Raw genomic sequence first — 72089 nt, 5'->3', positions numbered from 1 at the left:
AGGGCTGGGGGTTGGGGTCAGGGTAGTTTTTTGGGCTGGGTGTCGGGTTTTATGGCTCAGGGTGGGGTAGTTTTTAGGGCTGGGGAGGATAGTTTGCAGGGCAGGGGACCGGGTTCAAGGACTGAGGGCGGGGGGGCTGGGGTGTGATCTTTACCATGGATATACCTTAACCAATCATGCCTTTACAACAAAATCAATTGTAAAGGCATGCGTGGTAAAGGCATACGGGGCAAAGACGCGGTCGTTGTTAAGACTGTGTGGTTAAGGCATGTGTGGTTTAGGGAGTCGCTGTTTTGTCATACAACCATTTTCAGGTTGTGTGCAAGGCTCTGGAACTCCCGCTCATCACCCCTTCGCACAAACTCTTGCCTGTTTATTTATTTGACGAGTTTTCTTTAGCGCGAGCATGACCCGTAAGGGTATTAGAGTGCTGTACATAAAGCAGACAAGCCATACATAAATGAGAAACATGCAAGCTGTACATAAAGCTCATAAGTCAAACATAGAAGGGAAAAATGTGAGCAGGAATAAGTTGGCAGCAATACAGAATACAAAATAACAGTCAAGAATCAAGCTCCGGTGGTGTCCACAGGAAAAGAGTCAGGCTGAGTGACTTCAAGGCTACTATTGAAGGAATCCATTCAACAGAAGCATGTTTACTTCTTTTTAAAGGAGGTAGCCGAGGGGTTTGACCTGGTTTCAGAAGGCAGTGTGTTCCATATTCCTGGGGCTAGACCGGAGAAGGAGCGGTTGTAAGTTTTCTTTTGTTCAACTTCTGTGGTTTCAACAGTTGGAAGTTTACATTCAAAAGGGAACTCAAAATGTTCCTTTTTGAGAGACACCTCGGTTAAAGTGGGGATCGCTGCTGCATCTGCCATGCTCTCATGAGCTGTCTTTCCTGTTATGTAATGCCTTTGAGCCGAATCCGCTATATAAAAAATTACAAAATAAACAAATGCATTAATTAAATAAACGGCACACTTTTGCTGCTGATACAGTACTCTTTCTTTCAGATTTCAGAAGCGCGTGTGTACCTGACAGTGCCGCCCATTCACAGCACTGATGTTTTGTACTAAAACCAGCACGCGCTGCCTGCCTGCCCGCCCGTCTCGTGCACCCTGATCTATTTCCAAGGCCTCCGTAAATGGTTTCCATGCCAGCTGAGCGCGCGGCAGGCATCCGCAGACCATGCGCCCTCCCTCCCCCCTCTCATTCACCAGCCCACCCCCTCTCACCCCCACCCCCCTCTGGCCCCGCCCTCGGTGCCCTGCCAGGGACTTGGCGTGGTCGCTGCTGCTTTTAACCCACACGAGGTCAAGAGTTTAAGTAAGTGACAAGGGCTAGGAGCCAATTCTCAGAGCGGAAACGTGCAGCCGGCAGCCTGTGCACCAATCACAGCCCGAGGGAGGGTGGGCCACGCTGCCACGCAGGAGGCGGGGGACAACCCAAAGAACACAAACATAGAGGTGTGCAGCGGGCACGATGAACAGAAACACGGCAGGCACAGCAGTCATGCTGCAGCACACTCTGTACAAACACACAGAGACGTGCAGCAGACACGCAGTACACAAACATAGGTAGCACACACAACACAAACGTGCGTGCTGCAGGCTGCAGCACACACTGTGCAAACATGAACACAGAGGCGTGCTGCAGGACATTAAACAGAAACACAGAAGTGTGCAACAGGACACACCACATTAAAACACAATATGCACAACACAAATACAGAACACTAAACACAACTGCATAGGCGTGCAGCAGACACGCTGCACAAAAGCACAACAGGAACAACACAAACATGCATGCTGTAGCACACTGTACAACAACACACATAGAGGTATGCAGCAGCACATGCTGTACAAAAACACAGCAGGCACAACACAATTGTGCTGCAACACACTGTACATACAACACAGAACACTAAACATAATCACACAAAAGGCATGCTGAAGCACACTCTATACAGAAGCAAAGGCATGCAACAGCACTGTATGCAGAAGCACAGAAAACTCACCACACACACACACATGTGTGCAGTAGCACCATGTCTGGACTAAGGAGTCCCCCTGTAAACCTGTGTTTGGCCTCACAGCCACAATTTCAAATCACGGTGGGTCCACTCACACACTGCTAACAGACACCCTCAGCATAAACACACGCTAAATAAAACAATCCCATGCACCACAAACACAACTCAAGCAAGCACCAGAGGCTAATAAACAACACAAACTCACACAAACGATAAACCACTCAGCACAATCACAAAAACAGAGTCACACAGGAGCTTAGAGCATACTCACCATAAGCAACGACTCAAGTCTAAACACACTTACATCCACAGAGCACGCAGTACAAGCACACTATACTGGCATGTACAACATAAACACAACACAAGCTCACCAGTAATACCCAAATAGGCATAATCAACACGAGCAGTCAAAAACAAAAAATCTCAAGTACAAAGACAACACAAACACACATCCATGACACATCAGACAGACACTCAGCTACACATATATCTACAAACAAAAATGAACAAAGCCACTCGACACAAAATTCAAACAAACCCACAGACCCCCACCACCAATACACATATATCATGCACAGACTCAACTAAAATAAACACGTGCATACAGGTAATACATACATTCGCTCAACACAAGAACACACACCAGACAGAAACAACCCAGAAGCAACACAAAAACACATAACAAAATTACCCACCAGCACACTGCCCAAAAAAGCACATCACATTTACACAAGGTAAAGCAAACACACAGGCCCAAAACAAGATTTGTCAGAAGGTAACTTAAACATGTAACATGCACCGGACATGAACACAAACCCCCAAACTTTCATCCTTGGTACAAACAGAGGCCCTTGCGAGACAGCTATATAGACACTCGGCCAGGGAGTTTTACCGGTCGGGTTGCTGAATTCCCTCTCCAGCCACATGTTCCTGCACCCCTGTCCACACCTTCACTGCTCAAGTGGGTAAAGTTACTGGGGGCCCTGTTGACCACACTACCACCCTACAGGGCATTCTGGTGCTATGGAAGATAAAATGGAAGGTGGTGCGGCCAGGATTGCTGGCACTTGCGCCCACCTCAGCTGCTGAAATGCTGATGGTGAGTGAATGAAATAGATAGCTCCTGGCTCCAAAGACTTCAACCAGCTTCCGCCTTCTGGAAGAAGTCCGCAGCAAGGCCAGAGATGTTTCGATGACTGCCGGCCACCTCTCCTGAGACTCCTGGCCAGTGGTGGACCACTTCTGTACAAAGCGCAGAGGTGGATGATGGAGAGGAGCTATGCTACCAGGGGGCCCTCTGCCCTGAGGGTCAGCAGTCCAGATTTGGGACCATTAGTTAGGGTCTTCCCCTGGTTCCAGGGCTGGTCAGGAGAGTAGGGGACCGTTCCCCTACTAAGAGCCAGACCAGGCACAGGGTTGACCGTTATGAAAGACCTTTTACTCAGCTTTTAGCAGGTCCAGGGGGTGTTTTGGGGTCAACACATGCCCACCTCTGCAACTCATTCCATGCTGGACAGACTGTTTGGAAGTTTGAGTGGAGCTCTGGGTTCCTTCCATGCCAGAGGCAACCCTGATGCCCGCTAGAGTAGCGCACTGCTTGGGTATCCGTACTAATTTAGGTGCTGACCTGGAATTAGCCCAGCTCAAAGGTCTCTTTTTCATCTGGGAAGGGGGACTAGGCACTCCTTAGCTCACAAGAAAGCACCATCTGGGTAACCAGTTGTGGTGTTCGCTCTTATTGCCCTCAAGGTGGCTCACCTCCACGGCTTTGCTGTTGCTGGCTTCTCCTACGACAAATCTCTGCTACACGTATCGCGTACGGGCAAACGTAGACCGTTGTACCACCACGTCTTTCTGGTTTCTTCTTTGACACTGCAACACAGGGGCGCACGGGGGAACAGAGCACTCAACCCCCCAAGGTGAGTCTAATATTGGTTGACCTCAGCAGCCCTTCGTCTCCGGGGACTGGCTGTGCCCATTCAAGATCACACCGGAAACAAGGAGATATACACAGCCCACCTGGCGGCCAAGGTCGTTTACATGTCCAGAAGGCGGAAGTTGTGACCGTGCTGTCTTCTCTCTGTGTGTCGGGGCCCTATTCTTGTGCTGCTACTGCTGTTTGGTGTGTGACATTCTCATGCTTTATACAAGGTCTTCCTGTACAACAGATGAATCCGGGCGCTCAACACTTCCAAACACCTGCACAAAAAAGCACTGCTGCCGAGGAGGTCAAAGGGCGACTGAGAAGTACATGAACCCTCTCTGTGCATCATCTTCACCCCTGGAGGCCCAGAGACCTCCTGCCCCCCCATCCAGCTTGTGCTACAATGGCATGCTGCCCTGTGTACCCATCGTGCACCCTGCTGGTGATGCTGTACAGGAGACCCCAGAGGGACCAAAGAGAGACAGGCCCACCACCCCGAGAGGGACTCCAGCTTCTACAAACTATGGAGAACTGTTCTTGGGAAGTCTGACACTGGATGGGATTACTGAACCTGGATGATCACGACTGCTGTCCCCTCTTGATCTAGCTCCTTGCGGCTTCCAGCCCTCAGCCTGGCAGACTGCCCTGCCGTCCTCTCCCTTCAACCTGTGCCAAGGTTTCTTTACCTTCCACCTTCAAACCCCCAGTGCAGGCCTGAAGCATCCTTCCTTCTGCTCATTGCACGGTCCAAAGCCCGACAGCCCCTCAATATCTTCATAAGTCAAAAGGGACCTTTCATCATGTGTGTGTGCCCGTGCTGCACACTAACAACTCAACCCTGAGCGCGGAAGTGCCCTCTGGGGATGGAACTGTCCCAGAAGTGACCACACTTCGACCTACAGTGGCAATGCACACAGTTGTTGGCTTGTTGCCTAACCAAACCTTTCTAAGTGCGCAGACTAACCTGGGCTCTGGAAATAAGTACTTGCTCCTGTTTTGGACTGGTATTAGTTTATGCTGTGGTATTATATACAGACCAGGATAGTATATATGTGGTGTTTCTATAGCATGAACCTGGTAGGAGGGTAGCGTACCATTGTATAGGGTCAAGACAAAGAAATAGTCAACTATCTAGCAAGGTTCTGGGAGCACAGCATGGATTGTTCCTGCATCATGTTGTAGTGTTCTTTAAAGAGGCGTGTCTCCAGCTCTTTCCTAATTGGAGCAAGCTTGGCTGGTCCTGGTGGATATGGGAAGGTCGTTCCAGATCCTGGGAGTGTACCTGGGGAAGGCCTGTTGCCTTCTTTTTTGCAGTTCTTCGTCTCCGGGTTGACGGTGTCCTTCCTGCAGGTCAGGAGGTTCCACAGATCTGGTCTCTCCTGCTGCAGGAGCTCTTCCCGGATCCACTACAACCGCTTGCCCACTCCAGTATTTCTGAAACCTCATGGGATGCACATTCACCTACATCCATCAACAAACCGTGGTGGAGCACCCAATAACAATTGCCTCAGAGAAACAGATCAAATCCTTTCTCTCCAAGACAATATCAGATCCCCTATCACTGCCTGAACCGGTCACCTCCTGCAAGGACCGTGAGTGAGTAACTCAGGCGTGTACCCCAGCTGCACAAGCGACACAAGCATTCATGCTTATAGCAGGGCTGTAATGTAGGGCCCTTCAACCAATGCCACTCCGGCCTCATCTCCTCCACCCTGGCCAGGGCAGCGTAGCGGTCACCCCAATATTATATGGGTCACACCCAGTGGATCCCCATTGCCCAAAAGGAAAGGCACCCTTTTTCAAGAATACTGGCGTGTGTCTCATTCCCACCCAAGGGGCATATTTACAAGCCCTGTGCACTGCCGTAATGTCGCTTTTGTGACGTTCTGGTGGTGCACAGGGCTTAGCCATATCTACAAGGCCACGTAAAGCCACACTGCGTGGCTTTTCATGGCCTTTTTAGATATGGAGTGAGGCAACACAGTGCAAATCGCTGCGTTGCTTTACTCTGTGCTCAGGAGGCGTTCCAAAGGTGTTGTTGTGGGCATTCCCATGCAGCACCCTGGGACTTTGATGCTGCCCCATGATTGCGCTCATGATTGGTTTTGTGCAGGAAGGTGTGCTTTCCTGCACACAAAAAATCATGCCAACAAAGCAAACACCCTTGCATCATTTAGATGAGGGGTGTCAGGCATCAAGCAAGCCTTCAAGTATGCTGGCCCATCGTCATGGAGATCTTTGTAGGCATGTGTACGGAACTTCAAGGTGATTCTCTTGTTGACTGGGAGCCAGTGGAGTTGCAGAGGTGTTGTGTGATGTGGCTGTGGTGGAGGATGTCGAGGACCAGTCTGGCTGCGGTGTTTTGGACATTCTGAAGTTTCTTGAGCTGTTTCTGGGTTACGCTAGTGCAGTGTGTGTTACCGTAGTCAAGTCTGCTGGTGATGAGTGCGCGGGTGACCATCTTTCTGGATTCTGTGGGGATCCATTTGAATGTCTTTCGAAGCAGGCAGAGCATATGGAAGCAGGTCGAGGAAACTGTGTTGATTTGACAGTTCATAGTGAGTGATGAGTCCATTATGATGCCGAGGTTGTGTGTGTGGTCCATCAGGGTGGGGGGAGATCCCAAGCTGAAGGGGTGTGTTCCAGGATGAGTACTTCGGTCTTGTCCGAGTTGAGCTTGAGGCAGCTGTCTTTTATCTAGGTATCAACGGCCTTCATTCCAGTGTGGACGTTGGTTCTGGCGGTTGTAGGTTCGTTGGTGAGGGAGAGAATCAGCTGGGTGTCATCGGCATATGAGAAGATGTTGAGTCCATGGCTTCTGATGATGGCTGAGAGGGGGGCCATGTAGACGTTGAAGAGGGTGGGTCTAAGGGACGAACCCTGGGGCACTCCACAGCTGATCTCTGTGGGTTCCGAGAGGAACTGTGGTAGTCTGATTCACTGGGTCTTGCCGGTGAGGAAGGAGTGGTTCCAGTCTAGAGCTTGTCTTGGATACGGGCGTCGTGGAGTCTCGTGATTAGAGTGCGGTGGGAGACGGTGTCAAAGGCAGCTGAGAGCTCTAGTAGGATGAGGGCTGCAGTCTCGCCCCGGTCGAAGATGTCGTTGGTGGTGACGAGGAGTGCAGTCTCCATACTGTGGTTGCTTCGGAAGCCAGATTGGCAGGTGTCCAGAACATGGTTCAATCCGATGAACTCGGAGAAGTGGGCGTTGCTGGCCTTCTAGAGGACCTTGGCTAGGAAGGAAAGGAGGGAGATGGGTCTGAAGCTCTTGAGGTCTGTCGGATCTGAAGACGGCTTCTTCAGCAGGGAGATAATCTCGGCGTGTTTCCACTCGTCGAGGAAGGTGGCGGTTTCGATGCAGCAGTTGATGGTGCTGTGAAGCTTGGGGCGATGGCAGCGACTGCTCTGTGGAAGATGTTGTACGGACAAGGATCCGTCAGGGCTCCTGAGTGGATGCTCTACATGGTCTTGAGTGTGTCCTCTGTTGTGAGCGGGGGTCCAGCGAACACGGTCTGTTGGGGTGCGGCTTGGTTGTGTGTGATGGTGGTGGGCGTAGTGGCCGGGTCTAAGGTGTCGAAGCTTTCATAGATCTTCCTGATCTTTTGGTGGAAGAAGTTGCCGAGTTCATTGCAGAGGTCTTGGGAGAGGGGGGACATCTGTGGTCTCGCTGTTGGGCCTGGCGAACTCCTTGACGACGGCGAAGAGTTCTTTGCTCCTGTGTACGTTGGTGTTGATTCTGTCTTGGAGGGCCATTTTCTTTGTGGTTTTCAGGAGGAGGTGGTGTGCGTTGACGGCTGATTTGAAGGTTGCGTGAGTATTCTGGGTTTTGTTGTTCCTCCATCTCTTCTCGAGTCATCTGCAGGTACCTCTAGACTTGTGGAGGGTGGGAGTGAACCAGGTGGTTTTCTTGGAGTGTTGTTTGCCTGGTCTGTTCTATATGCCAGGGTGTCGGCGCAGTTGGAGATCCATCGGTGGAGGTTGTGTGCTGCAGTGTTGTGTCCTGATAGTAGTTCATCACACCTTCTTAACCACTTTGTCTATTCCCTACCCGAAGTTGCCAGCCGTCCACCTTTAAGGGTGCATTAGTTTACCAAGCTTTGACTCTGCCAAGCCATGCGTGTACCATATGCTGTCATCTGGTCAGCAGTCGGAACGCAGCCCTTCAGCATCTGCCCTGAGTAACTAACTGGTCCATGTGTCTAAGGCCGCCCCTGTAGTGGTGCCTTATATACCTTTATTGCTAATGATGTCTTATGGGGCGTGGAGGGGTCAGTGTGCTAACAATGTCCCTCTGCAGAAGCATACGGAAGCTACAGATTCATCTTCCCTTGTAGCCGTGGCTACACTTCCGTAACATGCCCCAGCAGCGACGGCTGGGGCCCGGAGCGCCTTTGCAGAAGTGTTAGGTGGTGGGCCAGTAAGGGGGGCTTCCTCCATGTACTTTGCAGGTTTCGTTACCCCACTATGGGGCTACAAAGTGTGCATCAGAGGCGTGGAAAGTTTTTCTTCTCTGTCTTGTTAGTTTGAATGATGTTAAAATACAGGGAGTGTCTAAACTGAAAACATGCAGATTGAGCACTTGTTAGTATTACTATTCCAAGAGTCCGCTTTTCTAGGCGCTATAGCGAGTGCACGCATTTTCTAATATTCAATGCATTCATGTTTACATGCAGTGAGGCCTCGCTTGCATTCAAACATGCATTAATATCACACGACAGCACTGCCGCACACCACAAGGTGAATTTATTTCAGGCCATTAAACTCCTTTATATGTGGGCTTGAGAGCATCTTTTTTGTGTGACATCACTGCCAACATAAGTGCACAATGCAGTTGGTAGGACATCTCTCTAAGGAGGTCACATTTTGGGGATGGTAAGTAGGATTTTTTCATGACAGGGATTTGTAGAAAATGCAACAGGGTTTGAAAAGATGCAACCCTGAAGGGGAAGTCACTGTGCAGCTTGACAAAAGAGAAGGGTGATATGGTCATACTTACATTCACATTTTCGGGTCTGCTGCTGTATGGGGTTCTGCTATGTTGGGTAAGAGTACAGTTTCTGACACCCCAGTCAGTAGGGTGTCAAACCCCCTCTAGAAGAGCTTATGTGGGAGCGTCTTCCATATATCACAATTTACTGTCGGACTTTAAGTTTAATTCTTGAAAGGAATCAAGTTAACACAACGCTGTTTGCGTCTTTTTTTATTGTTATTTTTTAAAGTACTGGTTGCTGTCAATGTGAAGCTAACACCTCACAAAGAGAGAGTAACCCCCTAATCCGAGAAGGAATAGGGGGTTTGAGCAACACAAAAACACAAATCTCCTCCCACTCTACATTAAAACAATGTTTTGTATAAGCCCAATTCAGATACCTTTTAATTAACACTCAAGAAAACAGCATGCTTCAAAATAATGTTTTCAACTCGTTTCTTGGTCAGCTAACGTGACCCCAGCGGTCCATGCATGGGTAGAAAATGGGGTGGCGTGGGGTAGAGTTTTGGAACACTCCATCTGTTACTAGTAAGAAGTAAATACATTGGGGCCGATTCACAGAACTAACTTAAGACAAACTTAAGACAAACTTAAGACAGACTTAAGACAGACTTAAGACAAATTTAAGACAAAATCCTAACTTATGTCTGTCTTAAGTTTGTCTTACGTTTGTCTTAAGTCTGTCTTAAGTCTGTCTTAAGTCAAACTTAAGACAAAATCCTAACTTCTGTGAATACCAAAAGTAGTAAGTTTCGGATTTTGTCTTAAGTTAGTTCGGTGAATCGGGCCCATTCGGTCTGGACAGGCTAGGGTGTGATGCTCAGGAAAGGTGTAGGGCAGTCCAGGGTCTTGTTCACAAAGCTTACGCACAAGGAAGGTTTGGAGAGGAACCCTAGAGGATAATTGATGTCGAAAGCCCCCCAATGAAGGCGACCAAAGGGCGCGTGGCTCCGTTGTCTATTGATTGGTAGATGGCAGGCGCGCAACACCCATTGGACTCACAGGGCTTCAGTCCCCCCCCCCCCCCCCCTCCCGTCGTGTGTGGCAGCCCGGGATGAGACACCTTCCCGGGCAAAAAAGCAGCCGCACCCGAGCACTTCACAGGTCTTTAAAAGACCATTTGCATGTTAATGAGGCCTCGCTGTTGTTTCACCCCTTCTAAGAGCCCCTGCAGCTCCACTCTGCTTATTGCTTAAAGTTCAGCCCCCCCCCCCCCCCCCCCGAAATTTGGCTCTAGTTGCGCCTCTGGTAGATGGCATCAATCACACGTGGATGTGGCTGATTCTGTTCTACGCCAAAACATGGTGCGTAATTTATAGGATCATAGTAGGTTGTAGTGGTCTGCACTGTCTTGTAAATGTAGAGCGTCCACTCTCCCAAGCATCTCTACAAGGGACGGGAGCGGGGGTTGGGGGCGGAGTGGGAGATAGTGCACTAGTTGCTCGGCTCATCCAGACTGGTATTTGGCTTTTTTCAGAAGTGGCAGATTTGGGTTATTTCTTAGGGGGGGCGTGGACATCACCTGTTGACTGATGCAGATGAGGGCTCTGAAGAGGGCGATGTGGATGCGCACTTTCAAACACGACAGAGTGGCAAGGGTGGAAGGAACATCACGATGGAATGTCAAGGAAGGCACTGGGGTAGAGGGTTGTGTATAAGTCTTCTGACCGGGACAATATTTTCAAAGACAACTCTATTGACGTTTTGCTACTAAGAGATGTAGGGCTAGGTACAGCAGTGGGTGGGGTTGAATGCACTCAACAGGGATGTGGGGAGAAGATGCGGCCAAATGGCTAGAGCTGTCGACCTCGAAGCTGGGGAACCGGGTTCGGGTCGCAGCGGGGATGTTCAACATCCTGTGATTCTGGGCAAATTACTTAATATCCCTGTTCCTAACAAAAATGAATGTGTCTGTTTGTAACTCAACTGGTGCTCATGTAAAGCGCTCTGATACCTTCGGGTCCAGTTCGAGCTAAATGAAACCTCCCCCCCCCCCCCCCCCCCCCCCCAAGAAACCCATCACACATATCCAAACACAGATTCAACACAAACATGTTTTAGGAAAGAAGGTTGGCAATTTTCATAGCAGTTCTTACTCAAGCAGAGTCCCCTGCTGCTCATAAACCGACGTAGCATGAGAATACTAACCCCAACGACCCCCCTGAAATCTTTAAACAGCTTCTGAGAAAAGGGGGACACCAAAATAATCTGAATACCGTCCCTCGACCCCTTTCCTTGACAGCTGCAAGACTGGTGGCAGCAATTTTAATATCTGGGGATACATTCCTTCTTTCGCTCTACCCAAGCAGTGAGGTCTACCAACCCCCCCCCCCCCCCCCCACACCACATGTAAAATCATCGCAGCCCCCAGTACTCAAGATGGCTCCCTCCTGCCCCGAATGGAGAGTGCTGGTGCACTGCACGTGGCTTCAAGAGGGCTGGCTGGGTACACGTGGCCAGTCACCGCCACCCTTCCTTGCCACAGCCTGCCTTTGGCATCCTATTTGGCTTGGATGGGTGAAATAAACAAAACAAAACGTCCTACCAACTAGCTTTCTTTCAAAAGTGCCACATGAAGCTTGTGAAAATGGCTTGTGAAATAACTGGTTGGCCACCAAAACCCTAGGAGTGCCAACTGGACGGATTGGCAACTGCATCTGCCTAACTACCAGAACAACAAAACAAAAGATGCCCAGCTAGCAGCAAGTTGAAGCCTTTATGACCGCAAACTTTGACCTGTGGGGCTCCTGAGCTTTTCCTTCCTGGACGATGAGTTGCTTGCTGTCTCACCCCCACCTCTATTGACATCAAGCCCAAACAAGCATTGGCAAAGCCATTAGACCTTGCCTATGACACCAGTTGGTTTGGCCAGTGCTTGTTTTTACCGGGGGTGGGCTAGTTCAGGGTCGGGCTTAATTTGGGCACGAAGGAGGTGAGGCCCACAAGCACCCTGCCTCTTTTTGCAGAGAGGGACTTATTTTGAATGATCAGACGTTGTACCAGAGCAAAAGAAAAAAATGCAGCAAAGAGGGAAAGAATGAAAAAGGGAGGAAGAGAAATACAGAAAATAAATGACAAATGGAGAAATCAGGGATAAAAAAATAACCAGAAAGAGTCCAAACAACGGGTCAAGGACAAAATGTTGGTTGGTGGATGTCAAGAGGGAAAATCAAGATTATACAACCTTGGTAGTTGTCAATGATGACATTCTGCAATGGTGGCTGCCGGGCTTTTGAGAAGAATTTGGGCCCTGGCATTTATTTGATTACAAATTAAGCACTAGGTTAGGGAGCAGAGGTCCGGGATGTGTCTGTGAAGGGTGCTTTACATTTTGGCTTAAAATTTTGAATATGGTGCTGCTGGGATTAACTCCTTACATATAATACAAAAATTAGTCAAACGAGGGCAAACACACTCTGGTCAATTATATTGTGTAAAGTCTAGAATGCAGATGGCGGCAGCTGGTGATCTTTAAAGGGAGTGATATCCAGTAGCTGACCTGCACTACAGCATGAACCCGCTGTCCTTGAGAAGAGTGCACAGGGGTCCTTCCCCCTTGTCATCGGCTCTGAAGGGGCACTCATGAAAGAATCCAGTTATTTCATGGTCTAGTTTGTAAGAGGGTAAGGGCTGGAGTTAGTGACAAGGTGCTTTGTGCTTTCATTTTTAGGTCTCGCCTGAGACAATATATGTGTTGTTGCTTGTGAGACATGTTGTTAGCATAAAGGTGGCTTAGTGTTTGACCATGGCTTACCATTGGTTTGCTTCATTGTCACTCTCATTTTGGTGCTTCTCTATGGTTAGCCCATACCAGCTTCACTTTATCTTTTGTGTGTTTGTCCCTCCCTTGGTGCATGGCCCAAGTACTGCTTTCTTGCCCAGTGAATGCCCTTCCGTTGCTAGCTCTTTTAGTCCTGAACTACTGTTTTCTTTTACTTGACGCACTCCATAAGAGTGCATATGCTTGCAGGCCTTCTCCCTCCCGTACTTCTTCCCCCTTCCACCCTCCTCTCATTGTCCGTCGTGTTTCTTGCCTCCTCCTGCCCTCCTTCCCTTGTTCCACGTGTTGATTAAAAAATTAAAACTTAATGCCAATAAGACTGAGGTTATCTTTTTTGGCAAGGGCTCCCCGCCCGCGTCAGATCTTTGGTGGCCGTCGGAGATGGGTCCTGCCCCATCACCCAGTCACACGGCAAAAAATCTTGGAGTGAGATGGGATGATTGCATGTCCTTTACCTCCCATATCCAACAAGTTGCCGGATGTTGTACGAGCAAACTGAGAAATCTTCGTAAAATCCTCAGACTCCTACCAGAAGACTGCCGAAAAACGGTTATCCACGCTACTGTGACCTCAAGGCTGGATTATGCCAATGGACTCTACCTAGGCCTACCAAAATACCTGACACAAAAGCTTCAGGTAGTTCAAAATGCGGCTGCGAGACTGTTACTGCGAATTCCACTCAAGCAGTCAGTCTCTCCGCATCTTCGATCTCTGCACTGGTTGCCAGTTGCCAGCAGAATAAAGTTTAAAGCACTAACGCTGGCTTTTAGATCTTTGCATGGCTCCTGACCAGTATACCTGAAAAACCGTCTTCCCAGATACTCCCAAACCCGCGCATTGCGGTCTAACTGCCGTGTTCAACTGACAGTCCCACGCACGAAAAAGGCTCGACTCGGGGGTCGGACTTTTTCGGCTAACGTCTCCGCTCTGTGGAATACCCTGCCACAAGAAATTCAACAGGCCCCTTCCGAATCCTGTTTTAAGACACTGCTAAAAACCTGGCTTTTTAACCAACCACGCTAGCTACTTAATTTTTAATTGATAAATTTAACTACTTCCCATGTCTTCTGTGTTCTACTAGCGCCGGGACACCTCCTCGTGAGGTAGCTGTCGCGCTTTACAAAACCCAGTATTATTATTATTATTATTATTGATTGCCCCCCCACTCTGCCTCATTGCCTACTCCATGCCCCTCCTGCGTTGTTGTCCTCTCATAATTGCTTTCCCCGTTGCCCTCCTGTGTTCCTGCTTTACCCATGTCCCCTGTCCCCTATACCCCTCCCCCTCTCATTGCTACCCCTGTCCCTACGTCACTGCTTGCCCAGTGTCCTTCCCACCTCCTGATCAAGCGTTGTTGTCCCACAGTTGTTATTTATCCTATCCCCCTCCCACCTCCTGCATTATTGCTCGCCCTGTTCCATCCTCTCCTGTCCCACACCCCCACCATTTTTTGACCCCTCCCCATCGTTGCTTGACCTGACACCTCCCCCATCGTTGCTTGATCTGACCCCTCCCCCATCGTTGCTTGACCTGACCCCTCCCCATCGTTGCTCGACCTGACCCCTCCCTCATTGTTGCTTGACCTGACCCCTCCCCCATCGTTGCTTGATCTGACCCCTCCCCATCGTTGCTAGATCTGACCCCTCCCCCATCGTTGCTTGACCTGACCCCTCCCTCATCGTTGCTTGATCTGACCCCTCCCCCATCGTTGCTTGATCTGACCCCTCCCCATCGTTGCTAGATCTGACCCCTCCCCCATCGTTGCTTGACCTGACCCCTCCCTCATCGTTGCTTGATCTGACCCCTCCCCCATCGTTGCTTGATCTGACCCCTCCCCCATCGACCCCTCCCCCATCGTTGCTTGACCTGACCCCTCCCCATCGTTGCTTGATCTGACCCCTTCCCCATCGACCCCTCCCACATCGTTGCTTGACCTGACCCCTCCCTCATCGTTGCTTGATCTGACCCCTCCTCCATCGTTGCTTGATCTGACCCCTCCCCCATCGTTGCTTGACCTGACCCCTCCCCATCGTTGCTTGATCTGACCCCTCCCCATCGTTGCTTGACCTGACCCCTCCCCCATCGTTGCTTGACCTGACCCCTCCCCATTGTTGCTTGACCTGACCCCTCCCCATCGTTGCTTGACCTGACCCCTCCCCCATCGTTGCTTGACCTGACCCCTCCACCCATCGTTGCTTGCCCCTTCACCTGCACCCTCCCGCAGAAAAAAGTGCTATGACGCGGCCAGCGCTGGCTGTGTCATAATGCTTTCTTTGCCTGTTAGCCTTGTTACACAGTAGCCATGCTGCTGTACAAAACGGCTAAAACACATTGACAAAGCCAATAGCTTCACATTAAAGAGACCTATTGGCTTTGCAAATGGTTGTTCAGGATCTGTACTTGTGGGCCATTATTTCAAACGAAAGATTAAACCTTTTTTTAAACTGAGATGCCCTTGCTAGGCTTCAGGTGAGAGTCTGCCCTCATGAGGATAGAAATTTAAGAAAACCTCAAAAGGACTACACCACACAACCTATGACATATCTTCAGCTGCACACATACACACACAGGTCTGCAGGCATGTTCACGCATACTTAACACGACATGTTTGAAAACTTTAGCTCACCTTCCTTGCTCTACATGTAGTGTGTGAGCTGCGTGGAGTACATCAGAGACTACATCAGAGTGAAAGATTGGGTCCAGTTAGAACAGGGAACCATGCGTCTGTGTCCTGGCTTGACCGGGTGCGGGTCGTCCACCATATTTAAACACAGTAGCAGCTGGTTTGTCAATAGAGTGGTGAGGTAGGGGGATGGACAGATGGACAGATGACGAGACAAAAAATAAAAACAAAAACGTACCTGCTGCATCGCGCCCCTCCCCACCGCAGGCACAGGCTCCCAGAGCCCAATGCGCCCAATTCTGACGCGTCAGGATTGGTCTGAGCACCGATGATTTGCGCTCCCATTTAGACTGGAAGCCAGGGCCGAACTGGCTACCGGGCGTTTCGATGGGGTGGCGGGGTGGGATCCAGGTTCCCTGTTGAGGGGGCTTATTTTGTTGCTGGGGAGCTGCCGACACTTCTAAATGAACAATACAAAACAAATAGCTTTAAAGCGTACTTTTAAAAACATTTGTTTTGTATTGTTTATAAGGAAAACCCCAGTAACCAGTCCGGCCCTGCTGGAAGCCTGTGCCTGCTCTCTCCAACCTGGCAATGCAGCTCGGGTTGGAGAGAGCTTCAGTGCGCATGACGGTTTGGCAGTCCTGAGGCGGCTGGCCAGACCGTCATGTGCACTGAATAGCATTATGTCTCCTGTAAAGCGCTCTGATACCCTAACGGGTTACGTTCGCGCTCTATAAAACACAAAAATAAATAAATACTCCTCCATCAGCCTGTCAACCCCCTGGCCCCGCCCTCAAGCCTCGGCTCCAAGAGCAAAAATAACACGATAATAAACAAGAGTTTATTAACATTTTATTTGTAACTTTTTGGGCCGCTGGCAGGTGGGGCGACCCTCCTCCGCCATGGCGGAGGAGTTGCCAGTGTTTAAACAGCACATTAATATTAACTGTACCTTCCATTTTATGTGATGCAATAAGCGGCTGATGTTCCAAGCCCCAGACCAAGGATTTCCAGAGGTCAGCACATTATTCTTTCATCAAGCAAACAAGGTGGCGGCACTGACGTCATAGTTTGCCAGGGGGTAACTAGCTGGATGCTAGACAGAGCCCAGTGGATGGTAATTGAATGGGGCTCCCATCACATGCCCTCCACTGCTGCAGGAGCCTAGATACATGTATAAAATGTACCCTTATTGTCTCCTAAAGTAGAATGTGGCCTTCAGACTGATATTTTAGAGAAAGGGAACAAAGCCCGGGCCATCCCCACAGTGCAGTAGACTAGCAGTCCATAGCAGGTACAAAAATACCAAGACTCAGATTTACAAGGTCTTTGCATAGGGTGTGTGTTACTTTTTTAAGCAAACCCAACGCAAAGTGCTATGTTGGTATTAACAATCCAGCAAAAATATGGTAACCAAAAGTAACACAAAGCAGCACAATGCGTTGCTTTGCGTTACTTTGCACATGTACAACAAGGGTTGCTTGTGGAGCAATCAGAGCAAGGACAGTTATTGAATCATCATTTAGCAATAGAACAAACCATGGACAATCAAGGAACACTGAACCACGTGTAGCTATAGCACAGATTGTACTTGTAGCTTCACGAACAAAGTGTTCAGTGCTCAGGTGATCACACAGTGAGCGATAAAGGGATAGGGCAATAGTGTGTATATTGCAAAAGGCAATGGAACAATGATAATCAAAATTCTGTAGTTTGTACAAACGTTTGATCCCTGAGTCTTATGACTCCGAGACACAAACAGCTCACAGGTATCTAGTTCCCATTGCCCTTATGGTCAACATTGTTTCGACCCCTGGTGATTTAAGGATCATCAAAGTCTAACTTTACGCCTCGTAAATACGCTTTGTGAATACCGAAAGTCGTAAAGTTAGACTTTAGTCTCAGATTACCTTTGTGGATCGGGCCCACCATATTAGCATCTGTGAAGAAAGTAGTTTATCATATGTTGTGTGAACTCACTGTGTAATAAAACCACAATTCCATATCGGGTCCAGTAAGATTCATTTGTATTTCCTTATCTCAGTCCTGGGTAGCTATAACTCAGAGCAGTCAACCTTTATCAAAGGAACCAGTTTAAAGCATTACAAAGTTCCAAAAGAGTTGAATAAGAAGAAAATGCACTCTCGCTGTGCCCCTGGCTGCAGTACTCTCCGTGCCCCTCGATACAATACTCTCTGTGTGTCCCTAGCTGCAGTACTCTCTATGCCTCTCGAAGCAATCCTCTCTCTGTGCCCTTGGCTGCAGTACTCTCCGTGCCCCTCGATGCAATCCTCTCTCTGTGCCCTTGGTTGCAGTACTCTCCGTGCCCCTCGATGCAATCCTCTCTCTGTGCCCTTGGCTACAGTACTCTCCGTGCCCCTCGATGCAATCCTCTCTCTGTGCCTTTGGTTGCAGTACTCTCCGTGCCCCTCGATGCAATACTCTCTCTGTGCCCTTGGTTGCAGTACTCTCCGTACACCTCGATGCAATCCTCTCTCCGTGCCCTTGGCTGCAGTACTCTCCGTGCCTCTCGATGCAATCCTCTCTCTGTGCCCTTGGCTACAGTACTCTCCGTGCTTCTCGATGCAATCCTCTCTCAGTGCCCTTGGCTACAGTACTCTACGTGCCCCTCGATACAATACTCTCTCTGTGCCCTTGGCTGCAGTACTCTCCGTGCCCCTCGATGCAATCCTCTCTCTGTGCCCTTGGCTACAGTACTCTCCGTGCTTCTCGATGCAATCCTCTCTCAGTGCCCTTGGCTACAGTACTCTACGTGCCCCTCAATACAATACTCTCTCTGTGCCCCTGGCTGCAGTACTCTCCGTGCACCTCGATGCAATCCTCTCTCCGTGCCCTTGGCTACAGTACTCTCCGTGCCCCTCGATGCAATCCTCTCTCTGTGCCTTTGGTTGCAGTACTCTCCGTGCCCCTCGATGCAATACTCTCTCTGTGCCCTTGGTTGCAGTACTCTCCGTGCACCTCGATGCAATCCTCTCTCCGTGCCCTTGGCTGCAGTACTCTCCATGCCTCTCGATGCAATCCTCTCTCTGTGCCCTTGGCTACAGTACTCTCCATGCTTCTCGATGCAATCCTCTCTCAGTGCCCTTGGCTACAGTACTCTACGTGCCCCTCGATACAATACTCTCTCTGTGCCCTTGGCTGCAGTACTCTCCGTGCCCCTCGATGCAATCCTCTCTCTGTGCCCTTGGCTACAGTACTCTCCGTGCTTCTCGATGCAATCCTCTCTCAGTGCCCTTGGCTACAGTACTCTACGTGCCCCTCAATACAATACTCTCTCTGTGCCCCTGGCTGCAGTACTCTCCGTGCACCTCGATGCAATCCTCTCTCCGTGCCCTTGGCTGCAGTACTCTCCGGGCCTCTCGATGCAATCCTCTCTCTGTGCCCTTGGCTACAGTACTCTACGTGCCCCTCGATGCAATCCTCTCTCTGTGCCCTTGGCTGCAGTACTCTCCGTGCCCCTCGATGCAATCCTCTCTCTGTGCCCTTGGCTGCAGTACTCTCCGTGCCCCTCGATGCAATCCTCTCTCTGTGCCCTTGGTTGCAGTACTCTCCGTGCCCCTCGATGCAATCCTCTGTCTGTGCCCCTGGCTGCAGTACTCTCCGTGCCCCTCGATACAATACTCTCTGTGTGTCCCTAGCTGCAGTACTCTCTATGCCTCTCGATGCAATCCTCTCTCTGTGCCCTTGGCTGCAGTACTCTCCGTGCCCCTCGATGCAATCCTCTCTCTGTGCCCTTGGTTGCAGTACTCTCCGTGCCCCTCGATGCAATCCTCTCTCTGTGCCCTTGGTTGCAGTACTCTCCGTGCCCCTCGATGCAATCCTCTCTCTGTGCCCTTGGTTGCAGTACTCTCCGTGCCCCTCGATGCAATCCTCTCTCTGTGCCCTTGGCTACAGTACTCTACGTGCCCCTCGATGCAATCTTCTCTCTGTGTCCTTGGTTGCAGTACTCTCCGTGCCCATCAATGCAATCCTCTCTCTGTGCCCTTGGCTGCAGTACTCTCCGTGCCCATCAATGCAATACTCTCGCTCTGTGTCCCTAGCTGCAGTACTCTCTGTGCCCCTTGATGCAATACTCTCCCTCTGCCCCTGGCTGCAGTACTCTCCGTGACCCTCGATGCAATCTTCTCTCTGTGCCCTTGGCTACAGTACTCTACGTGCCCCTCGATGCAATACTCTCCGTGTGCCCTTGGTTGCAGTACTCTCCTTGACCCTTGATGCAATACTCTCCCTTTGCCCCTGGCTGCAGTACTCTCCGTGCCCATCAATGCAATACTTTCCCTATGCCCCTGGCTGCAGTACTCTCCATGCCCCTTGATGCAAAACTCTCTCTGTACACTTAGTTACGGGGCTCTTCCTGTGCCCCTGGCTGCAGTAACTCTCTGTGCCTCTGGCTCCAGTACCCTTTCTGGCCTCTGGCTGCAGTACCCTCTCTGTGCCCCTGACTGCAGTACCCTCTATGTGCCCCTTGCTCCAGTACCCTCTCTGTGCCCCTGGCTGCAGTACCCTTTCTGTGCCTCTGGCTGCAGCCCTCCCCTATGCCCCTGGCTGCAGTACCCTCTCGGTGCCCCTGGTTCCAGTACCCTCTCTGTGCCCCTGACTGCAGTGCCCTTTCTGGCCTCTGGCTGCAGTACCTTCTCTGTGCCCCTGGCTGCAGTACCCTCTCTGTGCCCCTTGCTCCAGTACCCTCTCTGTGCCTCTGGCTGCAGTACCCTCACTGTGTCCCTGGCTGCAGTACCCTCTCTCTGCCTCTGGCTGCAGTTCCCTCTCTGTGCCCCTGGCTGCAGTACCCTCTCTTTGCCTCTACCCTCTCTGTTCCTCTTGCTGCAGTACCCTCTCTGTGCCCCTGGCTGCAGTACCCTCTCTGTGCCTCGGGCTGCAGTACCCTCCCTGTGCCTCTGGGTGCAGTACCCTCTCTCTGCCCCTGTCTCCAGTACCCTCTCTGTCCCTCTGGCTGAAGTACCCTCTCTGTCACTCTGGCTGCAGCCCTCCCCCGTGCCCCTTGCTGCAGTACCCTCTCTTTTCCCCTGGCTGCAGTACCCTCCCTGTGTTCCTGCCTGAAGTATCCTACCTGTAGACCTGACTAAAGTAACCTCCCTCTGCCCCTAGTTGCAGACACCCTTTCTGTGCCCCGCCTGTTTTACTTTCTCAATGCCACTCGCTGCAGTCATCCTCTCTCTGCCCCTGGCTGAACTACCCTCTCTGTGCCTGTGGCTGCAGTACCCTCTCTGTGCCTCTGGCTCCAGTAACCTCTCTGTGCCCCTGGCTGCAGTACCCTCTCTGTGCCCCTGGCTGCGTTACTCTCTCTCTCTGTGCCTCTGGTTGCATTACTCTCTGTGTGCCCCTGGCTGCAGTACCCTCTCTGTGCCTCTGGCTGCAGTGCCCTCTCTGTGCCTCTGGCTGCATTACTCTCTCTGTACCTCTGGCTCCAGTATGCTCTCAGTGCCCCTAGCTGCAGGACCCTCTATGTGCCCCTGGCTGCAGTACCCTCTATGTGCCTCTGGCTGTAGTACCCTCTCAGTGCCCTTGACTGCAGTACTCTCTCTCTGCCTCTGGCAGAAGTACCTTCTCTGTGCTTCTAGCTGCAGTTCCATCTCTGTGCCCCTGGCTGCAGTACCCTCTCTGTGCCTCTGGCTGCAGCCCTCCCCGTGCCCCTGGCTGCAGTACCCTCTCTGTGCCTCTGGCTGCAGTACCCTCTCTGTGCCCCTAGCTCCAGCACCCTCTCTGTGCCTCTGGCTGCAGTACCCTCTATGTGCCCCTGGCTGCAGTACCCTCTCTGTGCCCCTGCCTGCAGTCCCCTCTCTGTGCCCCTGGCTGCAGCCCTCCCCGTGCCCCCCGGCTCCAGGATCATCTCTGTGCCCCTGGCTGCAGTACCCTCTCTGTGCCCCTGGCTGCAGTAGACTCACTGTGCCCCTGGCTCCAGTACCCACTCTGTGCCTCTGGCTACAGTACCCACTATGTGCCTCTATCTGCACTACCCTCTCTGTACCTCTAGCTCCAGTACCCACTCTGTGCCTCTAACTGCAGTACCCTCTCTGTGCCCCGGGATGCAGCCCTCCCCATGCCGCTTGCTGCAGTACCCTCTCTGTGCCCCTGGCTGCAGTACCCTTTCTCTGCCCCTAGCTCCAGTACCCTTTCTGTGCCCCTGGCTGCTCTACAGTCCCGGTGCCACTGGCTGCATTATTCTCCCTGTGTCCCTGACTGCAGTACCCTCTCTGTGCCTCTGGCTGCAGTACCCTCTCTGTCCCTCTGGCCGCAGTACCCTCTCTGTGCCCCAGGCCACAGTACCCTCTCTGTGCCTCTGGCTCCAGTACCGTCTCTCTGCCCCTGGCTGCAGTACCCTCTCTGTGCCCCTGGCTCCAGTACCCTCTCTCTGCCCCTGGCTGCAGTACCCTCTCTGTGCCCATGGCTGCAGTACCCTCTCTGTGCATCTGGTTCCAGTACCCTCTCTGTGCCTCTGGCTCCAGTGCCCTCTATGTGCCTCTGGCTGCAGTACCCTCTCTGTGCCTCTGGCTGCAGTACCCTCTCTGTGCCTCTGGCTCCAGTACCCTCTCTGTGCCTCTGGCTCCAGTACCCTCTCTGTGCCCCTGGCTCCAGTACCCTCTCTGTGCCCCTGGCTCCAGTACCCTCTCTGTGCCCCTGGCTGCAGTACCCTCTCTGTGCATCTGGTTCCAGTACCCTCTCTGTACCTCTGGCTCCAGTACCCTCTATGTGCCTCTGGCTGCAGTACCCTCTCTGTGCCTCTGGCTGCAGTTCCCTCTCTGTGCCTCTGGCTCCAGTACCCTCTCTGTGCCTCTGGCTCCAGTACCCTCTCTGTGCCTCTGGCTCCAGTATCCTCTCTGTGCCTCTGGCTGCAGTACCCTCTCTGTGCCTCTGGCTCCAGTACCCTCTCTGTGCCTCTGGCTGCAGTACCCTCTCTGTGCCTCTGGCTCCAGTACCCTCTCTGTGCCTCTGGCTGCAGTACCCTCTCTGTGCCTCTGGCTCCATTACCCTCTCTCTGCCCCTGGCTGCAGTACCCTCTCTGTGCCTCTGTCTGCAGCCCTCCCCCGTGCCCCTGGCTGCAGTACCCTCTCTGTGTCTCTGGCTCCAGTACCCTCTCTGTCCCTCTGGCCGCAGTACCCTCTCTGTGCCCCAGGCCACAGTACCCTCTCTGTGCCTCTGGCTCCAGTACCGTCTCTCTGCCCCTGGCTGCAGTACCCTCTCTGTGCCCCTGGCTCCAGTACCCTCTCTCTGCCCCTGGCTGCAGTACCCTCTCTGTGCCCCTGGCTGCAGTACCCTCTCTGTGCATCTGGTTCCAGTACCCTCTCTGTGCCTCTGGCTCCAGTACCCTCTATGTGCCTCTGGCTGCAGTACCCTCTCTGTGCCTCTGGCTGCAGTACCCTCTCTGTGCCTCTGGCTCCAGTACCCTCTCTGTGCCTCTGGCTCCAGTACCCTCTCTGTGCCCCTGGCTCCAGTACCCTCTCTGTGCCCCTGGCTCCAGTACCCTCTCTGTGCCCCTGGCTGCAGTACCCTCTCTGTGCATCTGGTTCCAGTACCCTCTCTGTACCTCTGGCTCCAGTACCCTCTATGTGCCTCTGGCTGCAGTACCCTCTCTGTGCCTCTGGCTGCAGTTCCCTCTCTGTGCCTCTGGCTCCAGTACCCTCTCTGTGCCTCTGGCTCCAGTACCCTCTCTGTGCCTCTGGCTCCAGTATCCTCTCTGTGCCTCTGGCTGCAGTACCCTCTCTGTGCCTCTGGCTCCAGTACCCTCTCTGTGCCTCTGGCTGCAGTACCCTCTCTGTGCCTCTGGCTCCAGTACCCTCTCTGTGCCTCTGGCTGCAGTACCCTCTCTGTGCCTCTGGCTCCATTACCCTCTCTCTGCCCCTGGCTGCAGTACCCTCTCTGTGCCTCTGTCTGTAGCCCTCCCCCGTGCCCCTGGCTGCAGTACCCTCTCTGTGTCTCTGGCTCCAGTACCCTCTCTGTGCCCCTGGCTCCAGTACCCTCTCTGTGCCTCTGGCTCCAGTATCCTCTCTGTGCCCCTGGCTGCAGTACCCTCTCTGTGCCCCTGGCTGCAGCACCCTCTCTGTGCCTCTGGCTGCAGTACCCTCTCTGTGCATCTGATTCCAGTACCCTCTCTGTGCCTCTGGCTCCAGAACCCTCTATGTGCCTCTGGCTGCAGTACCCTCTCTGTGCCTCTGGCTCCAGTATCCTCTCTGTGCCCCGGGCTGCAGTACCCTCTCTGTGCCCCTGGCTGCAGCATCCCCCCTCACCATCCCCCCCTCTCCCCGTGCCCCTGGCTGAGGGCCCAGATACAAGTCACGTCCTTCCTGTAGCTGCCCAGATGAGGAAACCAAGGCCTCACCTGGGATCAATTAGGAAACCCCTTTCCCATCGTGTGTGAAACAGGCGATGCCAGGGAAGGAAGGGGGGGGGCGGGGGGGGGCACAGTGTGTGGGTGGGTGGGAGGAATGCTGCATGCATTATTAAAACCTGGCCTGCAGATCTAAAATCAGTGTGGGGTGGAAGCCAGAGCTGGAGGGAGCCTTCCCCTGAGCCCCCAGAGTTAAGATACAACCCCTTCATTACCCACCCTAACGCCCTCCGTGTACCCCCAGCCCCCCTCAACCACCAGCCCCACCCGGCCGTCCCCGTAGATCTCCAAAAAAAGCCCTGGCAGCTTCATGCCGCAGTTACAGTAAACATGAATGACTCTGATCGAGAAAGGCCTTCACAAGGGCCGTGTTTGTAGGAAGAGTGAGTTACTCCTGGGTCATACGGAGTGCGATGCCAGGCCGGGGTGCATTGACATGAGGGGCGATGCCAGGCTGGGATGCATTGACAGGAGGGGCGATGCCAGACTTGGGTGCATTGACAGGAGGGGCGATGCCAGGCTGGGGTGCATTGACAGGAGGGGCGGGGAGATGCCAGGCCGGGGTGCATTGACAGGAGGGGCGATGCCAGGCCGGGGTGCATTGACAGGATGGCCGATGCCAGCCTGGGGTGCATTGACAGGAGGGGCGATGCCAGGCCGGGGTGCATTGACAGGAGGGGCGATGCCAGGCCGGGGTGCATTGACAAGAGGGGCGGGGAGATGCCAGGCCGGGGTGCATTGACAGGAGGGGCGATGCCAGGCTGGGGTGCATTGACAGGAGGGGCGGGGAGATGCCAGGCCGGGGTGCATTGACAGGAGGGGCGATGCCAGGCTGGGGTGCATTGACAGGAGGGGCGATGCCAGACTCGGGTGCATTGACAAGAAGGCCGATGCCAGCCCGTGGTGCATTGACAGGAGGGGCGGGCAGATGCCAGGCCGGGGTGCATTGACAGGAGGGGTGATGCCAGGCTGGGGTGCATTGACAGGAGGGGCGATGCCAGGCTGGGGTGCATTGACAAGGCGATACCAGGCTGTGGTGTATTGACAGGAGGGGCGATGCCAGGCCGGGGTGCATTGACCGGAGGGGCGATGCCAGGCTGGGGTGCATTGACCGGAGGGGCGATGCGAGGCTGGGATGCATTGACAGGATGGCCGATGCCAGGCTGGGGTGCATTGACAGGAGGGGCGATGCCAGGCTGGGGTGCATTGACAGGAGGGGCGATGCCAGGCTGGGGTGCATTGACCGGAGGGGCGATGCGAGGCTGGGATGCATTGACAGGATGGCCGATGCCAGGCTGGGGTGCATTGACAGGAGGGGCGATGCCAGGCTGTGGTGCATTGACCGGAAGGGCGATGCCAGGCCGGGGTGCATTGACAGGAAGGGTGATGCCAGGCTGGGATGCATTGACAGGATGGCCGATGCCAGGCTGGGGTGCATTGACAGAGCTGTGCGCGGTTCTGGAACAGTGCGGCCCGAGTATGGACCAGGCAATGGCAGAGACAGGGGGTTTCAGACAAGTAAGAGCTGTGTGAGGTGCTTCGGAGGAGCTGTGAGAGGTCTCACAACAGGAAGGGGTGCAGCGGGTCATGTGTGAGGTCCATTCTTAAAGCTGTGTGGTATCCTGCAGTAGTAAGAAGCATTGTCATCATGCGTGAGGTGCATTGGCAGAGTTTATGTGGTACCAGAATAGACAGGGATGCTGTGGGTCATGTGTGAGGTGCATTGGCAGGGCTGCGTGAGGTCTCAGAATAGACAGGGCTGCTGTGGGTCATGTATGAGGTGCACTGGCAGGTCTGCACGAGGTCTCAGAATAGACAGGGCTGCTGTGGGTCATGTATGAGGTGCATTGGCAGGGCTGCGTGAGGTCTCAGAATAGACAGGGCTGCTGTGGGCAATGTCTTATGTGCACTAGCAGGGCGGCGCGAGGTCTCAGAATAGACAGGGCTGCTGTGGGTCATGTATTAGGTGCATTGGCAGGGCTGCTTAAGGTCTCAGACTAGACAGGGCTGCTGTGGGCAATGTCTTATGTGCACTAGCAGGGCGGCGCGAGGTCTCAGAATAGACCGGGCTGCTGCGGGTCATGTATGAGGTGCACTGGCAGGGCTGCACGAGGTCTCAGAATAGACAGAGCTGCTGTGGGTCATGTATGAGGTGCATTGGAAGGGCTGCGTGAGGTCTCAGAATGGAGAGGGCTGCTGTGGGTCATGTATGAGGTGCACTGGCAGGGCTGCGTGAGGTCTCAGAATAGAGAGGGCTGCTGTGGGCAATGTCTTATGTGCACTAGCAGGGCTGCGTGAGATCTCAGAATAGACAGAGCTGCTGTGGGTTATGTATGAGGTGCATTGGCAGGGCTGTGTGAGGTCCCTGAATAGACAGGGCTGCTGTGGGTAGTGTGTGAGGTGTATTGGCAGGGCTGTGTGAGGTCTTTGAATAGACAAGGCTGCTGTGGGTCAAGTATGAGGTGCACTGGCAGGGCTGCATGAGGTTTTAGAATAGACAGGGCTGCTTTGAGTCATGTATGAGGTGCACTGGCAGGGCTGCATGAGGTCTTAGAATAGACAGGGCTGCTGTGGGGCATGTATGAGGTGCATTGGCAGGGCTGCGTGAGGTCTCAGAATAGACAGGGCTGCTGTGGGTCATGTGTGAGGTGCACTGGCAGGGCTGTGTGAGGTCATCAAACAGACAGGGCTGCTGTGGGTTATGTATGAGGTGCATTGGCAGGGCTGTGTGAGGTCCCTGACTAGACAGGGCTGCTGTGGGTAGTGTGTGAGGTACATTGGCAGGGCTGTGTGAGGTCTTTGAATAGACAAGGCTGCTGTGGGTCAAGTATGAGGTGCACTGGCAGGGCTGCATGAGGTTTTAGAATAGACAGGGCTTCTGTGGGTCATGTATGAGGTGCACTGTGAGGGCTGCATGAGGTCCCTGAATAGACAGGGCTGCTGTGGGTAATGTGTGAGGTGCATTGGCAGGGCTGTGTGAGGTCTTTGAATAGACAGGGCAGTGGGTCATATATGAGGTGCATTGGCAGAGCTGCTTGAGGTCTCAGAATAGGCAAGGTTGCTGTGTTTCATGTATGAGGTGCATTGGCAGAGCTGCATGAGTTCTCAGACTAGACAGGGCTGCTGTGGGTCATGTATGAGGTGCATTGGCAGGGCTGTGTGAGGTCTCAGAATAGACAGGGCTGCTGTGGGTCATGTATAAGGTGCATTGACAGGGATGTGTGAGGTCTTTGAATAGACAGGGCAGTGGGTCATGTATGAGGTGCATTGGCAGAGCTGCTTGAGGTCTCAGAATAGGCAAGGTTGCTGTGTTTCATGTATGAGGTGCATTGGCAGGGCTGCGTGAGGTCTCAGAATAGACAGGGCTGCTGTGGGTCATGTGTGAGGTGCACTGGCAGGGCTGTGTGAGGTCATCAAACAGACAGGGCTGCTGTGGGTTATGTATGAGGTGCATTGGCAGGGCTGTGTGAGGTCCCTGAATAGACAGGGCTGCTGTGGGTAGTGTATGAGGTGCATTGGCAGGGCTGTGTGAGGTCCCTGAATAGACAGGGCTGCTGTGGGTAGTGTGTGAGGTGCATTGGCAGGGCTGTGTGAGGTCTTTGAATAGACAAGGCTGCTGTGGGTCAAGTATGAGGTGCACTGGCAGGGCTGCATGAGGTTTTAGAATAGACAGGGCTTCTGTGGGTCATGTATGAGGTGCACTGCAAGGGCTGCATGAGGTCCCTGAATAGACAGGGCTGCTGTGGGTAATGTGTGAGGTGCATTGGCAGGGCTGTGTGAGGTCTTTGAATAGACAGGGCAGTGGGTCATATATGAGGTGCATTGGCAGAGCTGCTTGAGGTCTCAGAATAGGCAAGGTTGCTGTGTTTCATGTATGAGGTGCATTGGCAGAGCTGCATGAGTTCTCAGACTAGACAGGGCTGCTGTGGGTCATGTATGAGGTGCATTGGCAGGGCTGTGTGAGGTCTCAGAATAGACAGGGCTGCTGTGGGTCATGTATGAGGTGCATTGACAGGGATGTGTGAGGTCTTTGAATAGACAGGGCAGTGGGTCATGTATGAGGTGCATTGGCAGAGCTGCTTGAGGTCTCAGAATAGGCAAGGTTGCTGTGTTTCATGTATGAGGTGCATTGGCAGGGCTGCGTGAGGTCTCAGAATAGACAGGGCTGCTGTGGGTCATGTGTGAGGTGCACTGGCAGGGCTGTGTGAGGTCATCAAACAGACAGGGCTGCTGTGGGTTATGTATGAGGTGCATTGGCAGGGCTGTGTGAGGTCCCTGAATAGACAGGGCTGCTGTGGGTAATGTGTGAGGTGCATTGGCAGGGCTGTGTGAGGTCTTTGAATAGACAGGGCAGTGGGTCATGTATGAGGTGCATTGGCAGAGCTGCTTGAGGTCTCAGAATAGGCAAGGTTGCTGTGTTTCATGTATGAGGTGCATTGGCAGGGCTGCATGAGTTCTCAGACTAGACAGGGCTGCTGTGGGTCATGTATGAGGTGCATTGGCAGGGCTGTGTGAGGTCTCAGAATAGACAGGGCTGCTGTCGGTCATGTATGAGGTGCATTGACAGGGATGTGTGAGGTCTTTGAATAGACAGGGCAGTGGGTCATGTATGAGGTGCATTGGCAGAGCTGCTTGAGGTCTCAGAGTAGGCAAGTTGCTGTGTTTCATGTATGAGGTGCATTGGCAGAGCTGCATGAGTTCTCAGACTAGACAGGGCTGCTGTGGGTCATGTATGAGGTGCATTGGCAGGGCTGTGTGAGGTCTCAGAATAGACAGGGCTGCTGTGGTTCATGTATGAGGTGCATTGACAGGGATGTGTGAGGTCTCAGAATAGATGGTCCTCTGTGGGTCATGTATGAGGTGCACTGGCAGGGCTGTGTGCAGGCAGGTTCTCCTGGACTCTGGGGAGTCACCCTAAACCCTACTTGAATAGGCGGAGTCTAAAATCCCCTCTGCACCTCCTGTATTAACCCCATCCTCAGCTCCAGGCTGCCTATGAAACAGAACAACCAGGCAATGGCTCACCAGACCCCCAGGGTCCAAGTGGAAGGAACTCAGCAGGCAGGTGTAAGCGGTCTGCTCTACGCCCTTGTGCAGAAGCCCCCTCTGTCCCAAGATTTGCAGCCAGAGTCCTGGTCATAGATGAGGCCTGCTGGAAAGTGCGGGGACCCACATCGGAAGGGACGAGAATGGGCTCTGGCAGGGCTTTAAGTGGGCCGGGTCTCACCGGTGCTGAGCACCAGCAGTGTTTTAAAGGGGGGCTCGAAACAGGTCTCTATCGGGCTCTGTTTTGTGCCCTGGCACAGGTGGTCCGTTTTATACGGACTGCAGTGACCGCAGGCACATCGATGTGCACGTGCTCACAGTGCTCACTTCTCACTAGTGGAAAAGTTACGGCATGGTGTCATGCCAGGTGAGCATAGTAGAAAAAGGGAAATCCTTTAAAGAGAGTCATTTTCTTTTCTCTCTGTATTTCCCTTCTCTTTCTTAAACTCAGGAGCAGCAACGTTGTCGTGGTGTCACCAGGGCTTTAAGTGAAAGCTTTTTCAATATTACATACAAGCCATAGTTGATGCTTATGTATCTTATGCAACTAACAACCATTGACAAAGCAATAGTCCTGACTTGTTGTAGGTATGATGTTACTTGTTGATTATATATCTGGATGCGATGACAGAAACAGCAAAATACAAGCACAGATTTTTAGCTTAAGTGTTTTTAAGCCACGCCCTTAATTACTTTGGCCACTCCCATTTGAGAGACCCCGCAGGTTTTTCATCCCACTTTAAAGCCCTGGGCAGTGGGAAGTCCAGCCTCCTCCTAGACTCTCACATGGCCATCGACTCCACCACAGAAGGAACAGCTAGCCACATTTTCCATGCTGGAAGCGGAAGATATACTGTTACTGCTAAAAACAATACGACAAGTCCGGGAGTGCCAAGTGTTGGCATCCACAACTTCCAGTATCACACACAATATGGAGTCACATGGGGCAGTGCTGGAATTGAAAAAAAATATTGCCAAGTTTGGAGCGGAAACGGGTGGAGTCACAAGGGGCTAACAAGTGTTTGTTTGGGTAGTAATAATGTCTTATTAGTACAGACAAACCCTAGCACTGTGTTATGTATTAAATCCCGACTTTGTGTTTCCCCCGACCGTCCACTCTTAACCTATAATTCCTACCAGTATGGATGATATGTGACTCCTACACCTCGGAACCCTCCTTGTCTTATGTAATATCTTTCAATATCTGCTTTACACACGTATTATTTGTTGTTTCAGTATAATGGGGGCGTGTCATCTAAGGTTCTCTGACCCCTCACTCTAGAATGAATACTGCTACAAACCAATGACATAAAAAATAGTAAGTTCTATTTCTATTCCTTTCTATTCTAGTGTTTTTATATAGCGCATGGCTACCCGAAGGCCTCCCAGCACTGCCACAGACACTGTAAACAATAGAGCTGCCAGAGGATCAGTCGCGGAACAGCCGGGCCTTCAGAGCTTTACGAAAAGGAAGCGGAACAGCCAGGCCTTCAGAGCTTTACGAAAAGGAAGTTCAAGCTTTAATAGACGTAGGTCCAAAGGCAAGGTGTTCCAAAGTTTCTGAGCCAGAAACCGGGTGGAGCAGCCGCCCCATCGAGATATTCTGATCGTGGGGAACCTCAGTGTCCAGCCTGAGTAAGATCTCAAATATGGGGAGGCTAGTATGGGGAAGCTAGTATGGGGAGGCTAGTATGGGGAGGCTAGTATGGGGAGTCTAGTATGGAGAGGCTAGTATGGGGAGGCTAGTATGGGGAGGCTAGTATGGGGAGTCTAGTATGGAGAGGCTAGTATGGGGAGGCTAGTATGGGGAGGCTAGTATGGGGAGGCTAGCGCTCTCAGCAGAGAGGGACCTTTCTTGTTAAACGCCCAATGCATAATGCAGAGGGTCTTGAACTGCACTCAGCATTCCTCCAGAACCCAGTAGAGGTCCCTAAGAGCCGTGGCAGTAGACTGGTGGTATTTTGGAGTGATCATCAAGAGTTGGGCAGCAGCATTCTGCACAGTCTGCAGCCGTCTGATGACATAACGGGGCGAGCCAAGATACAGGGCATTACCATAATCGAGGCGAGACAGCACAAGGGCCTGGACGATCTCTCTTCAATCTGAGAGCAGAAGGGTGAGAACCTTTATGAACATTCTTAGGATGCCATAACTGGTGGCAGAAAAGCTTTCTCGCTTGATGGTCCATCGTGAGCGTGGCATCCAGCCACATCCCAATACTTTTTATCGCATTTGTGGGGGGAGGAAGCTTTCTCAGGATGTCAGGTAGGGGGCTCGGGAGGTTGCGGCCAAAGTTATTACCCAGCAGCATCACTTCCTTTTTGTCCTCAGTAAGTTTTAATTTGCAACCAGCCATCTAGCTGGCTAAATCTTGAAGACATGGGTTAAAGATCGATGACTAGATCTGGGATCCGGACAGATTGACACGACCAGCTGCGTGTCATCGGCATATGAATCCAATGACAGTCCAAATGAACGGACGATCTCGGCACGGAGGAGCATGTGAAGGTTAAACAAGGTGGGGCTCAGGGAGGAGCCTAAGGGGCTCCACAGCCAAGAGGGAGACCAGCTGAGTAGCAGGACTGATCCAAAACCTGGAAGGAACGATTGTCCAGAAAAGATGCAAGCCGTTCTAGTGCTCTGTCTTAGATACCGACCTTTGAGATTCTCAGAGTGTGGTGATCCACGGTGTCGAAGGCTGCACTATGGTCAAGCAGGAGGGTGGCCGCTGAGCCTCCTTGATCAAGGAGACGCCCGAGCTCCTCACCCACCGCCAGCAACACTGTTTCCGTGCTATGTTTTGGTCGGAAACCCATTTGTGTGTTGTGGGGAAGTTCCTTCGATTCAAGGAAGGCAGACAGATTTCTCTTTACATTTAATTTATTATTTGTGTAATTACTCATACAGATGCATCTGGCATTTTTACAGGGTATGCATATCTCTTATATACAAGGGCTGTACAAAGTCAAAAACCTGCCTACAAATCATAGTGAGAGGTTGTGGCCTGATGGCTAGAGCGGCTGACCTCGACGCTGGGGAACTGGGTTTGTGTCTCGGCAGGGGCGCTCAACATTCTGGGCAAATAACTTAATCTCCACGTGCCTAACAATCTTTTTTTTAAATAAATGTGTCCCTGTGTAACACAACTGCTGCTCATGCAAAGCGCTCTGATATCTTCGGGTCAAGTGCGCGCTATATAACACTCCGGAGGGAAAAAATATATAGCTTCGCCTAAGTACTTGTGAAGTAATAAAAACCTGTGTGTCTTTGTTTCCCTCCTTTGCTTTGACATCTAGGTGTTAGGTCCAGATAGTTCTCAGACTCAAACAAAAGGAGGGCTGATGGTCCTTTAAGTCAGGCCTTTGTTTTGGGCCCAGCTCTAGGTGAAAATAACAAAGCCCCCTCAGGCGTGCAGGGTAGTGCCCTGCTCTGAAAAAAATGGCAAACTGGGACCACAGCTGAACGTGTCCTGATGACCGCAATTTACAAAGGGACAAATTCTGCATATTTCACTGGGCCTTGCCCACACCGAATCCGACTCATTAATAGCTGCTGGATCCCCCTCTTCCCCTGCATTGCTTGGGCGCTATGTGTGTTTGGGGAGTAGATTCAAAAACCTGTTAACCATACTCTAACATTACACATTCTATGTGAGGGAAGCTTTCCCAGTTAAGCCATAGATCCATTCTCGGCCCCCATGGCACTAGGGTGACCAACCGTCCGTAAATTTCACGGACAGTCCGTAATTTCGGCCGTCTGTCCGTTGTCCGTGGAGATTCTTTAACGGACGCCATTTGTCCGTAATTTTAACCGGGCACCGGTCGCACCACCCTAAAACCGGCACAGCTTCCACCCACCTCCCTTCTTGACTCCGATGCTGTTGAGGTCGGGTGTAACAGGCTCCGATGCAGTACCAAAGCTCAGATACCCAGCAGCATTGGAGAGGCACAGCGGGATGGCAACCCTCACACCTTCAGCCCTTGATGAGCTGTTAAGAGGTGCTTGAAGGTGACTGAGAGGTAGGGGCTGCAGCTGCAGGGGCATCTATTCAGATGCAAACAGCCCTGAATGTGTCATGTCTCTGCAATTTGGAGGGGTCTCACACATTCCCTTTCTGCCCAGGGCCCCAAACATCCTAGAACTGGCCCTGATTACACCGAGGCAGCACGTGGTTCTCTTCACAGAGCTTAATTACCGTCACTAAATTGTAAGCAAACATGCAGTCTATAATGTAATAAAATAAAGAAATGGCACAATCGCACCCACACTGATTAACAAAGTATGGAGGACAATCAGTTAAATCAGTTCTCTGGGAGTATCTCCTTTAAGTACTGTACATCACAGGGGGGATGGCAAAACTAACATTTTGGAAAGAGAGCCTGTCTTCTCATTGTCTTGTCCAGGAGGGGGTGAGGAGCCCTACCCCACCCTGGAGGGGCCAAGATGATACTTGAATACTACATGCCCACCCCTGTGCAAACCATGGTGGATCCTGTTCCCCCTCTGGTGATGGCTCCTGTCCCCTTCCCCCAGTGATGGCTCCTGTCCCCCCCATGTGGTGGCTCCTGCCCCCGACCCCGCCTGTGATGGCTCCTGTCCCCCCTGGGGAGGATCCTGTCTCCGCCCTGGGTGGCTTCTGTCCCAGTCCTGGAATGGCTCCTGCAGCGAGGGTGAAGTTCTTGATGGGCCTCTTCTCAAAAAGGCTCAGCTCAAAATAAATATGAAAAGGTAGGCGAGTGAGTAAGCGAAGGGATGGGTGGATGGCTGGATGAATTATGGAAAGGGTGAGGGGATGAATGAAAGATTGAATAGATGGAGAATGAGAGAGCATGGATTGATGAGTAAGTGGAAGGATGAATGAGAGAAAAGGTAAATAGCTGGATGTATGGGTGGAAGGGTAGCTGGATGGGTAAAAGGGTGGATGGATGAGTGAAAGGATGGATGAGTGAGAGGATGGATGATGAGTGAGTGAGTGAGTGAGTGGGTGGATGGATGAGTGAAATGATGGATGGATTGATGAATTGATAAGTGCAAGAGTGAATGGATGGACGGATGAGTGAAAGGGTGGATGTAAGGATGGATGAGTGAGTGAAAGAGAGGGTAGATAGACAAAAGGATGAATTGATGAGTGAAGGAGTGAAAGGATAGATGGATGAGAGAAAGGATTGATGAGTGATAGGGTCAATGGGTGGATTCATGAGTGGATGAGTAGATGGATGGGTGGAAGGAAGGATGGCTAAGTGAAAGGGTCGATGGAGAGAAAGGGAGGATGGATGGATGACTGAAAGGGTGGATGGGTGGAAGGATGAGTGACTGGGTGACTGGGTGGATGGATGAGTAAGTGAAAGGATGGCTGGATGGGTGAAAGGGTAAATGGCTGGATGGATGAGTAAATGGATGGATGGGTAGAAGAGTGGATGGATGAGTGTACAGATGGATAGGGTGAAATGGTGAGTGGACGATGGATGGATGAGTGAAAGGATGGATGAAGGGATGGATGAGTGAAATGATAGATGGAAGGATACATGATGGATAGGTTTCCAAATGGTTGAATATGTTTGGATATGGCTGGGCTTACTTATATACTATTGCGCAACCTCCTCTGATGTGTCTGTAAAACTTACCTATTGTCCTGAAGTTTTGTCCTGAATTTTGACCTCCTGTCCTGAATTTGTGTTCTGAATTTTGACCCTTTGTCCTGAATTTTTACACTCACCGGCCTGAATTTGCACCAATGCCAGTTGGTCACCCTACATGACACATGTGTTAATCTCTCTCCTGCTCAGGCTAGCACAGCTTGAACAGACTTTGCCTCAGCAGTTTTAGAGCATCGCCCAACGCCTATGGAGCTTGGACTGGAGGATGAATGAATTGACCGGTTCAGACCTAGCAGCCACCCCACTCTGCACAAAGTGCGCATGCGCAGCCAGTGATCTTCACGGACGCGGCTGATTCCGCGTACCGCGCATGCGCCTCAGAACCCTGCGCACGTGAGAATAACGAAACCCAAGCGGAGTGGGGGAATGAGACATCTGAGCACGTGCTGACAGTGCACTTATGCGGCACCGTGATCTTTAATGGGGGACGCTAATATCACACTCTCATTAGGACTGCTGATGAGCAGATGCACACGTGAGCGCAGTGCACCGGAAGCTGTCAAGCGGCCCCACTGCCCACAGGCCTGGCCTTTCATCCAGAACGGGGAATCCTGAGTGCACTCTAGCAATGATAATAGTGCCAATATCGGCAACCGTTATCATAGCATACATCAGTACATAATCATAATAAAACACATGACACTGAATGTAAGTGGAGAAATATTGCTGCAGGTTTATTAGCATAATAAATATGCAAACACGGTGGGTTATCTTACGGGCGATCCCAGGGCAGGCCAGCCCCATGCCGCCTGCCCGTCTGATAAGCCTAGAGTCACCATGGCAACGCCAATTGGTGACCACCAAATGTTGGGAGGGTCCACCCCTCCCATCCGTGGACCTCCAGTCCACATGCTTCCCCACGCCCCCCCGTGATGGGTGGGCGGAGCATACATGGCAGCCCCCGGTTGCTCAGACCCACAACCGCCTGTCGGTTAGCGGGGCGCCGTAGGTCTTCCAGTGGACACGCTAAAAGATCCCTGGGTATCCTGGCTTAGCACCACACGGTGCTGCTGCATGCTATACCCCTTGGTATGTGCAGACCCTGGATCGCCCTGTAACTCCTCCTGCAACACAAAAGTGAAAGTTGTTAGAAAAACCTTCCCCCCCCTTCTTGTCCCTCCTGATGCCGGGTAAGCGGATGGGCGGGCAAGGCAAACGAGCGGACAAGAGGGCGAGGAGGGGGCGGGGACCGAATATGTACCCCCCCCTTGGCTCCTCCCCGCCGGAAGCAGCTACCTGACTGGGGTCTCCCTAGGTCAAGCCCAGGGACACGACCTCCCACCCCTGTGCCTTCCTGTGGCACTAAGGCGGCCGCCCTCAAGGGGGCGGGCCGCTGCGCAACCCCCACCCCGGGCAGCCTTACATAGTGCCAATATCGGCAACCGTTATCATAGCATACATCAGTACATAATCATAATAAAACACATGACACTGAATGTAAGTGGAGAAATATTGCTGCAGGTTTATTAGCATAATAAATATGCAAACACGGTGGGTTATCTTACGGGCGATCCCAGGGCAGGCCAGCCCCATGCCGCCTGCCCGTCTGATAAGCCTAGAGTCACCATGGCAACGCCAATTGGTGACCACCAAATGTTGGGAGGGTCCACCCCTCCCATCCGTGGACCTCCAGTCCACATGCTTCCCCACGCCCCCCCGTGATGGGTGGGCGGAGCATACATGGCAGCCCCCGGTTGCTCAGACCCACAACCGCCTGTCGGTTAGCGGGGCGCCGTAGGTCTTCCAGTGGACACGCTAAAAGATCCCTGGGTATCCTGGCTTAGCACCACACGGTGCTGCTGCATGCTATACCCCTTGGTATGTGCAGACCCTGGATCGCCCTGTAACTCCTCCACAGCCTTGGGAGTGGCCACCGTCACTACCAGGGCCCCCCACCAAGGTAGACCTATTTCCTTACAACCTGCTTCAGCCAAAGCTTCCCCTAGGCCCAGTAGGTCCAGTCTATTCGCAACCCGCAGCTGCCAAGGCTTCACCAAGGTCAAGTAAAATTAAATTCATGCCTAGCGTGGAGAGGTGCACCCCATCCCCCTCCAGACACCCTGTTGATTTGGCGTGTAGAAGGCCATGCCTGATGAAGCCAAAGCCTCTTAGCTCAGTGAACTTGCACATGGCGCTATTAACTTTTCTCCTTGACACCTCAATGGCTTCTCCTGAGCGGGCTCCTTGCCAAGGTAGCCTATTACTAACAGCCTGCTGCAGCCAAAGCTTCCCCTAGGTCCAGTAGGAAAAGAACCGTGCCTAAACTAGGGAGGTGCACCCCATCTCCCTCCCGGCACCCTGTGGACTTGGCGTGTATAAGACCATGCCTGATGAAGCCAAGACCTCTTTGCTCTGCGCAACTGCGCATGGCTCCTGGTAGGCCATCATACCTACAGCATACTGATACCGGGCTTCTCCCAGGTCCAGTCAAAACAAGTCTACGCCCAACCGGGCCGGCGGCCAGCGTGCACCATCAGGACAGGTTTCCCCAACCTTTCTAAACTCCTCCGTGGATTTGACTGAAATGACCTTAAACCTAAATAGGCGATGGTCCAAAGTTGCCTTTGCATGGCTAAATAACAATCCCTTTGCCAAGACACTCCTGCCTGGCAGTGCCCAGCCTGCCTTCCTTCCTCTTTCACTCCGTTGGAGTATGCCCATCGTATTCCATCAGTCACCACCAAATGTAAAGCCTTGCCCTCCCAAAATTCTGCTAGTATACCAGGGAGAGACAGGTCAGAGTGACCACAGAGGAGAACAACGTGTAAAATGCTTCTCTATTTGAATACTGGAAAAGCCAATTGGTCTCCAACAGATTTATAGCTTAAAGTGTTCCCCCGGTGCTTCCCTTAATCATATGGACCATAGGCCCCTGTTGGAAGGCCACTTCCACAACCTGCATAGCTGCCAGCCAGTGCTGTAGGGCGGGCGAAGTTACCCGGTACTGATGCTCGCAAAGGTACCTGTTTCGCCAAACTCAAGGGCGTGCTACTCAGTGAGCAACCAGACTCTGCCCTAGTACCCAGAGGTCAAACCCAAGCCCCTCCAAGTTCTGCTGCTTCACCTGCCTGTTAACACGAATCCCAGGGCAGACCTCCGGCCTATAACCCATGCTTGGCCATGCCTGAGCTAAAATACCTCTGAACAGCCTGACAACAGGCTAACCACCAGCATTGTGTTCTGAATGTTTGACACTGCCAAGAAACATGCGCATAACTAAAGCAACTGGCACCATGCCATAAAAGTAACAGTTCAGCCTTCTATGAAACAAACGTGCCCTTGTGGCGATCAGAGTAGTGCTCCCTCCAAGCCAGCAGCCCTAACAGGCAACCCGCACCCTCTTGGCACTGGCACACCCCCGCCACAGCTGCCCTCGAGTGCCTGGTCGTGAGAGGCCATAACCTATGTTTCATCACTGCTTCATACCGGGGTATGATGACCCATCTAACTCTACTGCTGAGTGCCCATTGCACCATCGCAAGTAGCCTTTGCCTGCTCAGAGTCTGGCTGTAAAGTTGGAAGACATTGACCCCCCAGCCCAGGGCGAAGATGGCAGCATTACAGTATCTGGTGCTATAGACGGTCCCCGTACCCTGATGGGACAGAATGCAATTCCCTTGCTCCTGTTGAGCACGAAACCAAAACCAATTGCTCACCCTGGTTTAATACCTTCCTGCTGCTAATCATTTCCTAGCTGAATGTTGACAAATCCATGTTCTGTAATGGCACTACTTCGCCGCCTGCACCATTCTGCCAGTGCCGAAAAGACCTTTGTCATGCTGCCTGGCCTCATCAATCATGCCCTGTTCTAGCAGCGCCCGCTTCAGCCGAGGAGCAAACAACTCGCCGGTACCCCCAAACTGGCCCTGCTGCGAGACAAACCGGGCCAAGGCACAGCAGTGCGGTACTAACTAATAGCAGGTCTAACAGCGTCAACAGGCGTCCTCAGCTTACAATAGGCGTGGTGGAGTGAGGGTATCCAGTGAGAATCAAGATGACAACTTCCCATCTGACCGACCGTGGTGGGAACCACTCCTGCATATTCTAGTACACATGGTCCCAGTTCACATGTCACTGCCTGATGTACGTGCCCTAGGTACATGGTCCCCTTGCATGGCGGCCTGCCATTGAGACCCACACCAGTCCCCGATCAGTCCCACTATCTGCCTACGCTACAATCTTGCCTGGCCTTCCTTCATGTCCAGCTGTACCACGCGATGATTGCTCTCCTCCGTCACTTGACCTGACCACACCTAGAAATACAAACACAGCGAGAGGAGGCAGCCTGTGACCTGCCCCAAAACCACCATCCCGCATCAAACCGACCCGATGAAAGACAAGCGCCTAATGCTCTACACCCCTGGAAGACCCAGGAAATACCCACCGATCAACAATCGAGTAAATAACAACGGACATCCTTTCAGCATCTGAAGGCCTAGCCCCTCCGAAGTAACCTGGGAGCCCAACGCCAGGCCTCAGCACCTGTGGCGTGAGTGATCTTTGCCCACTACCGTGTGAGCCAGGGCCCCTTTTTTTTTTTTTTTTTTTTTATGACTGAAGCACACGAAAACAACCCTAGCTGTTCCTTGCCGCTAGGTCTTCCTACCCTCAGGAGACCAAGAACGACCAGGAAACAATAACACTCACTCAACACTGGCGTTCCAAGTCCACTCGGCCTAATTTGCCAGCCGGTGAGCGTTCCAGATTCTTTAGCTTGACCCCTCCTATGAGCTCCCTGTTGCAAGTGGCGAGCCGGACCTGCCAGTACTATCTACCCTTCAACTCATTGCCGCATGGCGGCACTACCCATTGCAACCCTTGTCAACCAGCTGGCAATGTGGGTTAACCTCCCATTAGGGTGGCGGCAGAGCATCTAGCATGTGTCCTAGATGCCCAATCTATGTGACGTTGTGCCGGGGTAGTGGAAACCTTACACTGATAACTGTGCATCGCACCCTCAGACAATCGTAAAATTACTTGCTATTTAATAAAGCTGTGAATTGCAATGTGTAACTGTTACTACTTTTATCACACTCCAGGAGTGAGAGGCAGAGCTAGCTACTGATGCACTGCCCATTATACATGGGGTTAACAGCAGGCACATCCCCTGGTGGGCTATCTTGTTTGGAAAGGATCCTTGAGCTGAGGATTACACCGCGATCTCCCTGCCAAGTGCAAGTACACCTAAGAAATGTGCCATTTTCATACCTGAGACCTGTAAATAAATCCCCGTAGACCGGCTACCTAACATGACCATAATGCGTGCTACCGCCTCAGAGTTTGCCTGCAAAATAACTGCTGTGATTCCAGGCTGATATGAAAAACTCATGCATGAGGCAAGAAGTATTGATGGAAGGATCGTGATGTGGCCAAAATTGCAGTCACTGCACCCCCAGTGGGTTGACCCCTACCCCGCCCATCCTACTTACTTGCTGAGTCCTATCCCAAGTCCTTACCTGCTGACCTACAGTGGCCCTTGGTGCTGAACAAACTATGCCCCGGTGTGCTTAGTATCCCCCGGAGTTGCTAGCCTCCCACAGGAAGAGGTGGAACTGGGCCTGCCTGTATCTAGGAGTACTGGAGGATGTATGTAATTTGCCCTCCTTGGGATAAAACCTGCCCTTACCTACACATGCATAGATTCGTGTGCTGAACTACAGCAAGGAGCATGCCCAAGTAACTTGCCCTTCTATGAGACCTGGGCAGGAGAGGACCTGCGACATACCCCACTATGGTTGACCTACGCAGATCCCAGCTGTGCCCACACACAAGGGAGATTAAGCGATTTGCCCAGAATCACAGGATGTTTTAGCGTCATTGCCGAGACGCCCACCCAGTTCCCCATGTCCAAGGCCCAGCGCCCTAGCCGACAGGGTAACTCATCTCCCCAGCTCTCCATCTTGGCGGCCCGATCTGTACTCCTGTGACGCTGAACATACCAAAGCTAATAGTACTGGCTTGGCCATGCCTCTTTGTTGCATAAGATCAATGAGTCATAATTGCGGCAAGCAGGCATATCGTTTGGAAAATGCCTCGGTTCAGGCATGGTGAGGCAGGGTCACCAAACACTATGACAAAATACATTTAAAACATACAAATGTCTGTGTATGTGAGCGCAAAGGCGATGACACGATAAACCTGATTTCCCGGAACCTGACATACTGCGCACATATCCTCGCATCTCTATATATACAAAGCGAGGAGCACTACTTACACCAAGCCCATCTATTGGCTGCTCAGTGCTTATGATTGCATATACTGAAATAAGTACCCCTCCTAGCTCAATTGCAAGGCCCACCGAGAGCTATTCTACCCTCATGTCAGCCTGCCTGCGAATACGACAGCTGGGCTGTCCCTCCACACCAGTAAAACGCCAATTCTCCATGAAAGACACCAACAGAGCCAGGTGCGCCCTGCGCCAGCTTCAAGTATGGAATAAAAGTAAAAACAACTGGTCTGCAGGGCTCCCTAACTAGCTGAGGCAATGACTAGGGAGTGAGGATGCATGCCTACCGGGATTGACTTCTCCACAGGATGTAATGCAGCAGAAAAACACCAGCACGTAGTCAGGCCAGGCCCAGCCTGCAACTCCCACAATCATATATGTCACCCAAGGAATGTGATATGTCACCAAAGCATATCTCCGAGCAATCACCACCTCTCATTGTGTAAAACTACTTAAACACAATATAGCGCGTCTCCACCTTCAGGGACGGGAGTGTAAGCGACATGCACGCAATCCAATTGTGCGTAAGCGACCCCGAGGCTCAAAAACATGGTGCCATTGCCAGCCTGGGGCCTCATACATGCGAAACATGCGCCCACTGAGCAGTACTGTTCTTTTTAGCCACGGCTGCCGGATGGAAAGCTGGGGGCCGCACAATGGATTAAAGCCCGTAACCTGCAGATGCCACCGCATAGCCCACGTGCCCCCCGTGCGCATGCATACCTCTCCGTGTCGCCACTACTGAGGAGATAAAAATTATAGTGCGACTCTACCTGCCGGAAAAGGAGCGCTTACACGAGCACCGTGTTTCCATTGCACATTCAGGCACGGGAGATACAGACAAAAGCGAGGCTCGACCCGAAGGCACTGGAGCGCCGAACACGGGCCCGTAACTACATACTAAAACCCAACAAGGAGGCTCTGCCGGGGTCCAATCAAGCGATCCCAGAAACACCCAAAACTGCAATATCCCAATCCGGGGCCTATACAGCACGAACTTGAGCTAGAACTAACCAGGCAAAGAGCACCCACACTCTTGGCCTTCTTCCCTTGAGGTTATTATGACATCGCGCTAGCCCGCCCAAGTCCAATCGGCATCCGCGCGCTACACATAGCACCCGCTCCGCCGCAAGGGGACACACCAAAATGACGCAAGCCTACATAGTGCATACTCTGCCATACATGACACCGTGCCCACATAGCACTATCAGATAAATGCCCCTCACCTCCCATGGCTGATACTCTGCTCCGGTGTGCACATTATATATATATATAGCGAGAACTTGGCCCCACGGTAAAGGGGGGGGGCCCCACATGGCACCGCCTTACATCCACATTCACGCGCGGGGAAAACAAAGACCCGCCTGCGACAGCGCGCGCGTGCCTGAGGCCACACCGCCTCTCCCTACAATGCCCACGCCGAGGCCCGAACCTGGACTCCCCAGATCAAAGCCACCCGCATTCCACACCCAGGGACTTCTCACGTGTACGCGACCTCGCCGCAGCGTAGCCGACGGTCCACATCCTCTCCTCGACAAACCAATTGCGCTAACTTCCCTTCTTAATCATGCGGTGCTGCACTGTATTACTAAAACGCGCATCATGCCTGACATGGTTTAGACGCCAGTAAGTAAGTAACGGTGCCTTAACCGTGCATGTGTTGTAAAGGCCACTAGGACACCCCTTCCATCCTTGTCAAGGGAAGTGCTAACCTTCTCTCCTTTCATCCAACACTATCCGTACATGCCAGGATGTGAGGCAACTGGTGCAAGAAAGCGCTATGCTGCCCGATTCGGGTCAAACGCGCGCTATGCAAGCTCCCGCCTCCCAAAATTAGCCCTTTTTGCAAAGTAAACAATGTTCTCGTAATGTATGCTTAATGGCGGTGTGCATGCAGTTATTGAATAACGTACTTTAAGTTGTAACTTGTGAGTAAAAAGGTGTGCCTCCTTTGAAAACAGTAACCTGCTGACCTATTTACATCAAACGCACTCTGTAATCTACTTGGCACACGTTCTTAGCAGCAGGAACACCTACACTCTGCACTAACTTCCCGTTAGTCTAAGCCTCAACTCTACAAAATGCTGATCTCTCCAGGAGGAAATTAATCACACGAGTAACTTGACCCACATGTGAGATCTGAAAGAAACGCAGCATCCGGTGCTTCAAAAGCCTAATAAACACCCAAACCCGGCGCCCACAAGAAGATAGCACCACGGTCGCACCGTCCTAAATCCAGCCCTTCCGGGGCCTCCTCCACGCAATCCCTGCGCTCTACCACTGGGCTACACCCCCTGGCATAATGACACCCGTGCTCTCAAAAGGACAATTCCGACTCTCGCACCCTGGTCCCCTGCTCCGAGGTCGGCAGCACTGTGACAGAAGCGGAGATACCGGAGAAGCGAACCTGGGGCCACAGGCATGCACCGCATGCGCTCTAACCTTGAGCTACAGCCCCGCAGCCACGAATGCCTTAATAAAAGCACCGATCCGGGCCCTCCCGGCCACGCTATGGCACCAAGATCACCCGCCGCTCCACAGAGACTCTCGCTTCCAATCAATCACCAACACTTACCGGGATAACTGAGACCTGATCCGGGCTAACCCAGTAACGCTACAACCCCGGTGTTGCATAATTATATAGCGCGAACTCGGCCATTAGGTGATTAAGTGATTTGCCCAGATCACAGGCTGTGGACGCGACCACAAGGCTCGAACCCAAGGTCTGCAGTCTTGCCGCCGGACCACATCCCGTCCCCAGGGCCTTCAGGCCCAATGAGAGCCCCTTCCAGGGCAAATACCCAAGGCTGAGGGAAGCCGCCGACCGGGACACGTCTAACTGCCGGCTTTCAACGTACACATTTTTTATATCGCCCACCTCAAGCAGACTCACCGCGACAAGCGGACGTTCTGGGCCGCAGACGATCGTACCAGGCGAGCGATCGATCGAAGTGTGACTCTATCTCTCCAAGAGAACACGACCGACGCGGAACCAGCAGCCAAGGCAAACGAGCGGACAAGAGGGCGAGGAGGGGGCGGGGACCGAATATGTACCCCCCCCTTGGCTCCTCCCCGCCGGAAGCAGCTACCTGACTGGGGTCTCCCTAGGTCAAGCCCAGGGACACGACCTCCCACCCCTGTGCCTTCCTGTGGCACTAAGGCGGCCGCCCTCAAGGGGGCGGGCCGCTGCGCAACCCCCACCCCGGGCAGCCTTACAAAGCGAAACCACAAGATACAAACGATTTACATGTATGTATGAGGCATTTGTATAGCGCCAAAAGCCTGCAGGGCGCTGTGCGAGGTCTAAGATACAGTCAAGGACGAGAAGTTGGGTTCTAAGCACAGAAGTGGACGTTTACTGCACGCTGATTCAGTGTTCTTTGCGGTGCTTGGAGAGAGTGATCAGTAAAGGGCCCTGCCCTGGAACAGCACAGCTTCTCTGGGATCGAGGCAGTGCCATGATAAAAGCTGTTTGGAGACAGGGACTAGTGAGAGGTGGCACGGGCTGCATTGGTTCCGGTGTGCAGATGTGTCTGATGCGAGTCACGCGTGACAAGCGTTGACAGAAATGTGTGGAGTCCCAGATGTGCTAGCCTTGCTGTGGATCAGGTATGAGGGAAATTAAAGAGCTAACCATTCTTCACGAAGAATAAGGGCTTGTATGGGCTAGACAAGAGGTGCATCGGCGGAGTCCTCTGTAATCCCAGAATATGAATGCTGCATGATGGAGTCTGGTATGAGGCTCTTTGACAGAGCTGTGGGGTGTTCTGATAAACTATGGGCGAGGTCCTAGTGCGAGGCGCATTGAGAAGCTGATCACATTAGCTAGGGTTGCGGTGAGCTACGTATGATGTGAATTGACAGAGCGATGCAGCACTCCAGTACAGTAAGGGCTGTTCTAGGTCAGGTATGGGGTGCATTGCTCTGGTTCCTGTGGGCTGCCCTTGAGGCGCATTGAATGACTTATGCACTGGATTACAATGCTGACGGGAGCGTATGAGATGACCTAGTGACCTAGTATGAGATGACCTAGAGAGCTGTGTGCGGTCCACAGTAGCTGTGGTAGTTGTTGATTAGGAAGTGCATTGTTAGAGCTCCAGGTGGTGTCTTGGTCCTGGGACAGCAGGCGGAGTCTGCAGCTCTCAGAGGAGAGAGTAACACCAGAGGAGCGAGAGAGAGAGAGAGAGAGAGAGAGAGAGAGAGAGAGAGAGTATGCAGTGTCGAGAGAGTCATCCCATAGATGGTACTTACAAAGGAGAGAGAGAGAGACAGAATGCAGTGTCGAGAGAGTCGTCCTATAGTTGGCACTTATAGAGGAGAGATTATCACCAAAGGAGAGAGAGAGTACGCAGTGTGGAGAGATTTGTCTTATAAATAGTACTTATAGAGGAGAGAGTATCATTGGAGGAGAGAGAGTATGAAGTGCGGAAAGAGTCGTCCCATAGATGGTACTTATAGAGGAGAGAGTATCACCAGACGAGAGAGAGAGTATGCAGTGTGGAGAGAGTTGTCTTATAAATAGTATTTATAGAGGAGAGAGTATCATCGGAGGATTGAGACAGTCCGCAGTGTGGAGAGAGTCGTCCCATAGATGGTACTTACATGGAACAGAGTATCACCAGAGAAGAGAGAGTCGCCCTATAGTTGGTACTTACAGAGGAGAGAGTATCAACAGAGGAGAGAGAGTCGCCCTATAGTTGGTACTTACAGAGGAGAGAGTATCAACAGAGGAGAGAGAGTCGCCCTATAGTTGGTACTTACAGAGGAGAGAGTATCAACAGAGGAGAGAGAGAGTATGCAGTGTGGAGAGAGTCATCTCATAGATGGTACTTACAGAGGAGAGAGTATCATCAGAGAGGAGGCAGTACCGACAGAGGAAACAGAGCATCCACAGAAGAGAGATTATACACAGAGGAGAGATACTACAAAGGAAAGAGTTTCCACAGAGGAGAGAGTATCCACAGAGGAGGGAGTATCCACAGGAGAGAGATACTACAAAGGAAAGTGTATCCACAGAGTAAAGAGTATCCACAGAGGAGAGGGTACCCACAGGGAAGAGATACTACAAATGAAAGAGTATCCACAGAGGAGAGAGTATCCACAGAGGAAAGAGTATCCACAGAGGACAGAGTATCCACAGAGGAGAGAGTATCCACAGGGGAGAGATACCTCAAAGGAAAGAGTATCCACAGAGGAAAGAGTATCCACAGAGGAAAGATTATCCACAGAGGAAAGATTATCCACAGAGGACAGAGTATCCACAGAGGACAGAGTATCCACAGAGGACAGAGTATCCACAGAGGAGAGAGTATCCACAGGGGAGAGATACTACAAAGGAAAGAGTATCCACAGAGGAAAGAGTATCCACAGAGGAGAGAGTATCCACAGAGGAGAGAGTATTGTGTGATTTGGGCAGGGGACTTTAATTGTTATTTTGCACAAATAGCCAGACAGGGGTGTGTGGTTTGAATAACCTCGTGGGAGACCCTTGTACTCATTTTACCCACACCACTGAAGGGAAATTTTTTAATACTTTACTTTTTGAGTTAGATTTGGGTTTTTGCGAATGAAGTCTGCAACCAACAGACGCCTTTTTACCCTACCTTTAATGGCAGGGGCTGTAACTCAGTGATTGACTTTATACTGGTATCAAATAGTTATCACTGTTACATTTTACAGCTTGCTACAGGCGATATTGCACTCAGTGATCACTTCCCTATTAGCCTGCGTTTAGAACTTTTGACTACTAACAGAAAAAATCATGATGTCACAGAAGATCTTTATAGACACAGACTAACTCTAGCCAAATTAAATGGTTATTCAATAAAATGGAACAAAGTAGACCCTGTCGATTTCTTGGAAGTCCTGATAAAAAATAACTACAAAGACTTCATGTTGTGCTTATCAGCAGATGGGGACTATAGTGAAATTATTTCTGCTTTCTGCGGTATTTCTGCAGAAATAAAAAAGGCCCTCACGGGCACTCTTAAAAAGCATCCTAGACAAAAGGACAAGGGATGGTTTGATCGAGATTGCAGGAAGACACATGCAGCTCTGATCCAAACACTCAAAAGAGTACCAAAAGATCCCTTTGAAATTAGAAAGGCGAGAGTGTCCTACCACGCTGCAAGAAAAAATCGGAAGAAGATAATTAAAAAAGAAGCATGGGATACTCTACATCAAGCCTGTATCTTGAAAGATACTACAGGGTTTTGGAAAGCGGTAAATGCACCTTTTTTTGGAGCTAGAAACACAGATACCATTGAAATGGCGATAGATGAAGACACCTGGGTAGCCCATTTCACAGAACTTTACAAAAAAGACCCTCCGCAAGAGGCGGAGGAGGAAGAACTAGCCCATTCTTGTGAGAGCTTAGATGGCTTGTTTCCCTTGGAAATTTATTTTACAGTAGCTGAGGTGGAAATAGCCATCATAGACAGTGCAGCAGGAAAGGCCCCCGGTCCAGACGGAGTACCTGTGGACATATATAAGATGAACATGGAATTATGGGCGCCCCTGTTAACAAATGTCCTAAATAGTAGCAATAAAGAAGGTTTTTTACAAACATGGCAAGAGGCAATAGTGGTTCCAATTTTTAAGAAGGGGGACCGAAACGACCCTAAATGCTACAGGCCCATTTAGTTGCTAGGCTCTCTTATGAAAATAGCAGGGAGAGTAATACTAAATAGGCTGCAAACATGGGCAGAAGACTCAGGGATCCTTTCAAGGTTCCAATATGGCTTCAAAGCCGGATTGGGCACTGAGGAACAAGGGTCGAACTTAGCCATCATTAGAGGAAAATATGTCGAGGCGAAAAAAGGTAACCTCGTTTTAACTTTCGTCGATCTCAGTTCGGCCTTCGACTGCCTTAGTCACGAAATCCTGTGGGATACCTTAATGGAATTAGGCATTGATCACCACATATTACTTTTTGTCAAGGAATTATATAGAGGGGCGGGAGCAAGAGTAAAATTTGGTAAAGAGGGCCAATGCTCAAGGAAATTCCCCATAAAAAAAGGAGTACGACAGGGCTGCATTTTAGCCCCACTTCTGTTCAACCTTTATATTAATAACTTGGCAACCCATTTAGTTAATGAAAATCAAGATTACCCTCAAATAGGAGGAAATTCAGCCCCCATCTTACTTTATGCGGATGACGCGGTAATCATGGCAAGGACCCAGAGGGGATTACAGCAAACACTTTGTTCCTTCTCTGACTACATGAGTGATAGGGGCTTAAAAATTAACATAGGGAAAACCTTTACTATGTGTTGTTCACATAAAAGGAACACCCAATGTAAGATCTTTTTAGGGAAATCAAGGATAGAACAAACTAAAACCTTTTCTTATTTGGGAATAGTGTTTGAACAAAATGGGTCTTGGTCCGCTGCCGCGCACACAAGAAAACTAGCGTTTTCTCGTGCTATTGGGGCAATACAACAATTTGCCAACAAAGTGGGAGGCAGGCCAGTACATATCTTACTTGAAATCTACAAATTAAAATGTATTTCAACAGTAACTTATGGAGCAGGAATGTGGGGGATAGCAGACACTCGAGAGATTCAACTCTGTGAGAACACTTTTCTCAGATACCTGTTAGCAGTACCAAAGTCAACCTCTACGTATGTTTGCCACAAGGGGTTAGGTCTGACCTATGTTACAGATCTTATTAAAATGAGCCCTATTTTACTGTGGCATAAGGTGTGGACGACTAAGGAGACAGAATTAAATAGGAACATATTTCAAGATTGTTTAAAGTTACAGGGCGCATTAAACATTAAGTGGCTTACTTATGTTAAAGCTTTTTTTTAAAGAGATTGGGTACCCTGAATTCTTTGACTCCCTGGATCTCTTAACAACAATATCACAAAAAAAACTAAAAGAGATTTGTCTTATTACCTTAGAGACAAAACGGTGGCAAGTAGAAGGAAAGAAGGTATCGGTAATGGAAAATCATTTAATTCTACAGAGACCTGGGCTACAGGATTATCTAGTAAATACCCAGAGTTGTTATTCTAGGATGTTATTGACCCGTTTTAGGGGGGGCACTTTTTTCAGATGGATTACATTCCCGGAACCGAATAATTGGTCGAAAGAGATGATACTTTGTCCCTGTGACGATATTTCACAACAATCATTAATACACTGCACTTTGTTTTGTAAATTTTATACACTGCCACGAAACAAGTATTTAAAACTTTTATTGAAACGTTGGGGATTGAGACAATGTAGATTGGCACTGCTAAAATTACGCATGTTGGAAGATGAAATGTCAACATATTTGGTTGCCATGTTTTTAAAAAGTGTAATTAGATGCAGACTATCAATGAACTGAAAATTTTATCTGGTTGACCATTCGGAAACCTTTTTAAAGTTTTTAATGGATCGTTTTTTAATAGTTTTTTATAACAGCTGATATGATGTTTAATTGTGCTTTTGTGATTTCTCTGACTAAATCGAATAAAGCTATTTTCTGATTCTGATTCTGATTCTGAGAGAGTATCCACAGAGGAAAGAGTATCCACAGAGGAGAGAGTATTCACAGAGGAGAGAGTATCCACAGAGGAGAGAGTATCCACAGGGGAGAGAGTATCCACGGGGGAGAGAGTATCCACAGAGTAAAGGGTATCCACAGAGGAGAGAGTATCCACAGAGGAGAGAGTATCCACATGGGAGAACTACTACAAAGGAAAGTGTATCCACAGAGTAAAGAGTATCCACAGAGGAGAGGGTACCCACAGGGAAGAGATACTACAAAGGAAATAGTATCCACAGAGGAGAGAGTATCCACAGAGGAAAGAGTATCCACAGAGGAAAGAGTATCCACAGAGGAGAGAGTATCCACAGAGGAGAGAGTATCCACAGAGGAGAGAGTATACACAGGGTAGAGATACTACAAAGGAAAGAGTATCCACAGAGGAAAGAGTATTCACAGAGGAGAGAGTATCCACAGAGGAAAGAGTATCTACAGAGAAAAGAGTATCCACAGAGGAGAGAGTATCCACAGAGGAGAGAGTATCCACAGAGGAGAGAGTATCCACAGAGGAGAGAATATTCACATGGGAGAGAGTATCCATGGGGGAGAGAGTATCCACAGAGTAAAGGGTATCCACAGAGGAGAGAGTATCCACAGAGGAGAGAGTATCCACAGGGGAGAGATACTACAAAGGAAAGAGTATCCACAGGGTAAGGAGTATCCACAGAGGAGAGAATATCCACAGAGGAAAGAGTATCCACAGGGGAGAGATACTACAAAGGAAAGAGTATCCACAGAGTAAAGAGTATCCACAGAGGAGAGAATATCCACAGAGTAAAGAGTATCCACAGAGGAGAGAGTATCCAGAGGGGAGAGAGTATCCACAGAGGAGAGAGTATCCACAGGGGAGAGAGTATCCACAGGGGAGAGATACTACAAAGGAAAGATTATCCACAGAGGACAGAGTATCCACAGAGGAGAGAGTATCCACAGAGGAGAGAGTATCCACAGAGGAGAGAGTATCCACAGGGGAGAGATACTACAAAGGAAAGATTATCCACAGAGGAGAGAGTATCCACAGAGGAGAGAGTATCCACAGGGGAGAGATACTACAAAGGAAAGATTATCCACAGAGGAGAGAGTATCCACAGAGGAGACACTCTCATAGGGATAGAAGCGTCAAATAGATGATGTGTACAGACAAGAAAATATTCTCAGAGTAAGGAAGGTATCCACAGTGGAGAGAGTATCCAAAAAGGAGAGAGTTGTTCTTTAGATGGTCCTGACAGAGTGGAGAGATTCTATTCATAGAGGAGGGGCCCCTCACAGGGGACAGAGATATCAAACAGATGGTACTTATAGAGGAGAGAGTATCACCAGAGAAGAGAGTGTATGCAGTGTGGAGGGATTTGTCCTATAAATAGTACTTATATCAGAGGAAAGAGGCCAGCTACAGAGGGGAGAGTATGCACAGAGGAGAGAGCCATCCTTAGACGAAACAGAAGAGTGAGTATGATCAGAGGACATAAAATGTGGGGAGTGGAAAGATTTGTCCTATAGATGGAACTTACGTCAAAGAAAGAAAGAAAGGAGAGAGCATCCACATATGAGAGAGAGTATCTAGAGAGAAGAAAGTAGATCTTTACATAGTAATTACAGAGGAAAGAATATCAACAGAGGAGAGACTTACAGAGAGAGAGAGAGAGAGACTATCTATAGAGGAGAAACGGCTCACGGGGACAGAGGTAACAAACAGATGATACTTATAGAGGAGAGAGTATTCCCAGATTGGAAAGTGTATCCCCAGAGAGGAGAGAGAGAGAGAGAGCAAGAGAAAGAGAGTATCCTCAGAGAATGGAGAATATGCAGAAAAGAGAGTTTACACAGAGGAGAAATGAGTCCTAAAGATGGTATATACAGAGGAGAAAGTACCCTAAGAGGGAAACAGTATCTACAGAGGTGAGAGTACCCACTGACTCGCTTTTTAGATGGTATTAATGGAGAAGAGAACCGTCTCAGAGGAGAGTATCCCGAAAGGAGACAGTTCTCACAGAGGACTGTGACATCAAAGAGCTTTTACTCACAGAGCAGAGAGTATCCGAAGACGAGAGGTTATATACACAGAGGAGAGAGGATATCCGAAGATGATCGAGTATACGCACAGAAGAGAGAGAGAGTATCCCAAGACGAGAGAGTATACGCACAGAGGAGAAAGAGTATCTGAAGATGAGGGCGTAAACGCACAGAGGAAAGAGAGTATCCGAAGACGAGAGAGTATACGCACAGAGGAGAGAGAGTATCCGAAGACAAGGGGGTATACGCACAGAGGAGAGAGAGTATCTGAAGACAAGCGAGCATACGCACAGAGGAGAGAGAGTATCCAAAGACGAGAGAGTATACGCACAGAGGAGAGAGTATCCGAAGACTAGGGCGTATACGTACAGAGGCGAGAGAGTTTCCGAAGACGAGCAAGCATACGCTCAGAGGAGAGAGACTATCCGAAGACGAGAGAGTATAAGCACAGAGGAGAGAGAGTATCCAAACAGGAGGGCGTATACGCACAGAGGAGAGAGAGTATCTGAAGACGAGCGAGCATACGCGAAGAGGAGAGACAGTATCCAAAGACGACAGAGTATACGCACAGAGGAGAGAGTATCCGAAGACTAGGGCGTATACGCACAGAGGCGAGAGAGTATCCGAAGACGAGCAAGCATACGCTCAGAGGAGAGAGACTATCCGAAGACGAGAGAGTATAAGCACAGAGGAGAGAGAGTATCCAAACAAGAGGGCATATACGCACAGAGGAGAGAGAGTATCTGAAGACGAGAGAGTATACGCACAGAGAAGAGAGACTATCCGAAGACAAGCGAGCATACGCACAGAGGAGAGAGAGTATCCGAAGACGAGAGAGTATACGCACAAAGGAGAGAGAGAGTATCCAAAGACGAGGGCGTATACACACAGAGGAGAGAGAGTATCCGAAGACGAGAGAGTATATTCCCAGAGGAGAGAGAGTATCCGAAGACGAGACAGTATACTCACAGAAGAGAGAAACTATCCGAAGACGAGGACGTATAAGCACAGAGAGAGAGTATCGACGGAGAAGAGAGTAGACACAGAGAAGAGAGCTGCCCTACAGATGTTACTCACAAAGGAAAGGCTACTCAATGAAGAGAGAGTACTCACAAACTAGTACAGACTCCGGAAGAAATGGGAGAATCCTTAGAGGTGAGAGTTAGAGTTTTATGGCAAGGGGGAGGATGGTTAGAGGAATGTCAGATCTGAGGAGAACAAGTGTGAGAGAGAGAGGTGCTGAGAGAAAGAAAAGATGCTACTTAAAATGTGTTCTCACCCTGGGATAGATTCACTCAGGCCAAGGGCAAGCGCTACATCACGTCACTGTCTCATAAATTATTCTATATGTATTCCATACTAAACTTTGTAATCTATCGCCGGTTCATACATTATATAGTACAAGAAGCCTCATGTGTAATATTCAAAAAAGTGTATTTGTATATTTATACAAGTTCATCAAGAGGAGTAAATACAAACAATCGTTCAATGACCAACCTTATAGTTCCTTGTTTTTCTTTGTAAAGAGTCCTTGTATTGTGTTTTAAACCACAACACCTAGAGTTCGATGTTCATTGATTGCTGATTGAGACAACGTTAAAATAATGTACAAATCGAATATCTTTTTACGGTTTTATGCTTGTTCTTAGATGCAAGTAACCATTCTTTTCTTTCAAAGGAACCTGTAGTAAAACTGTTGACAAGTTTCGGCCTTTGCGTTTGCTTATAGGCCTCTTCAGGACATTACTACAAATATCTTTTACGCATTCTAAACATGCATCTTATGGATTCTTCTCTACATGAACAAAAGTTATTGACATGTCCCCTAGGATGGGGACATTTCCAAAGTTTTTGTATTCGCTTTGTTTCAAATAGACCGTGTACACCAGATTGGTGTTAAGGACAAGATCATGTGTTCAGTCTGACATTACTGTGCTTTGGCCGTGGCTACGACCCTCTAAGTTTAGGAAAGAGCCCTACCTTGATAGTATCCAATGGGCCTGCAGTCGGTATGCACAAGTATGTGTTCTGCGAGTACTGCTACGCGGAAGAAAGAACATTCTTTTAGGGAAGTAGGCCCTAAAGGAGGAAGTGAAAAAGGCTTCCAAGGAAAGGGTGAGACCTGAAGCTAGAGGAGAGAAGTACTCACACACTTCAGCATAAGAGGAAGGGACAGGAGGCCCCTATATTCCTGCCATGTAAGTGGTAATCTGGTGTATTCATGCCTTGATTTGCCTCACCCTTGGTGCTTACTCAGCAAGTGCTCCCGCTGAACAGGGCGTGCCTCTCTGGCCTTATGCAGTGGAGGTGTTAACAGCACCCTCCTTAAACCCTCACCGAAAATATGCAGTTTATTTCAAGATGAAACATATTCATACCTGCATCTATTGCGAAACACCCTGTCAGCGACTTGCAAAGCTTCGGAGGCTAAACTGAGAGAAAAATATTTAAAAAATCAGATTCTGAGGAAATGTGCTGAATTCTGAGAAACTGGTCTCTGTCCAAGTAACCCTGAGACTGGCTCCAAACCTTAAGACTAGGGTTCACACTAAGAGAGCTGCAGGGCAGGGTAATCAAACTGGGATTCAGGCACACCAATAGCATCCTCAGTGGCCCTCATCTTGGCATCTGGACCATCACACACTTAACCATGAGGTGATCTGGAAACCATTGCACATAGCAGGTTTCCAGCTTGTGTCTGCAGCAATACATTTAGGTTCCCCTCACATGGAAAGCTACTACAAAGGCCTTCATTTGTGTTGGCAGTGGGTGGGTGAGTGCTCCTTCCGTGCTAAGGGCCAAAAACCTCCCACCCGTTTCCCTTGGTCCCGTACCCGCTAAGGTGCTAAGGTAGCACCCCCTTGTTACCCTTACTATCACATAATGCAAATTATTCCTAAATTGGCAGGTATGCAGAGGGGCTTTGGTTAGCAATCTTCATCTGGTCACTTCAGCTGTCATTCACATGTACCCACTGCTCACCAAATCATACAGCATCGGGATTGGGCCCTCTCTTCAGCCGCTTGCTTTCTTGCACTGTGAGTGGTGACATGGTGCTTAATCACATATGCACAACCACCTAAAAAGAAGCACACTTCACTGCCAGGGCTGGTGCCCAATACTTTACTTCCATTCTTCAGCCTTTATTTTTTTTTTATCCTTCTGTACCTGTACTATTTGTTCAGATTAAAGTAATTTAAAGTCAATTGTACCTTTGCTTTGTGTCAATAAGAATACTATTTGCTTGTGATGTGCATTAAAATGAAGAGGTTTCAATGCCTATGCTAAGTACACATGCCTGAAGGAAGCACCGAATGTAGAGGCATATTTACGATTATTTCGCGTAACGCGGTGCAGCAAGGGAGCTCTCTGCGCTCCGGTTCATAACAGGCAGAGAGCTGAAATTAACCATATTTACAAAGATAAGCAGCATTTCTGCTCTCTGCTTGCGTGCGCTCAGTGTGCGCCGTCTAATGCCGGCGCAGGCACGCATGCACCATAGTGCAAAGGAAGGTGTCTGCGTTGCGGGAAGGATTGTTTTTGTGCAGGAAGGGAAACCTTCCAATGTCAGTTTTTCCTGGACATTCCGATGAGGCGTCACTGCACTCGGTCAGATCCAGTAATGGGTGACAAAAGAAGGTGGGGCACTTCCCAAACACCCTCAGGAGCGAGCCGCCACAGGATAAACAGGACTACAAGTCCCAGAATGTTAAGGGAAAAAACTGGATTGACTACCTCTGCCGGGAAACCTTATAAACGTGGAAGTTCGAGGCCTTATTCACCAAAAAATTAATAAATGTGCGCCCGCAGACTTACTCTGCTTTGGAATTCACCAATTCTTTTTGGAATCAAAATGGAAAGCTGTGCCCTGTGCAGGTTTCCACGTGGATTCCTTGGAACTCACGTGATTCCTAGATGTTGCTTCTATTCCCTCTATACGGCTACACCGGCAAGACAATCTGTTCTCATCCCTTCCAGGAAAGAGGGTTCCACTAGTCCTGTGTACTCCTACCTTCTCCAGGGTGGGATGAGTCAGAGTCTAGTTTGGGAATGCTGACAAACTTATATGTTTGTTGGTATTCCCAAACTTTCAAAGCAAATCCTAGCCTTGAAACACCCAATTTTCAACACCATGTCAGTGGATTTTCAGCTGCATAGAAAACGCCCTTGAGCCCTATGATGCTGCCCTCTTCGAATCCCACAGAACCCAAGGACATGCCGGAGTCTTTTCCTGGAAGCCTTGCCCATGTCCTAAGTACATTCAACCTCTCCCTAGAGGCGGATCTTCAGCTTGGGGCTTTGTTGGTTAATGTATCATGTGTGGACCAAGACTGGGGAAAGAGTAGGGTCTGTCTCCAGACACTTTAGATCTGGTTCACAACGGTAAACTTACATTATTGTGTAAGTTTAAGATTTTTTGCAATTCACAAAGCAATTTCACAAGTAGTATCTGTATGACGGCCGAGTCTGCACCTAGAAAGATAGGCACTCGAAGATACTACTCAGAATATTGCTTTGTGGCTCCCTATCTTTGTATGTGCGTAGTCTCTGCCACAATTGTGAAGACTCCGCAGTCGTAAAGATACTACTCGTAAACTTACTTTGTGGCTCCCTATCTTTTTATGTGCGTAGTCTCTGCCACAATTGTGAAGACTCCGCAGTCGTAAAGATACTACTCGTAAACTTACTTTGTGGCTCCCTATCTTTTTATGTGCGGAGTCTCTGCCACAATTGTGAAGACTCCGCAGTCGTAAAGATACTACTCGTAAACGTACTTTGTGGCTCCCTATCTTTTTATGTGCGTAGTCTCTGCCTCAATTGTGAAGACTCCGCAGTCGTAAAGATACTACTCGTAAACGTACTTTGTGGCTCCCTATCTTTTTATGTGCGTAGTCTCTGCCACAATTGTGAAGACTCCGCAGTCGTAAAGATACTACTCGTAAACGTACTTTGTGGCTCCCTATCTTTTTATGTGCGTAGTCTCTGCCTCAATTGTGAAGACTCCGCAGTCGTAAAGATACTACTCGTAAACTTACTTTGTGGCTCCCTATCTTTTTATGTGCGTAGTCTCTGCCACAAGTGTGAAGACTCCACAGTCGTAAAGATAATACTCGTAAACTTACTTTGTGGCTCCGTATCTTTTTATGTGCAGAGTCTCTGCCACAAGTGTGAAGACTCCACAATCGTAAAGTTACTACTTGTGAACTTACTTTGTGGCTCCCTATCTTTTTATGTGCGTAGTCTCTGCCACAAGTGTGAAGACTCCGCAGTCGTAAAGATACTACTCGTGAACTTACTTTGTGGCTCCCTATTATTTTATGTGCGGAGTCTCTGCGACGAGTGTGGAGGCTCTGCAGTCGTAAAGATACTACTCGTAAAATTGCTTTGTGAATTGCAAAATGTTTTAAATTACACAGAAGTGTAAGTTTACCTTTATGAATAAGGCAGACAAGTGCAGGCAACTCCAGGCAGGCATCAATGTCTCCCTCACTGCCACCTTGTTACCCTCTGTGCCACCCTGTCTTCCTCACTGCTACACTGTTACCCTCATTTCCACCATGTTACCCTCACTGCCACCTTGTTACCCTCTTTGCCACCCTGTCTTCCTCACTGCCACACTGTTACCCTCATTTCCACCATGTTACCCTCACTGCCACCTTGTTACCCTCTGTGCCACCCTGTCTTCCTCGCTGTTACCCTCATTTCCACCATGTTACCCTCACTGCCACCTTGTTACCCTCTGTGCCACTCTGTCTTCCTCACTGCCACACTGTTACCCTCATTTCCACCATGTTACCCTCACTGCCACCTTGTTACCCTCTGTGCCACCCTGTCTTCCTCGCTGTTACCCTCATTTCTACCATGTTACCCTCACTGCCACCTTGTTACCCTCTGTGCCACCCTGCCTTCCTCACTGCTACACTGTTACTCTCACTGCCACCTTGTTACCCTCTGTGCCACCCTGTCTTCCTCACTGCTACACTGTTACCCTCACTGCCACCTTGTTACCTCCTGTGCTACACTATCAACCTTACTGCGACCCTATTACCCTCACTGCCCCCCTGTTGTCCTCACTGCCACCCTACTACCTTCACTGCCACCCTACTACCATCAGTGCCTCCTCTTACCCTCACTGCCAGCCTAGCTCCTTCCCTGCCAGCTTAGCTCCTTCCCTGCCAGCTTAGCTCCTTCACTGCCAGCCTAGCTCCCTCACTGCCAGCCTAGCTCCTTCACTGCCAGCCTAGCTCCCTCACTGCCAGCCTAGCTCCCTCATTGCCAGCTTAGCTCTCTCGCTGTTGCCACCCCCTCCCATTCCTCTCTCTGTCTCCTGGCTCTAAAGGGGTTCACAAGTGCCTAAAAGACCACATTCGGCACTTTACCAAATTCACCAAACACTATAATGCAAAAAATAACCTGACGGTTGCTGGTTCGAATCTGAGTACGGCAGATTCTGCCTTTCATCCTTCCAAGGGCGACAACATGAATGCTATTGAGTTAGACAATATCAACAATTGTAAATCAGCCTGTTGTGCGATACCGGGATGCTGCGTTTCGATTGGCTCCTACGTGTAAGTTGATACAAGCCTGATCACAGTTCATGATATCACTCCGCCTTGTTTACATAACACCTGGGAGGGAACATGATCTCAACGCAGCTCAATCCGACTGAACCCCGGAGTTTATTCTGGGTGAGCGCTCCTCTCAGATAACCTTCGTAAAGCCGGTCACTCCGATATGAAGCCAGAGAGTGACTCCCCTCGAGCTCCGGTCCTCAAAGTTGCTCAATACATCTGTAGAAGGTTCGTGCTCGACCAGCATTTCACTATTAGATTTTTCTTGGAAAACAAGAGGAAACGACATGTTGGTTGGCTAGTCACCAACCGTCAGCCACAGAGGACGGTTATGATTCACGTCAGCTTTCACCCAAAAAAAGACACGAAAAACAAACCTTACACAATTATTGTGAATTCGATCCTAACCTTCCAGGGTCTGATTTCCAATAGAACGACTCCGATAACCCGCAACCGATCAATACCTACGTGGGAGTTTTCACCCCGTTATATAATATGAAGTGAGTGTTATTTAAGAGACACGGTAGTGGTGCGCGGTGACGTCATTCAAATGTGACTCGTTTCATGGTTCAGGAGGCACAGACTCGACAGCGCACGTTTGAAAGAGCTTGTCCTGTTCAGCTGTTTCTCCACCTGAAAGACAATTATGGCTGCACCAACTACAACAAGCGCCTAGGAGAGAAGACACTACATGGAGTTCAAGGCTCTAGGCACTTGAACGGGGGCGGGGGTTACGGGGGCGTGTAACCCCTGTCCACCATCAGGCAGTAAAGCAGTCTCCTGTAACACGGGTTCCGGTAGTGTCGTTTTTAGGTCTCGGCTGCGAAAGGCTGCGCTTGCGCAGTCTCGCTCCGAGATTTAATGAGATGGAGTGACTTTGAGAAGAGGGGCTTGCACCCGCCCCTCTTCTCTCCTGTTCTCCATTGGCTGGCCTCTTAAATGCTGGCCAGCCACTGGAGAAGAGGTCCAGTCACTCCGTTGAAGCCCCGTCCTTTTCGGATCGGGGGGCGTGTTTTTTGCGAGAAGTCTCAGGGAGGAGACAACAGCAAAACACGCCCCCAAATCCGAAAATGAGGCTCCCTTTCTCCGAGGCATTTTTGCTGTGCCTCGGAGAAAGGCGGTGGTGTCCCGGCGTTGCTCCCTCACCTGATCTCCTCGTTCCCTCTCTCGCTGCTTCTCCATGTATTGTGACAAACATTAGAACGGAAAAACTGTTTTTCAATATATCCGTTATCAAGAACAACGATTGTTTTAGCTCCTGCTTCTCCATGTATTGTGACAAACATTAGAACGGAAAAACTGTTTTTCAATATATCCGTTATCAAGAACAACGATTGTTTTAGCTCCACAGACAAAGAGAAGAATAGCTATTGCCGCAGGTATTCTTAAAGAAATTAGGTTTGATGTACCTTTTAATATGGCCTCCTCGAAGGTACGCTTGTCAGTGGGAGTCCTCTTTCCGTGTCTATGTTCTGCGGGCCATAAAACTTTTTCTCCCTCTGTATGTGTGATATACTGCCTCTTGGTCCCTTCTCTGTGTCTGTGAAACCTGCCTAGTGTGGTGTCCGTCGTCAGTGTTTGTAAACTATCAATCTGTGGAGTGAGCAATCCCAGGAGTCTGGCGTGACTGCGGGCGCGAGGCGTGGGAGAGCATCCTCAGCGTCCAGGGTGAGGTAGCGAGTTTATCCACGGGTGTACGCACAGCCCCCGGATAGAAACAGTTGCGTATAGCGTCCCGCGCCCGGTAGGGGCACCTGCATCCGCAGCCAAGGCGGCCGAAGCAGCAGTGGCCATGAACCGTAGCTTCAGCAGGTCGCAGAACCTGCGCTTCCTGGAGAGTAACAGCACCGTGGAGGTGAAGAGTAAGGTGAGTGGCTTCAGCTCTCAATTGCACTGAGGTACGGGTACTCTCTTTACGTACAGCTCCTGTAGTGTGGAGACTGGTGTCTGCGGTGTAAATTACGCCTGGGAATCCCTGGAATGTCAGGTGCCGGGGCATCCAGTACCAGCTCTCTTTCCCCACTTTGGACCTATCCCCTTCCATATGCGTCTCCTTGAGAGGGAAACAGCAGAGCTAGAGACTACGTTCTCGACATTCTGTATTTTACTTCATTGTTAATTGCAGAGTTTCAGTTTGCTTGATAAAGTTAAATGAATAGGAGGTCTGTTCATATTATTTGCTTGCTGGTGTTCCTGGAGTACACAGTTTTCAATGTCATCTTACACAACTGGGCTGTTGCTCAAACATGGGACAGAAGATTGATTGGTGGGTATACTTGTCTTTTGTTGTCTTCAACCCATTTTTTGTTGGTATCTCCGGCCACTTTGCTAAGTCACTATTTTTTTGGGGTAGACTGGGTCTACAGTATTTACATTTACCTGTTGTTGCTGTAGGATGAGCGTGTGTGTGGCGGTGGTTTTAAAAGTCTCAGTTCGCAAGTCACTGCTGCCTGTGCATCTCCTGCACTGGGAAACGTTTGCATCGCTGGCTACTTGCATGTATTGGAATATGCTGTTTGGTTCAAGTTTATTTAAAATCACATGTCCCTCACACAAAATGACCACAGACACAATCCATTCAAAAAGTAATGGATCATGTATTCAAACTTTTCTCACCAGGCAGTCGTCTCTCACGTCTCACATAAGTGTTATTTTGCACACGCAGTATTCTTATGGCTCTGTTTGTTTGTGCGACTTGCAATGCTTCAAGGGATGGAATTGTGTAGCACGCACTTTCAAAATATTAGCCTTATCTCTAGTGTTCAATGAAAGGCACTATTTTACCTGTTTCAAAAAGTCCCCGCCATCTCGTTGAAAGCATAGCGGCCCCAGTGCATCGATTTGCACAACCCATTGCAAGCCTGTCTCATTGGTAAAAGCAGGGTTTTTCCTATCAAATCTGTAAAAGCTCTGTCGACTTTTGACTGCTTTGTCCCTATTAAAGTGGAATAGTTCTGTCTGCCCTATTCAAAAATGATAATAAAAGCCTAGTAACTTTACCATCAAAACTGAGTATACGTGTGAAATATGTGGCAGTACTGCGAGCCAGCCACCCCCTCTCCATGCCCAGGACTGTCTTGACCCCTCCCCCCACCTCCCTGCACCTTTTGTTTTTAAAACATGTAGAGAAACGGCATTGTTATTTACAATGTCAATAGCTTAATCAGTGTGTGTGTAGGTGGCTCTGTGTGTGTGTGCAAATGCAATAGGTCTCGCATTTGAGAGTGATTAAGCTATTGACATTGTAAATAACAATGCCGTTTCTTTAAATGTTTTATAAACAAAAATAATGTCATGAGCAATGCCAATAGCTCTAACTTTACCAATGCCGAGACCATTGCATTGTAAATGCTTGTTAGCCAGGGCCGCTGGAAATCATGGAGTAAGAGGTGACTGAATTATGTAGTAGTGTTGACTAAATTATGCGGCGAGAAGAGCGAAGTTTTGCAGCGTAATGCAGCACAATTTTGTGGCAACAGCATTAAACTATTTGACATTTTAATACAAATTAATACTGCCAGTGCAAATGTTCCATCTCGTTAGTTAGTAGCAGTTTAACACTAGAACCCAGCAATCAGCAATTCAAAGGTGACCAGTTAACCTTTGCATACGAATTCATCAGAGCATGTATATTGCATATACTACCTTCAAGGCCTCATATCACGTAGAGGTAACCCTAAACCACACAAATGTGCTACTAAGAGCAGAAACTTTTCTAGCTGCAAACAAAGCTAACAAGCATTGGCATAGACAATGGGTCTACCTTTAGCAAACTTGTAATTTATTTATTTACTTATTTGAGAGTTTTATATAGCGCTAACTAGAACCGAAGGGAGCCAAGCGCTTTACAACAGTAAATGTTCACATCAAAGATAACAAGTCTATGTCGAGCATCTGAGTCAGAGCGCCCAACAACATTGATCAAAAGCATAATAGACTTTTATGCAGCACAATGCTGTTTTATTTATTTATTTATTTATTAAAAATGTACAATATATATTAAAACTGTAAAAATAATTAAAGCAAAAAAGTTGATGCATTGGATGAATATATGAATGTAATGCAAACAGAAATGAAAGCAGAGCTAGGCCTTCCAGCCTTGGGATTGAAATGGAGTACTGTTAGGCGGATGTGCACACGCTCTTCACTCACAGTGAAGAGAGCCAATGGCTGAAGTGGACTGACCCGTCACCCCATGCTTTAGGCTGCGGTGGGAAGAAGCTAAATATGAATGACACTTGAACAGACCAATAGGTGAATAGGGCTGACCGAAGGGCCTTCAATGCATATATCTGTGTATCTATTTTTGTCATGTTTTTTAAAAAAATAAGAAGCATGAGGCTAGGCCGGACCTAAAAAGTAGAGAACCAAAAGTAAACCAAAAAAACGGTGTCACCTGCCACGTCCTCATGTGGCGGGAGCAAGGAGGCCTGGCGGGAAGGTGGGGGAGCAGCATTCCAGCTTCACCCAGCACCAAGCCGCAGAAAGGCTGGGTTCAGACTGGTTGGACAGGTAGCGCCTCTGCGTGCCACCTGTGCCACACAGCTTGCCAGAGAGGCCTACGTGCTGGTAGGGCGGCGGACGTGCTCACAGGAGCTCAGGCACCTGAATGGCTTCCGGCAGTTTCCAGTGGGTTGTTGATACAAACAGTGTACCACATGATTCGTACGGTTTCCTGCCTTATGGGTTCACTGCCCACAGAAGTTGAGATAATTGTAAATTTCCTTATGGACTAGTGCATGTTGAGGGCCCTGAAAGATGGGACAGTGGCAATGAAGGCTTGTTAACTTTCAGGTGTATTTCTTGGTACTTGTTTTACAGTCCACAAATTACGTCACAATTACACCCTGACCTTGGCTCACTAGCCCTGAGGTCACCTCCCAGCGTTCACAGGTGTGCACAGAGCATCGTGTGTCCAGATCTGAGGAGCGCCGCCATCTTGTGGCCGTGTCGTGCCCCCTGGCTCTAGCTGCCACGGACTGCCCGGTCTCACCCATGCATGGCCACGCAGCACGCGCCTCTGCGTGCCAGCTGGGTTCCTGGAAACCAGGCGGGCCGCGCCCTCCGTGCCCAGCCTGGGAGAGGGAGTGGCAGGGCCTGGCAGCAGGAGAACGCTTTGCCATGCGTGCCTGTCACGGGAGCTGACTCCTCTGAGAAGGAAGCTGTTTGTCTTTGGATGTATTCACGCTGATCTTGTCAGGGCGGGTAAGCCGGTCTGAGTCACCGTCGGAGCCGTGCCAGCTTCTGCCATTCCTGAAATACACGGCCCGTCACACCTGTGGCGCCGAGCCCAGGCGCGCCTTCGAGGAACCGGTGGCGGGGGCAGGACGGGCTCACGGCCTCTGACGGGGAGGAGGCTTCCCCGGGGGCTGCCGGCCCTGCCCTCGGCTCTGGTGCACTTTACTGCAGGTCTGTGTGTCACCCACGCCGAATGCCCAGCACCCTCCGATGTACACCACGAAGGAAGGCCTGCCACGTCCCCCTCACCACTACAAGGTACCCCCGACTCCCACTCCCAACCAGGACGATCTGAGTCCCACCAGCAGCCTCTCGCCCAAGGAAGGCCTATCACAAGCTCTCATACAACTAGCTAACGCTGACCCTCACACCTAACAGGCGTACACTCAAGTGCACCCCTGGCCAAGGCTAAACAGCATCTCTCGACCTAGCTTCCACCAGCTCTCACCAGAACCAGGGCCTACTGCTCCCCTCACCACTACAAGGTACCCCCAGCTGGCACTGCTAACCAGGACGAACAGCCTCTCGCCCAAGGAAGGCCTATCACAAGCTCTCATACAACTAGCTAACGTTGACTCTCACACCTAACAGGCGTACACTCAAGTGCACCCCTGGCCAAGGCTAAACAGCATCTCTCGGCCTAACCAAGACCTAGCTTCCACCAGCTCTCACCAGAACTAGGGCCCACTGCTCCCCTCGATCCCCACAACAAGCTAACGGTGACTCCCACACCTAACTAGGACTAACTGCCATGCCCTGCCATGCCCAGACGTGGGTCCCGTGCTCACTACACCACTGGATTCAAGCTAGCCTGGCTGATGCCCTGAAACCAGTCCTAGGATGCTTGTTTCCGGTCCAGGGAGGACCTGGCTTGGCAGTTCGGCAGGACTGTTCCCATAAGGAACAGGGTCAAGACTGATTTGCATACGGCTGGGTCCAAAATGGGGTGGTGAGCAAAAGAATGATGATGGATTCAACCCAGATCTGTGACTGGGGGTGAATGTTTGCATTGTCCAGCATTCCGTTCATCAATTCTTTCTTTTGCATACCAATATCTGTTGTCCTAAACCAAAGCCTGCCAGCAGCTGCAACCCTAATCAACTTTGACCACAAGCTTTAACCAGGACCAAGCATACGAGCAGGTGTCACGCTTACCGATGCCTAACCGAGGCTCACCAGAATCTTAGCCCTAAACAAGGTGTACCACCAGCTCTAACCAGGACCAAGCATACAAGCAGGCATCAGGCTAACCAAGACAAACCAGCATATCTTACCCTAATGAGACTCATCAGCATCTTAACCCTCACTAAAGCCTACCACCAGCTCTAACCAGGACCAAGCAGACAAGTAGCTCTCACGCTAACCAAGGCCATCCACCATATCTTACCCTAAACAAGCATCGCCAGCATCCTAGCCCTAAACAAGGTCTACCACCAGCTCTAACCAGAACTAAGCATACAAGCAGGTGTCAGGCTAATCAAGACAAACCAGCCTATCTTACCCTAATGAGGATCATCAGCATCTTAACCCTAATCAATGCCTGCCACCAGCTCTGACCAGGACCAAGCATATAAGTAGCTCTCACGCTAACCATGGCCAGCCACCATATTTTATCCTAACCACAGATCACCAGCATCTTACCCCTAAACAAGGCCTACCACCAGCTCTAACCAGGCACTAGCATACAAGTAGCTCTCACACTAACCAAGATCAACCACCATATCTTACCCTAACCATGGATCTCCTGCATCTTAGCCCTATACAAGGCCTACCACCAGCTCTAACCAGGACCAAACACACAAGAAAGTGTCAGGGTAACCAAGGTAAGCCAGCATATCTTACCCTAATGAGGCTCATTAGCATCTTAACCCTAACCAAAGCCTACCACCAGCTCCCAACACAAGAAAGAGTAACCAGTGAATCTCAACCCTAACCAAGATATACCACATTCTTAACCAAGGCCTACTGCCTATTCTGACACATAACCAAAGCTAACCAGCAGGTCCCACTGTATAAAAGGCCTACTAGCAGCACTAACATGGGCCACGGTCTGTTCAGGCTTTCTCTCCAACCAGGGCTTATCTTTAGCTCTCACTTCTACTCCAGGGTTGAAAGGTTTCACCCTCTTTTGAATTTATTCACAGTCTCAACAAGCAAAATGCCCCCATAGACGTCAGCAGGGCTCTTGCCTCAAACCTCATGACCCTTGTAACATGATTTACTGCCATTGAATTTATTGGGATCGCCCTCTTAAACGTCTGACTTCGTCTTCCTTGGGGTGTCAACAGGTTGAGCAGTATGGGGCCTACCACCAGTTCACGACCCGGAGGCCAACCACCAGTTCCAAAATTTCACAAAGGCCAACCACGGATCTCCCTCCCCGGCCCACAGACTCGCACACTCCTAATAGGGACACTTCCCCCATACCACACCTTCAACAAGAGCCCACTACAGAGCCAACCCCTCCCAGAGGCTAATCTACGGCTTCCATCCACCTCTTAAGCTTTTGGCCTCTCTCTCACGTCCACCTTTCGATTCCACCCCATCTCTCACTTTCGCTCCATCGTTATCCTAAGGACTCTCCCTCTCCAAGCCGCCACCCATCTCTTAGGGTCTCTCCCTCCTTCTTTTTTTGTCTATCTCTCTGAATGTATCATCTCCCCAGGGGTTTAAGTGGGATGAAAAAACTGGGGGTCTCCCAAAGGGGTGTGGTCAATGTAATTAAGGGCGTGGTTTAAAATCACGTCAGGGAAAAATCAAGGCTTAGCTTAGTGTGGCACCGCCGACTGCCATTTTGCTGCTTCTATCATTGTATCCAGATATATAATACAACAAGTTATCTTACACCTACAACAAGTAAGGACTATTGGCTTTGTCAATGGTTGTTCGTTGCATGAGGTTATTAAACAACAACTATTGTTGTATTTAATATTGAAAATGCTTCAGTTCTGAAATGATGAGACTGTGACAGAACTAGAACAAGTCTCTTGGAAGTTACATCAAAGGCAGGGAAGGGTGGCACTGCTGCAGGGTTAACATTTTTGTTTCCACCCTGATGGTCAGGGCAAAAATGGAGAGCTCGATAGGGACCCGTTTCAGCACCTGCTTTTTAGAGCTGCCGGTTCTGAGCTCCGGCAGAACCCGGCCCACTTAAACCCCTCACTCTCCTCCTCAAATATTCCCATCTTATTAATGCTTCTTTCGGATACCTCGCGTTTTTAAATATTTCTCTCTCTGTAGTTCTCTCTCTCTCTGTAGTTTCCACTAATCTCCTACTCCACCCTCCCATCAAACTTCGACCCATCACCTAGAGGTCTCTCTCAGAATCATTCCTTCAGAACGTTCTCCATCCTAGTAGTGAGGATCCCCCACTCCCCCCCCCTCCCCCCCCCCCCGTACCGAGCAAACAGTCCTGGAGTGGTGGGCAGATAGCCGGCCCCGCATTGGAACAACATATCTGGTAATTATGTTTTTAGAGCAATACCGTCACCCGTCACTGCTGCCAGATGTTGTTGGGCACAAATGGTGCCCGGGTGAGTAAACCTTGGTACACCCCGCAGTCCGCGATGTAAACCATGCTAATGGTCCTATGGGCAGATTATGAGAATTGTAAATGCTAATTATTGTGATAAATAATGCAGTGATATCATAAAAAATAAGTACAAAAAAAGAATTTCTCCATGCGGATTCCATCCTTTCCTTGGGGTCCCTCACTCTTTCCTGCTTCCACTAATCTCCGCATTCTCCTGGCTTTCCTTCGGGTCCCCCGTCATCCTCAGAAACTCTCTTTCTCCTGCCCAGCCCCCCCCCCCCCTCCCCATCTATAACAACATCCCCTCACTTTCTCCCTCTTGCTTCCACCTATCTCCTATAATTATGCGGCACTTTGGGTAGCCTGAATCCGAGTTGTTGCTAATTTTCACTATTACCCCCTCACCTGCCTCTCCTTTCTCACCGGAGGGCTGGTGAAAACACATTCAGTGTTAGGCCCATGATAATACCGAGCGCAAGGATTTACGTTGTTATTTTTTCTGTTTCAGACTTCCATCCACCTGGTGTGAGAGAGACAGAGGACGCCCTGAAACGAAGCAGGTCAAGCAACTGCCATGTTTGGATTTCTGTGTTATTTACAGCGCATAGGAGCGACACACGGCAGTATTAAGCTCTCTATGGGCCTCATGTAGGTAAATAAATTTTACCGGTTCTTAAATACCGAGCCGTACCGAATCGGTAAATTAGAATCGGTAAGTTATATGTAGGTAAAAATTCGGTAAAAGTTACCGATTCGGTAACATTCGGTAATCACGAATCGGAATTCACCGAATCGGTAAATACCGAGGTGGTATTTACCGAATCGGTAAATACCGAGGTGGTATTTACCGAATCGGAAAATACCGAGGTGGTATTTACCGAATCGGAAAATACCGAATCGGTATGTACGGATTCGGTAAATAAAATCACATGACTTGACGGAACAGCTAATCCCGTGCAACGACAGCCCACCCAACCAGGAAGTGGCCACACCCAGGCAGGTGTACATAATTAGCCGACCCTGGAGAGGCTTTGAGTGCAGAGGAGAGGCAGGGAGCCGTTGCCTGTGCGAGCGGGAAAACGAACAGCATGTCCAGCCAGAGAACACAGAGAGACGGAGGGGAAAGGAGGAGGAAGCTGAAATTTAGCCCCAAAGAACTCCAGGTGCTGGTGGAGGAGGTGGTGAAGCAGCACCAGAAGCTGTTTGGAAGGCAATCCCTGCAAGTGCCTGAGGCTGAAAAGCGCAACATATGGCTGGCCATCCAGGCGCAGGTCAATGCTGTGGGAGTGACCCACAGGGACATTGAGGTCCTCAAAAAGCGCTGGTATGACCTGAGGATTGTAACCAAGAGGAAGATGGGCGACATCCAGAAGGAGGCCAGCCAGACCGGAGGTGGAACCAACAGGGCACCTGCCCTCACCGAACTGGAGGAGCTGGTGGCGGCCACAATCGAGCAAGAGAGCGTCGTGGGTCTTGGGGACGCCGACAGCTCTGCCAGAGCCGCAACACACCAAGGTAAGACGAAAGCACAGCAATGTAGCCCCCCCTACCCCTATCCCACATCCCCCATTGTGAAACGAGAATCACACTGCAGTCCACACGTGTCAGTGCAGACAGGCAATGCATTCCGGGGGATGTAGTCAGGGTAACACTAACCATGACGTAAATGTTACAGGGCAACAAGGCATGTCACGCACTCGAGGCACAAGGAGACAGAGGACATTTTGGAATGTGAAATGATTTATTGTGACGCTTGCAATGCAGCCCTTCGGGGACACTGAGCCAATGTTGTATTTCTGTCCACAGATGTGACATCATGCAGGACAGGGCATGCTGCAGGAGAGACGGCACACCGGCCACAAATATCACCTCTAGCCAGCACAAGTTCAGACCAGGGAGCAGGCCCACTGGCAGCCGCACCACCAACACAGCCAGCCTCGCCGCACCCAGAGCCAGCATCACCTCACCGAGAGCCAGCATCACCTCACCGAGAGCCAGCATCACCTCAACCAGTGCCAGCATCGCCACTCATGTTCGAATCACCGGCCACATCTCCGCTTGCAGGTGTGAGAATGAGGAGGCGTCCAGCAGCCAGGCTACGAGCCTTAGACACCTCGTCAGACGACAGCATGGGCCCAGAAGACCGCACCAGGCCCCAGGAAGGGAGCCATGCCACTGTGCCCCACACCTCACAGGCAGCACAGACGGGAGCAAGAGGGCGCCGCAGGTCGCGTGTCCAGAGTCCACCAGCACCCATTGACGGCCATGGTGTCTTCTTGGGTCTCGAGGGCCAAATGTTGAAACAACAGCGCCTGCAATCAAAGGCAGTCATGTCAGTCCAGAGGCACATGCGGGTGATGAAAACAACATTAGTCAACATGGACAATAACATTAGCGGCATGGCTGCGGGCATTCGGGACATGTCCCAGTCAATCCAGCAGTTGTGCAGCAAATTAGATGCTGACATCGAAGCACGGCGCCGGGAACGCCAGAGAAGGGACACTACCAGCAGGGCACTCAACCGTCTGGCAACTGCGACTTCTCTACTGTGCCGGCGCTCTGTGACGATGCAGGAGGGCCTAACACAGTGCTGCAGCGACCTGTCTCGGGGGATGGTGCAGGTGACAAGTGCACTAGGGGTGCTATTGACCAGTCAGGCGTCGACAACTGCTGCAGGGGATGCTGCGGAGAGCATCGACACCAGCAGCAGGAGCAGCATCACACCCCCCGTCCCAGAAGCACGCAGGAGCAGCAGGCGGCTTGGGGTTGGCTCTAGTGAGGATGCACAGGCCGTGCAATCCACCACTGCAGCGCGTATGCGCAAACATTGATGTAGCCCTGCCTAGCCACTTCCCATTGGGTGACGTAACCCTGGACTTACTCCTTGTATAGATGGTATATTGCCAGATTGGCTTGTTCATGTGTTCATGGCGTGGTGCCACATTAAAACTACGTCATGACTTCTCACAACTCGCTGTGTCCCCTCACTTACTCAGAAATAGTTGCATGTGATCTATGCCCGTCTCTCTCTCCCATCGATTGCAGTTGGCACTCTAGCTGCGTTGCCCTCTGGCTGGCCTGACTCATCCTCGTTGTCCTCAAAATATGTTAGTTCCACATCTGTACCTTTTTTCGTGGCAAGGTTGTGCAGCATTGCACAAGTGGCAATAATCTTGCAGCAGGTGATGGGTTTGTACTGGCGTGCGCCTCCGCTCTTGTGCAGGCAGCGGAACCTGCTCTTCAGTAGTCCAAACGTGCGCTCCACCACATTGCGTGTTGTTTTGTGTGCCACGTTGTATCGTCTCTCACTCTGGGTTGCTGGGTGTAGGTAGGGAGTGAGGATGAATGACCGGCATGCATATGCACTGTCGCCTAGATGAGTAAAAGGGAACCATCAGTAACATGCCTCTATACACTATGATTTGCAGGTTTCAAGGGGCGTCACTGTTACTTACCTAGCAGGTATCCCTCTCCGAATTCTCCGGCACTCAGTCGTGTGTAGATCCCACTATTCTGGAAGATGTAAGAGTCGTGGGTGCTCCCAGGAAACTTTGCAACAATATCTGTGATGATGTTCCCTGCATCACAGATCACCTGCACATTGATGGAGTGGGTGGACTTCCTGTTCCTGTAGATGTGCTCTGTGTCAGCTGGTGGACAGATTGGGATGTGTGTACCATCAATACAGCCGATGACATGGGGGAACTGTGCCATGTGATAAAAGTCTGTTTTTGTTTTCTGCAGTGCAGCCTGTGTGTTTGGGAAGCTTATGTAGTGGTGCATTCTCTGCATCATGGCATCCAGGAACTTCCTGAAGAAACGTGACAGGCAACTCTGGGTTACCCCACCCACCGCAGCTATCACCACCTGATAACTGCCGGATGCCAGCAGATGTAGGCTGCAGAGCACCTGCACATGTGGGGGTATGGCGTGCGCCCTTCTTATTGGCTGGTCCAGGAGTGGGTGAAGGTCCCTGATTAAGTCCATGATGGTTTCGGGGTGTAGCCTGTACCTCTCATGTATCTCTGCATCAGTCAGCTGGAATAGTGTGATGCGCTGTCTGTAGATGCGTTCCTCCCGTCGCCAAACCCTCAGTCCTGCTGCCTGTAGACGTAGGCGCCTTGCAATGACGTACATAGCGGCCATGTTGTCCACGCTGTTGCATTTTGGGATTGCTTATCTGCACTGTTGATGGTTACCACCTGCTTTCAATCCGTGTTAATTACCGACTCTTATTTACCGATTTTCTTGGATTTCTTAATTACCGAGTGCTCCTACATGTCATTTTAATTTTTACCACTTCAGATTTACCACTTCATATTTACCGATTCGTTAATTATGTATTCGGTAAATCTGATTCGGTATTTTGGAATTCGGTAAATATGAATCGGTATTTACCGCCTCATATTTACCGAAAAGTGGTTTTTGGACTCCTACATCTCACTTGTCTGAATACCGGTCGGTAACGGCATATTTACCGAAATTCGGCCGTTACCGACCGGTATTTGGCTACCTACATGAGGCCCTATATGTTTGTATGGTTTGAAAAAAAGACTTTTCTCTTTTTATTTGCCACTGAGACCCCATCCAAATTTTTTTTCCTAACAAATGTGATTTTGAAATGAACATAGCTCAGTCGGTTGTGCGACGGTCTAAAGCAATAAAATCGCAGTTCCAACCCACTCGGCCTTTCGTTCTTCCAAGATGAAACATTAGTCGCTCGACTTTTATAAAAGGGTGTGGCGTAAGCTCTAAAAAGACACTTCGGTAGGTGAGGTTCGCTGTATATCAGGCGATGTTACTATGTGGCACAGTTATACGGTACAGGCTTGCCACCTACGTCACCGCATCAGGATGCAGCGCTTCCAGTCCTTGGCTCATCTGTTACAAACCATTCTTATCAGGTGTGTGAGTCCGCGTGACTCAATGGAAGGAAACCATGGCAACTCCCAGAACACGTGGTTATTAATGGCATTTGTTTGTTGTGCCTGTACCATTAGTCTGGTATCACGGCGCTTTGTTGAAACAAGCGCCTCATTGGCTGCAAGCTGGAGCGCCTAGCGCGCTAACTGGAAGAAGCAAGCAAGGCAGATAACAAGCCTTGGCAAAGCCAATAGGCCTTGCTTTGAGACCCAGAGACACTGCTGACGTCAGTACAGCATCGAAAATGTCACAAGCAGCAAAAAAAAGGCCTGGGTGATGTGACCACGAACATTTTGTCTGCACGTGACACAGGTGCCATGTCTTTTTAGGTCTCGCTGAGCCAGCACATGCGCTGCTCTGCGAGAAATTTAGTGAGTGGCCTTTGAAAGTGCTACCAGAGGCTTTTGCTGGCCTCAAGCTTGCGTTCACGCGCGCAGCCGCCATGTGGGTTTCTGTCAAGGCACATTAAGCCTTGCGTGCCTCTCTCCACATTGTTTTATTTACTTTTTGCGCGCGCACGCACACAACTCCCGGTCGCGGCCGAACTTCTTGCTCACGATCACTTTTTTTTCCCGCATGCTTGTTTTTATTTCCTTTTTGCGCGCGCACACAACTCCCAGTCGCGATCA

The 72089-nt window shown here is 50.3% G+C and overlaps 1 non-coding gene across 1 annotated transcript; it reads right to left on the bottom strand.

Moving 5' to 3' along the window:
* Positions 1-42255: 42255 nt before the first annotated feature.
* Positions 42256-42380, bottom strand: LOC146783270 (U6atac minor spliceosomal RNA). The gene has a single exon (XR_014971466.1). It is a non-coding gene; the product is annotated as a U6atac minor spliceosomal RNA (small nuclear RNA).
* Positions 42381-72089: the final 29709 nt, after the last annotated feature.

Source organism: Triturus cristatus, chromosome 11 (assembly GCF_964204655.1).
Source record: "Triturus cristatus chromosome 11, aTriCri1.1, whole genome shotgun sequence".
NCBI lineage: Eukaryota > Metazoa > Chordata > Amphibia > Caudata > Salamandridae > Triturus > Triturus cristatus.
This window is presented reverse-complemented; position numbering and strand designations above follow the sequence as displayed.